At 41.7% G+C, this 72,089-nt stretch overlaps 1 protein-coding gene across 1 annotated transcript; it reads right to left on the bottom strand.

The window, feature by feature from the left end:
* Window positions 1-43,782: 43,782 nt before the first annotated feature.
* Window positions 43,783-70,170, bottom strand: INSIG2 (insulin induced gene 2). Its single transcript, XM_049615732.1, has 6 exons — window positions 70,082-70,170; window positions 63,646-64,038; window positions 56,672-56,796; window positions 53,013-53,179; window positions 52,748-52,847; window positions 43,783-51,769 (listed from the first exon to the last, which is right to left on the bottom strand). Exons 2-6 carry the CDS (start codon window positions 63,887-63,889, stop codon window positions 51,728-51,730), a joined length of 678 nt encoding a protein of 225 aa, XP_049471689.1. The 5' UTR covers window positions 63,890-64,038; window positions 70,082-70,170; the 3' UTR covers window positions 43,783-51,727.
* Window positions 70,171-72,089: the final 1,919 nt, after the last annotated feature.

Here is a 72,089-nt window from a genome sequence, read left to right as displayed (position 1 = left end):
GAAGAGGCGGGAGGCAGCCCCACAGAGAGCACAGTGTGACAGAAGCCAGGAAAAGAGAGGGTGTTGTCATGATGAGATAAGACTTTAGAAGTATTTATTGGAGAGGGCAAGTGGAAGTCTTAGTGACTGGGCAAGTTCCAGAGGAATCCAGATAGCCAGTGTTGAGAGGCAGGTGGGAGGTGGGAGGGGAGGAGACAAGAAGTGCAGGCAAAACTTACCAGGAACTAACTATGACAGTTAACATGAAAGACAGGGAAGTACTTGGACAGGGATGAATATAAGAAGGGTGTTGGAAATGATTTTTTTTTTAAGGTGGGAGAAGCTCCAGCATGTCTTAATACTCATGAGAAAAAGCCAATGGGAAGAAAAGGTTAAAAAACATATAGAAGAGAAGAAGGAAATGATGATGGAGGAGAGTCTTAAGTAAATGGATGGAGATAGGATCCAGGAGGTATTTCACTGGAACAAAAATGGGAGAAGACGCTATATCAGTTAGAAATATCTTTCAGGCTCAAGTGAAGGTAAATCCTCTAGGGCTGTGACTTGAACTCAAATTTTACAAGTCAGGAGGGAGATTTTCACTATCATCAGTGAAGCAGCTCAACAGTGCTGGGGCTCAGAACTAACAACCCCGTGATTCGCTTCACCTTTGCCTCATGGTTGCAAGATGGCTGCAGCAACCCTAAGCATCATATCCCTCACATGACTGATTCATAGTCAGGAGGCACAGGTGGGTGAGGGGCAGAGTTTCTCCTCACAAACTCTCCCCTAAAAAAAAGGAAAATATACTCTAGAATCCCTCCAAAGACTCCTTAATACATCATATTACCTAAAATTAGGAGTTAAGAGTCATCCCCAGACCAGGGCTGGACCCACTTCCCTGAGATGAAGGCATCTGCACCCAGGCAAAATTAAGACTCCAATGGCAAAGAAGAAAGGGGTGGCTTTAGTTTGGAAATAGGGTGTCTGCATCAGAGGTACAGGTAAAGTAGCTCTGTAGGTTTGGGAGCTGAGAGTTGAATGAATTCTCATTAAATGTGTTTTCTTTGAAGGTCTGTTGTCTGCTGAGAGTGAGAGGAAAGAGCTGGTGAGATGTGAGGTCCGATGGTAGCAAAGAGATCTAATATCGGCACTATGAAGAAGAGAGAGTGAACAAACCAGGGAAACGTCTAAAATTCCAAGGAGCCCTCAGCAAGGGGGAGACTTGAGGAAGAAATTACAGATCAAAGTAAAGAGAGGAGGGAGAGAAGATCTGCTAAGTGACAGACCTATGCTACCCTTTTGCTCATCGCACCAGGATTTCCCACCCTTGGCACTATTGGCATTCTGGGCCCACGGATTCTTTGTTGTTGGGGGGTTACCTCGTGCACTACAGGACGCAGCACCTCTTGGACTCTATCCACCAGAGGCCAGGCAGGCGCACGCGCAAACACACACGCACACCAACTGTGACAACCAAGAACGTCTCCGAACACTGCCGAGTATCCCCTGAGGGGCCAGCATGGTCCCGTTGAAGACCACTGGTGTCCGCTATTTTATTTGATCTTATAGAGCAAGGATTATGGTCCTGCTCTCAGGGATGAGATTAAATGCCCGAGGACACACGACAAAGACCAGATGGAGCCCAAATTCAAACAAAGTCTGCTGGAGACACGTTCTTCCCTCTGGCCCTGAGCTCCAAAGCCCACAGTGCCCCACCAGCACCAACACCTAGCAGGAACTGAGTGCCTTTGGCCCCGGCCTCAGGACCTTCGCACTAGGTTTCTACATCCCATAGAGTTGTCTTGGGCAGTGATCTGTTTTCTGGAAAGACTTAGAAAGAACTCATAAAAATTAAATCTTTACAAGAGCTCTCTGTATGTTCTTTTCCAGGAAGTCAGTCACCCGGGTGAAAAACGTGGCAACATTTTCCCAAGGACTTGGAGGAGGAAACCACCATCCAGAAAGGAAAATCTTTCGAGTTGGAATGTGCTGGAGGCTGCCTCTTTAAATGAAAAACGTTATATGCCTGGGAAACATTATATCCGCCAAAGAAATAGGAGGGTCTCGCTGTAATAATGATAGCGTCAACTCCATGCTGCTTTTCACCCCTAAGACTCCAGAAAGGGCCTTAAAAATGAAATTTTATACAACCGCATACAAACACACACGCCATTGGAAAAATTCACACATGTATCACTCTGTCCAAAGGTGGAATGCAGTGGCAGAAGTTTCCCAGCTGCCTGGCACTCACCCTCTAGCACTTTAGGACAGGAAGCCGAGGATACTCGATCCAAGGAGAATTGCAGGGAGAGTCCAGGGAGGTAAAATCCAATCCTGCACATTGGGACGCAGCCAAATACATGGGGTACCCTCCACATCATTGCCTCATCCCTGACTCCACGAGACCGAATGAAGAAAAATGACGGGCATCTCTCTGCATCGGAGAGGCCATGCTGTTCCCGTGAAGACAGCTGGAACTAGAAAAGATTCCTAACACTTGGGGCATACGTGCTGCACGGACAGCCTGCAGCCCAGCCCGATGAGGTCAAGGTCATGGGTTTGGTCCCCAGTCCAGTTAAATACCTTAATTCTGTTGAATAGCCATTGGCTCTACCCCTGTTGTAGAGATGGCTGTTAGCCCATTACAGGATAAATCCTTTCATCAAGAATCCCTCACTGATGTATGTTGGTGGTAGGGGAGCACAGGGGTTGGGGACGGCCTCTTGTCTAACTAGGTCAGGTAATGTACACCAAGTGAGGTGAAAGGAACTAATATCTGGGGAGCACCTAGCTCAGGGCAGAGCTTTTCCGAAGCCATCTCATTCACCCTTCCTAGGCCGTATTTCCCTGAACTTCACCAATGAAGAAACTTTAAGCAGTGTGTTGGGGTTATGCCCCCAACAAGGCAGGTCCGAGCTCAGGTCCGCCAACCCCGAAATGAATGCATCTGGACTACCATCGTATCAGGACTTAGAATATCGCTAACACCCCAGAGATCTTTTGTGCCTCTTCCAAGTCATGACCCACCCCCTTCTCCAGGTAACAGTGCTTCTTCCTTCTGTTACATCGATTACATTTTGCCTGGTTTCGAACTACATATCAATGGAATCATGTAGTATGTATTCTTTGATATCTTCTTTTGCCCAATAGTTTGTGAGATTCATCCATGTTTTTGTGACTACAGTAGCTCATTCCTCCCCGTTGCTGTATGAGACTCTACTGTGTGGGTATATTATTATTTATTTACCCATTTTACTGTTCATTGGCATTTGGGTTGTTCCACTTAGGGATATTATGGATATAATATATAATAATATGTGTAATAGTTGCTACAAACTTTCTTGACGTCTCTTTTGGTGCGCACATGTTTACACACATATACCTAGGAATAAAATTACTGAATCAAAGAATATAAATTTGTTCACTTTGAGTAGATGATGTCAAGTTGTTTTCCAAAGTGTTATAATAATTGACACTCCCACCAACAATATGTGAAGGTTCTCTCTGCTCCACATTCTCCAAAATTGGTATTTTAAGTTTCTTTTAAATTTTAACCATTCTGATGGCTGTACAGTTGTATCACATTGTGATTATAATTCCACTGGTTATCAATGAACTTGAGGGCTTTTCCATACATTTATTGGCCATTTGGACCATTCCTTCTTTTATGAAGTGGCATTCTGTTTTTATATGTTGATTTGTCGGAGATCTTTATTCTCTGTACAAAAGTTCTTTGCCAGATATAGGTATTGCAAATATCTTGTCTCATCCTGTGGCTTCTCTGTTCAATCTCTTTGGTGTCTCTTAGTTCTTAAGTTTAATGATTTTGATGAAGTCCAATTTAACAATCTTTTTGTTGTGATGTTGTATCTCATTTAAAAAGTATTTGCCACCTCCATGATAGACATTCAGGATAACCAACCAGATAGCTTCTAATTTCAAAAAACACTATTTTTTTCTGTGCTGTGGTGAACATCTTGGAACATAAAGATATATCCATTTAGATTATTTCCTGTAGAATAAACTACAAAAAATGCAATTAATGAGTCAGTGATTCCCAGCATTCTTAATGTTCTTCTTTTGAGTAATAAAGACAAATAAGTCTTTTTTTTTTAATCTTTCTTTTTTTTTTTAATTTTTTTTTAACGTTTATCTATTTTTGAGACAGAGAGAGACAGAGTATGAACAGGGAAGGGGCAGAGAGAGAGGGAGACACAGAATCCGAAATGGGCTCCAGGCTCTGAGCTGTCAGCACAGAGCCCGATGCGGGGCTTGAACTCACGGACTGTGAGATCATGACCTGAGGCGAAGTCGGATGCTCAACCGACTGAGCCACCCAGGCGCCCCACAAATAAGTCTTAAAAATTTTAAAAAGTATATATTTGCCATGTAGGTGGATAAAGATATTCTCCTATGCTATTTTCTAGAATATTTATTGTTTGCTTTCCATATTTGGATTTGCACTACACATGAAAAAATTTTTGTGTACGATGTAAGGTAGGAGTTAAATTTTTTTTTCTCCAGACGGATATCCAGTTAACCTAGAACCAATTATTGACAAGACTCTCCTCTTACTGCATTGAAGTGGTTCTCTTCTCATGAAAGTCAAGCAACCATGTATGTGTAGGTCTGTTTTTGAATTCTTTATTCTGTTCCGCTGGTCTGTTTGTCTATGTAGCTATTCCACCTAACTTACCTACCATAGCTTTATAATAAGTCTTTACATAGTAATTTCTTTAGCTTTGTTCTTCTTCCAGACTGTCTAGCTAATCTTGCTCCCATAACATGTTATACATTTTAGAATCAGCGTATCAGTTTTTTTAGAAAGACTTGGGATTTTTGAATGGAATCCCATTTACTCTATAGATCAGTTTTGGGGAAGGGGCCATTTCTACAAAATTAAGTCTTCTGATCCACAAACATTGTGGACCCTTCTATTTATTAGGTCTTCTTTAATTTCTCTTAAAAAATGTTTTGTAATTTAAAGTAGGGAAGTCTTGCTGTTTCTGTAGACATAGTCTTGAATATTGGGTGATTTTCATCTATCATAAAGTGTACCATTTTTAAAACTTTATTTTTTGTATCATTTGTGAATAGTATGCAGAAACACAATTTTTATATTGACCTTTTATACAATGTCTTTGCTGAATTGAATTCTGAATTCTAACTGTGTGTATATTCATTTGGATATTTTAAAAACAATCATGATGTGTCTAAATTGTAACAGTGAGCATACTTGTCTCATTTCTAGTATCAAGAAGAAAGTTTTCAAAATTTCAGCATTAAATAGGTACCCTTTGTTTGTTTTTTGCTCAGTATTTGCAAGTTGTGTTTTTCAAGGACCTTATTCGTTTAAATTTTCAAATTTACTAGCATAATATCTTCATGGTTCTATATTACTTTCTAATGTCTCTAGGATGTGTTGAGATATCTTCTTCATTTCTTCATATTGATACCATTTTCATAGTGGTACTTTATCAGTTCTTTCAGTCCATTTCAAAAAAACAACTTCTAACATTATTGATTTTTTTCCTATAACATGCTCGTTTTGTTTCATTAATTTCTTATTATTTTTTAATGTTTTTATTTATTTTTTTAATTTATTATTATTATTTTTTTACATTTTATTTATTTTTGAGACAGGGAGAGACAGTGCATGAACAGGGTAGGGTCAGAGAGAGGGAGACACAGAATCTGAAACAAGCTCCAGGCTCCAAGCTGTCAGCACAGAGCCCGACGCGGGGCTCGAACTCACGGACCGCGAGATCGTGACCTGAGCCGAAGTCGGCTGCTTAACCGACTGAGCCACCCAGGCACCCCAATGTTTTTATTTATTTTTGAGATAGAGAGAGACAGAGAATGAACAGGGGAGGGGCAGAGAGAGGGGGAGACACAGAATCCGAAGCGGGCTCCAGGCTCTGAGCTGTCAGCACAGAGCCCGATGTGGGTTTTGAACTCACAGAGTGTGAGATCATGACCTGAGCTGAAGTCGGATGCTCAACCGACTGAGCCACCCAGGCACCCCTCTTATCTTATTTTTAATATTGTCTTATCTCTACTTTTTTGGCTATAATTTGCCATTCCTTTTCTAACTTCTTAAAATGAATGTTGAAATAACGAATTTTAATTCTGTCTTATTCTTTAATACATACGTTTTAAGGATAGACATTTCTCTTGAAGCATAGCATTAGCTGTCTCCCACAAGCTTTGATAGAATTTATCTTTATTATCATTCATTTCAAAATACTTGCTAACTTTTTATTTCTTCTTTGGGTGGTGGACTTAATTTACATATAGTTAAACTTCACTATGGTCAGGGAATCCATTCTGTATGTAGTATCAATCCTTTGAAATGTGCTGAAACTTGCTTTATGGCTCAGTTGATAGTATATTCTAGTAATTATTTTATAAAAACATGAAAAGAAAATGTATGCTGCAGTTATAGGGTTCAGTGCTCTATAGATGTCAAGTAGGAGGTTTGGTAGTTGTGTTTTTCAAGTTTTCTGTAATTCTACTAATATGTTACCTATTTATCCATTATTAAGAGCACTCTGTTAAAGTCTCTTATTTTGTTAGCAGAATTTCTATTTTTTCTTTAATTCTGTCTCTCTTTTTTTGCTTTATTTTGAGGCTATTTAAAATTTATAATTCTATATCATCCTCATAGGTTGACCCTTTTAACATTTTGAAATGTCCTTATTAATATCTAGAATTGCTGCTTCTCTTAAAGTCTGCTTTGTTTGATATGAATATAGTTACAACAATTATTTTGGTTAATGTTTCCTTGTATATTTTTTCCTTCATTTTACTTTCAATGTTTCTGTGTATTTAAAATGTGTCTTTTATAAGTAACATTTAGTTGAATTTTGCATTTATTTGACAATCTTCATCTTTCAACTTGAGTATTTAGTGTACTTAAATTTAAAATAATTGCTGATATATTTGGTTTTAAAATCTTCCACCTTATTATTTCTTTTCTAGTTGTCCCTTTTCTTCACTCATCCTTTGTTTTTTCCTCTATTGTCTCCTTTTGGACTAACCAAGTATATCTATTATTCCATTCTCTCCTTGTACTAGTATTAGCTTATTAATGATAAATTCTTCTCTGTTTCTTTCAGTGGTTATTCTAAAGCAGTGGTTCTCAAACCTTCACATGCATCAGAAACATCTGGAAGACTTTCAAAAGTGTAGGTTTCTGGGCTTCACTTCAGATTTTCTGCTTCAGCAGGCCTGGGAGGAGCCAAAAAATTACATTTCTAATAAGTTTGCAGGTGATACTGATGTGACCAGTCCAGGATTCACACTTTGAGAAATGTATATACTTGATTTATTATAGTCTGCTATGGACTGATATTTTTACTGTTTCCCAGAAAATGCAACAACCTTAGAATTCTTTCACTCCACTTACTTTAATTTCTACTTTTATGCTATAATTTTCATGCATTTTAACTCTATGTATTTTCAAAACCCAAAGACATGATTTTGTAGTTATTGTTATCCACAGTAAATATTCATCTAACTTATACATTTACCTTTGTACTGCTCTTCATTTGCTCTTGCATTTCTGCACTCTCCATCTGAGATCATTTATCATTTGTCTAAAGAACTCCTTTTAGTATTCTATTACTAAATTGGTTTAGTGTGTCAATTGGTTGCAAATTCTTTCAATTTGGGTTGTATAAAAAGTCTTCATCTTGGGGTGCCTGGGTGGCTCAGTTGGTTACGCAGCCAACTTTGGCTCAGGTCATGATCTCACGGTCCGTGAGTTCGAGCCCCGTGTCGGGCTCTGTGCTGCCAGCTCAGAGCCTGGAGCCTGTTTCAGATTCTGTGTCTCCCTCTCTCTGACCCTCCCCCGTTCATGTTCTTTCTTTCTCTGTCTCAAAAATAAATAAACGTTAAAAAAAAAAAAAGAAAGAAAGATAATGTTTTAAAAAAAAGAGTCTTCGTCTTATTTTTATTTTTTTAAAGGATATTTTTGCTGGGTATAGAATTTCAGAATGGGGAATGTTTTCTTTCAGCAAGAAAATATGTCATTCCATTGTTGCTGTTGTTGTTGTTTGTTTTGTTTTGTTTTGTTTTGTTTGCTTTCAGCATTTCTGTTGAAAGGTCAACTCTAAGTCATATTGCTATTCCCTTGAGGTTAAGATGTCTTTTTTAAATGGCATCTTTCAAGATTTTCTCTTTGTCTTTGATTTTAAGCAGTTTGACTATGATGTTCCTGGGCATGGATTTATTTGTATTTACTCTTTCGACATTCATGGTGCTTATTGAATTTGTAATTGGATGATTTTCGTTAGTTCTGGAAAATTCTCAGACTGTCTCATCTGAGATTGCTTCTGCCCCAATTCTCTCTCTTCTCTTTCTGAATTTATACTTACAGATGATTAGATCTTTTCACCATATCCCAGATCTCTCTTATGCCTTTTTGGGGGCGTTTTTCAACCTTTTTCCTCTTTGTGATTCCTTCTGATATTTTTTAACCTACACTTAAGTTTCCTAATAATTTCTCTTGATAATGTCTATTATTCTGTTAGGTCTATCTATTGAGTTATTTATTTTGGTTATTACAGTTTTCAGTTCAAGAAATTACTTTTTCATTCTTATTGACAGATTCCATCTATTTAGTGAAATTTTCTATCTTTTCATCTACTTTTGGCACATATTAATCACAATTAAACTGTGCCAAATAATTTTAATATGTGTGATTCCTATGGGTCGTTTCTATTACCTGTTTCTTTCTTTAGTTTTTCTTCCTGGAATGCCAAGTGATTTGTAATTGAAAGCTAGAGAGTATGCATAATAAATTATAGAGGATTTACATTACATTCTCTTCCTGTGTAGGGGTTTAATTTTCTTCTGGGTGGCAGTTAAAGTAGAAAAGATCACCTTGTCTGAGTAATAACTGAGATAATTCAAGACTTGATTTTTGGTTTTCATAAGGGCTAATTTATTTTAGGTGCACCTTTAATGTCAGCATATAGCCTTTATAGGTCTTAATTGAAAGCCTCAACATTTATTAGGTGCTTTTCTTTGTTGTGTCCTGAACTCCAACAATTGTCCAGCCAACATTGTGAGACTACAGAAAGTTCTGTGTTGCTTTATAATCTCTCTATGCTGCCCCACACAATTTAGAAATATTGGCAAATGCCTTAAGATGAAAGCAAGACAGAATACTGGACTCAACTCCCTGAGATTCTCTTTTTTCCAGGATCTTGGTCTTCCAAGTCCCAGCTGCCTTACTGGTCCTGAACTCCAATTTTTGTCTTGCTGGCCCCGTAAGACTACCAAAAGCTCTGATTCCCTCCTTTCTGCTCAGTCTCTCAGCCCCACTCTGCTTATAAACCAACAAACACGTTAAGAATAAAAGCACCAGAAAATATTTAGCCTGACTTTTTTCTAGTATCCTGGCCTCACAAAGCCTGGTGGCTTTGATTATTCTCCAGTGCCTTCAAGGAGTTAGCAACTTTTTTTTATTTTATAGAGTTGTTACAGTTATCTTTTTTGAGAAATATATTCTCGTGCAAGCTATTCAATCATAGTCTGAAGTGGACGTTGATTTGTTATTGTTTTTAAGTTTTCTAGGTGGCTCTAATATGTGGTCATACTTAGGAACCAGTGCCTTAACTTATTATACTCTCCTGCACATGTAATTTCCTTTACCAGGAACATCATTTCACATTCTCTTCCTGGCTATCCTCTAGCAGAAGCCTTTCCTTACCTAAGGACATATGGGGTTAGTGGCCATTCTATATGAGCCTATAAAACACTATGTCTACTATATTTTATCACTTACCCCACTATATTCCAGTCTGTGTGCTTTTGCACTTATCTTCTCCAGCAGACTGTGAGTTCCTTGTAGATAGGGTTCATCTTATTTTTTTGTAAGTATTTGAATAAATGATTTTGAATATCATAGTGGTCTTTAGTCCTCATTGTTCCCAAACAAGACTCCTCTCTCTCCCTCTCCAATCCCATGGAATAGCTTTTGGAGTCATCCCAATACATCTGGCCTTTTGATCCTCTGAGGCTACTTTAACTCCTCACTTTCCTCGGCTAATCACTATGATGCATTTCTAATCCTGCTACAACATTGAAGAATCTCCATGTTTCCCCTTTCATTTTCACATATGCCTGGCCTTATCTTTCTGCTAAATATATAAGTGCAAACTTTTGGGGGATTTATTAGTTCAATCAGTCAATAACTATGTATCGAGCTACTAATATACACACTGGCTGGGGTGGAAGGTATGGCAGATTTCATTATTTAAAGCTCCATGCAAAAGTTATTACGTTTGGGAAACTTCTTTCTAGGTATGTTATTTTGTGGGATGGTGGTGCTTCTCTGTGCAGAGTTCATGGTCTTTTTGGAAAAGTGAAATGACCCCATCCTTCCCCTGGGAAAGGGATAGAGAATGTTTCCTGCATTACACCAGCTATTTAGTTAACTGATAAAATAGTGGTATCTCATTGGAATTTTTCTAGATATATACTAGGATAATGGTGGCGGGGGAGGGATCCCACTTGTTGACAACCCAGAGAAAAATGTCTTCCCACTAGAGCAGCTGTTGCTAAGTTAATGTGTGTCCTGTCAGTGAGAAAATAAGAGCCTTCTTTAAAATGTCTTTTGTTTATGTGTTGCATGCCTGTTCCAGCACTGATTAGCTTTTTTACAAGTGCATAGTTTGCAAGGTGTGTGTGTGTGTGTGTGTGTGTGTGCACCTATGGATGCAGAGGGAATGAGAGAGACAATGTCTTTCTCATACTTGTGACTCCAGCTAGGCTCCATCGGTGCCCTTACTACATTTTCTCTAATGCTGTTGGAATACTGCTGCGGACAGTATTAGAATGGGTTGTAGAGAACATCTAGCTTCTTGCTCTTCCTATCTTTTAAGCATCAAGCATCTTTTTGTGATGCCCTAGGCAAGAAAATGTGCATCCTGAGATCAGTCTACGACAGATCTTCAAAGGTCAAACTTGGATTCAGTAAAGAAATCCTGGCAGAGAGAGCTCCATGATTTCAAAATGAAAGATCCAAGCAAATAGTTACATTTCTCTTTCCAGAAAGAAAAGAGCATATTTTATTTTCCTTTGTATTTCCCATGGTACCCACTGCAGTGGTTTCCACTCAAAAAAAAAAAAAAAAAAAAGAAATGGGGGAAACAATCCAGATAATGATAGAGAACCAGATCGACTGTCATCTGTCTAAGGTGGAGGAGGTCTGAGCCCTGGCCAGAAATAGGGAAATATATAGTATGAGCTGTCTGCATTCCTTTAGGCCTGAGAGTGATAAGTGAGCAACCCAAACTCTCTTTCAAACTTCACCTATCTTTCTCCTACTTAATTCTCTGTATTCCCAGGGATTTTTTGTAAGTTAACATCAACATTCATATTCAAGACCAATAGTTGTCAACGACTGCAAGTATAAGACACCTGTTTAATGAAAAAAAAATTCCCCTTACTCAAACATGTAAAAAAAAATGTAACTTTTAAAATGTGCTGATGGAAAAAGTGCGTAATAAAATCAACTATGAATTCAGTACCTTTTTAAAAGATATTTAAATTAGTATAACATCTGTGCACATTTCAGACTCAGCATAAACATTTGTGTGTGTGACATTATACATTAACTACAGTTAATATTTGATATGTATATGAATTTGCAGACAGTCTGAAATAATTCCCACTCTTTGCTCCCTGACTCTCTCCCTCCAACCCTTCTACTTATGCTTCTTTAAGGATCTCATCTCTCTTGCTTTTGCACTTGACTCTTTTACCTTCCTTTGCCTGGCCTGCCTGGCCTGCTTCTTCCCAGTAGCCCTTGTTTAGCCATCCTTTCCTTTGGATCAACTTATTTCCTATATTCTTGGAGGCCTCTCACACTCCATTGACCTCCTGCAAACTTGCCCCACTCCTGGCCATCACATCCCTCACTCATCCTGAGCCAACTAAGCATAAAAGTTTGTTTGACTGTTTACCCGTTCTGGCTTCAATTGGATTTGTTTTACAAGTACCAATTTTTCAAGAATTCATCAGTGAATAGGTGAGACCTCTAGTTGAAACTGTATCTGTCCTTTGTGAAGAAGTCAGGTCTGGGACTTACAGCTTGGAGGAGTCCATAAATATTTGTTAGGAAGAATGACGTTATGAAGTAGGTGCCCCTTATATTCACAGGTGTCTCCTATTTACAGATTCTAGTTAATTTATGCAAATTAGATGAGAACATTTCATGACCTGTGAGGGGGCTGCCCTGGCCTCACTCTCTAGGTCATTACCAGGCTAAGCCAGAAGAAAGAACAAGACAGTGATGACGGGCTAAATTTGCCATCCTGAAATCTTCATTCCTATAGTTTTTTTTTTAATGTTTTATTTATTTTTGAGACAGAGAGAGACAGAGCATGAGCAGGGCAGGGGCAGAGAGAGAAGGAGACACAGAATCGGAAGCAGGCTCCAGGCTCTGAGCTGTCAGCACAGAGCCCGATGCGGGGCTCGAACTCACGGACCGTGAGATCATGACCTGAGCCAAAGTCGGACGCTTAACCGATTAAGCTACCCAGGCGCCCCCTTTTTTTTTAATTTTTTTAATGTTTTATTTATTTTTGAGACAGAGAGAGACAGAGCATGAGCAGGGGAGGGCCAGAGAGAGAGGGAGTCCTATAGTTTTTAACTTTGCCTCATGGGTCCCACAGAGCAAGCCTGCCCCCTCTTTCAGAAGATAGCCCCCATCAATTAAGTGGCAGTTTTTTGTTCCCCCTTTGTCCTCTCTGTAAGGGCTGAACGATCCCAGTTCTTCTGATTGTTCCCCTTGCTGGTCTGACTACGGACCTGGTCACCCCCTTCTAAGCATACTCTTGTTGATCCTCAGCCTTCTCAAAGTGTAGGGCTCCGAATGGAATATGCCACTTAAGATGCAAAGAGGCCATACATCTGATCACTATGGCCTCCATCCGCTCCTCAGTCTGGAGACACACCATTGACAACTGTCCTTTGTAGTCACCTGTTAGCTGTATGTCTTCGAAGAGAACTTCTAGCTTCTTCAAGCCCACAGACGTCCAATCAGAAAAGGTGCCCAACTTCATTCGTCCACTGGAAAATGAAAATTCATATCCTCTGTGCAACACACTAGCCCCACCAGAAAGGTTAAAATGACAGAGACTACACCAGATAATGGGGAACACGTGGAGAAGCCATAATTTGCATATATTACTGGGAAGCATAATTGGTACAACCACTTTGGAAAACTGATAGCATCAACTGCAGCCGACCCAGTAACTCCATTCTTAGGGACATACTCAAAAGAAATGAATGCACAGGTCCACCAAAAGACATGTTCAAGAATATTCAGAGAAACGCTATTCATATTATCCCTAAATTGGAAACATCCCAAATGCCCGCTAACAATAGGATGAATACAGTGATATATGCACACTATGGAATACTATAGACATATATTTGGAATGAGTGAACTGGAAATGCAAGCCAGGGTATGAACAGATCTCACAAACAGATGTTGGGCAAAAGAAATCAGACACGAAAGAGCATGTAGTATGTGATTTTATTTGTATACAGTCAAAAACAGATAAAACTGATCTCTGGTATTAGAAGTCAGAATAGTGGCTTTTTCTAGGGTAGGAACAGTGGCTAGAAGGGTGCAGGAAGGGGACTTTCAGGGTACTGAAACTGTTCTGCTCTTAATCTGCCTACTGGTTATGTGAGTGTGCTTAATTAAGTTGTTAAAATTGAGTTGTCTACTTATGATTATGCACATTTCTAGAAGTATGTGATACTTCATGAAAATTAAAATACACCATGATAACAACAATAGCAACAAAACTAGGGCAGCTAAACCTTCTTCAAGATCGTCAGCAGTTGAGGAGGTGAAAAAAAGAACAGCTAGTACAAGTCCACTTGATTTTTTACTATGCGAGCATCAGCCCACTCAGCGCTGGGTCCAAACGAACCGTCTCTTTATTACCATGTTCCACTGCTGGTCTGGCCACTTTTGCACCTGCTCTGTGGGTTCAGGACATCTCAAACTCATGGCTGCTTTGCCTTTGAGAGTGGCACATTAGAAATGGGAGACAGGAATCACTACGACATGTTAAGTATTTACTGTGTGCCAGACAAGAGATTTAGTTAATGTCATTTTATTGTCTCTCTCCAATAACCCTGTAAGAAAGGTGATTAATTTCTGCTTTACAGATTAAGAAAGTGATACATAGAAAGATTAATCCATTTGCCAAAAGGTATAGGAGGACTGACAGCCATGCTCATAATCAGCAGGCTTTCTGTATCTAAATCAGGTTACAACACAATGTTTGGATTGATGTCATGTCAATCTCACTTACGTAGCTTCGTGGACTTCTGAGCTTCGGCTCGCTTTGGTCCATGTATATGCCTGACCCTCAACATGTGTGCTGCCTATCTGGTTACTGATATCCTACCTGTTCCTGACCTCCAACAACAGCAAAACTCCAGACTCCTGGCTGGACAAGCAGGATCCCTGTGTGCTCCCAGACAACTTATTGGACACTCTGATCCAGACATTCATCTGGTGGCCTTTGTGGATTTGGCATAGATAAGGTCCAAGATGCCAAGAAAGAACCAGATAAACAGAGGTCATACCCTTAACAGTCTATGACCTTACAGGAAGCTCCAAGTTTAAAACTGCAAGTCTCTGTGGGGTTTTCATCCTTTATGGCTGAGTCCAGAGAGAAAGTTGACTGAGAGCTGAAGGACACCCCTTGACAAAATATTTTTAAAAAGAAGGAAAGAAGGAAGGGGGAAGGAAAGAAGGAAAGAAAGAAATCAAGAAAGGAAAGGAAAGGAGGGAAGAAGGAAAGAAAGAAAAAAGTCAAGGGGTGCCTGGGTGGCTCAGTCGGTTAAGCGGCCGACTTCAGCTCAAGTCATGATCTCATGGCTCATGAGTTCGAGTCCCGCAGTGGGCTCTGTGCTGACAGCTTGGAGCCTGGAGCCTGCCTCGAATTCTGTGTCTCCCTCTCTCTCTGCCCCTCCCCAGCTTGCACTCTGTCTCTGTCTATCCCAAAAATGAATAAACGTTAAAAAAATTTTTTTTAAAAAAAAGAAAAAAAGTCAAGTTCCTTAAGTGTTCCTGTTTTTGGCTTTTAGCTGCGTGGTATTTCAGGGATTTCTTGTTCTTAAAATCTGTTAGCAATCCCCAAATCTACAAACAGGCTTTAGAAGATGAGGGTAGGGAGAGTAGTGAGAAAGATTGTTTCAGAAGCAATCCCTCTGTGAGGAAAAGCCGAAACCTAAATTGGATACAGCTGAAAATATCTCAATCCTGCAAGATTAGTCTTGACACCAGCCCTGCAGCAGAAGCAGTCTGTGTGTTAAAGGAATTACTCCAAAGGTTTTTCCTCTCTTATTTCCCACTTGTTTTTCTGAAAAGCCCTCTTCTGAAGCCCTGTGTTTTACACTAATGCAAAGCCTTTGGGGTTATTGTCCTAAATGGATTCCAACAAGAGACATTTTGCTGTGGACCACGATCAAACAGGCCCCCTGGAATTTAGGCTGGCTCGAACCAGGGGGAAGCCTCAATACTCCAGGAATAGCCAGCCCCAGCCCAGGACTTCTGGGTGAGCAAGCACACACACACACACACACACACACACAAACTAAACAGGCCCAATCAAATCATTTCACCTCTTTGGGCCTTTAATGCTCTAATACCAAATCCCCCACCACTTTCTCTTTGAAGTCACTCCAAATTTCAGGGTTTTACAGGCAGAGATGATGTTTGCTGGGTCCTCATCCAAGCCAATGGAATAATCCACCCATTCTCATTCTCAAGCGTCTCCGTTCTCCCCTATGTGCATGTCTGTTTTTCAAATTTACAACCTGGTGGCAAGCTAAAATGGGCTTGAATGGAAAATGACAGAAGTGGCACTTCAGTGGACCAGGATGTTCGCTCTTACTTCCGAGAAATTCTAGCTCTACCTGGATGCCTTAAAACCAAGGGACCACGGGGCATCAACAAAGGAAGGGACAGTGTCTGGGGACTCAATCAAACTCAAATGCTTCTGCGGGGGTTAGTGCCCCCAAATGTCAGTTGATTTCTTCCATACGGCAAAAAAAAAAAAAAAAAGAATTTAAATTCATAAAATTACCCAGAGCTAATCTGAACTCTCCTATTTGTTCCCGCCACCTGCAATTATCGGACTCCGCCAAGAGGCCTCTTCCTCGGGCCACTCTTCAGGAGAGTCCTATCATCTGTGGGCGTAATGGTCCCTTTTCAAGAGAAGTATTTCGTTTTAATAAAAATGTGTACCACCATATTTAATCAATCAGGCTGATTGACAACGGCAATAGTTGAGCCGTACAGCAGACGCTGCTGCTACCTCATTCTTATTCCAGTTTCATTTCTCAATCAAATCCATGTGTAAAAAACATAATGTGCTGCCAACACAATGTAATAAAACCTCAGCTGAAATGCACACCAGCACGACAGAAACTGATAACTCAAAGTACGGGAGAAGTTAGCTCCAGAAAAATCACTTCTGACACCCGCACATTCAAGTTTCATGGACAAGAGATGCATTGTCTCACTATAGCTAACATGAATGGGCCAGATTCATGGATTTGTCCTGAAACAGAAAATAATAATCTCTAAAGCAACATCTTCAAGAAGCTGGCGGAAGAATTCTTTTTAAACAGCCCAGAAATCATCCTTAAAATTGGCTGAGTTTGTTTGAGATGCGCCATTTGTGTCGTGGAGCAATAAATTAGTACTTGAACAGCATTTTTTTTTTTTATGGTGGTGCGGACTGGTTAAAGATGATGTATCACTGGTTGTCATAGATTGAACCAGCAGTTTGCGAGGTTAATGATTCATAGAGGAATAAAGGTAACCTAATTATAGCAGTACCAGAGACAGAGCCCGATTCCTATACTCAAATTCTGAACTCCAAATTTCAACGGGGGAATTGCATGTACCTCTGCAGCACTTTATTCTTCCAAAAGCCCCAGTTAGGGAGCAGACACTGAGTACCTGGAAAGGGGAATGGGCCCAGAGTCCAGAGACCTGTAAGGGTACTCAGTTGACTAGCGTCCTCCCAAAAATTCATGTCTACCCAGAACCTCAGCATGTGTGTGACCTTATTTGGAAATAGGGTCTTTGCAGATGGAATTAGCTATGACGAGGTCAGACTGGATTAAGGTGGGCTCTACATCCAATGGCTGGTGTCCTTGAAGAAGGCCAGGTAAAGACGAACACGTAGACACCCAAAGGAAAAACAGACGTGTGAAGACGGAGGCAGCAATTACAGTGATTCAGCTGTAAGCCAAGACGTTCCAAGGATTTCCAGCAACCACTAGAGAGTAGGAAGAGGTGAAGAATGCATTCCAGAACACAATAATGCCATTTGAATGATAATGTGGGAGTACTTTCCTCCAAGGAGTTCGCTTATAATTGGTCGCAATATGACCAAATAGTCTAAGTCATACAGGATTTGGCATCACAGAATGGTTATAGTCATAGGTGATATTTAGCAATGAAATGCCCGGAGTAACCAGAAAAAAACACTTTTTTCTCTTTTTTCCTTTTTTGAGTAATGGAGGGAGATTTTCAAGGTGGCGCTCAACGCGGGAGTTGTCCCTGCCCAAAGTCGGGGGAGTCTATAAAATCTTGCTGCAGCACCCCCAGGCACCAGAAGACGGCTCTGGACAGTTGCAGCAGGCAACGGCAGTTACAGAATTCACTCAGCACTGCGCATGACTGATCAGAGCAATCACAGCGAGAATTCTGGATCACGGCTGACTAATGCACTCTTGACCCAGGACTCAAGCGATTGCAGCCAGGTGAGAAGCCTGTACGGCAGCATATCAACATTTACAGAAGGATGTAACCAGCCCCTTGTGAACTGCCCGGATCCATGTTGAATAAGAAGGAAAATTCAGGACAGGCACACTAGGAGCTACACAGTGGTCCGTTCACTTCAGGATCCTGCTCTAGTTATAGCTGCATCTAGTTACGGCACACGAGTGCTTGTCTCAGGGTCTTTGTTAGTAAACTGTCCAGGGCTCCTCCACCACACGAGTTTGGTTCCTCTCAACCCCATATTTCCCCTGACTTTACGAAGTCCTAGAAAAGAAGCCTTTTGGATGTAGTGGAAGAAAACCACCTGGCCCACAGTCTTAATGATAACCACAGTCAAGACACCCACAGCTCAGGTAAGGAGAACTTTTATAGAAGAACTCAGCCAAAATGAGACCTCTTGCTGAGTTGGGGAGTAGAAATGTGATCCCCTGGAAGAGAGAACGGATCCATAGTTCATCAGGAAAATCCACAAATCTTCAAGTGATCCATAGTCCCTTTATACACTGACTGATCACCCAGAAAATCATAGATATATTTTGATATTACGTGGACTTATGTTCTCCCACCTCAAAAAGACGTATGCATAACACGCTTTTACTCAGCTGGGCACTGACTAGGGCACTTGGATTTCCTCAGAAATCTGACAGTGTTCATTGTCATCAATCCCTTTCTGGACTAGAACTATGCTCAGTGCGCCAGCTATCAGCTTGCCTCAACTCTTTCCTAGAACCAACAGGAAGCAAATGAGTCAGTGTATGAAGAGCCTTGAGTTCACAAACCAGCAGAATTTTGAAATATATTTTGGTTGCCCAATGCCCAAGGGCTGATACCAGGTGATACCAGGTCTTCCAGCATCCAACTTTTTGGGTCCCACAGACCTGTTATCCAGGGCACAGGTAATCCCTGTGGATATAGGACACATTTTAACACAACTTTGGTTAGCATTCATTTGCCACTCTCAGCCCTCAGGTTCTTGAACCGTGACAACCATCAGCACACACACTTCCCTCACCCACCCACCCATACACACTATGTTTAGAAATGCCTGGAATCATTTTGCTGGCCCCTTTGCCCCCCTAGTGATCAGATTTGCCTTTGTGTATCGTCCTGTGGCCCACATTTCAGGACCTAGACTACTCTAACCATAGCCTTTGATTGTCAAGAGGTAGCTGGTGTGAGACGACTCTGCCTCCACATCCCACTTGCCTAAACTTTTGGCAACCCTAAAGGGGTGCCCAGATCTCCAGAGGAACAGCCCAAGAAACTCTGTCCCAGCTGAGTTTTAGCAGGAAGAGAGAAGGTCTGATTCAGCAGGCAAATAAAAGCTAGATCCAGAGGCTTAACAAATAGTTCAGGTTAGAACAGGACCAAGGACCATAACCACACTGAAAAGGCCAGAACACCAGGTGACCAGTGACCTCATGAACAAATACAACCAGGGTGCTTCCTACCTTTCACCTCCCTGCAAGAAGCTGGCGTGTGAGTAGGACACAGGCACGCAGAAGACTCGCTCTGCATCCCCGTTCAGAAGCATGCATGACGGTTGTGCCCTGCCACACAGAGATTGGCTGGGGAGCCCACCATTGGTCTAGCAGAATTTTGTCAAACACAGGTGAAGGGGAGAAGGCTATGGCCACACTGCTGGGCTGGGATGCCGGCACCAAATCAGCTTGTCTATCATCTTGGTCAACAGGCTTGGCTTCCTCATATATGAAAGAGAAGTTGTGCAAGTAAAATTGTGAGGTGGAGGAACTCAGCATGGGTTCTTGACAGACCCAATAATGCACTTCAGCTCTGTCATCTCCTAGCTGAGTGACTTGGAAAAAACAAAATTTCTGAGTTATAGTTTCCTCATCTGTAAAAACAGGGGTCATAACCCAACAGAATGACCCATGCGTGCGAAGTTTCTGGTTTTCATAGTAGGCACGTATTACTGACATCTGTCATTATTATGCATCTCACAGTAATCATTATCCGAAACAGCAGAGAACACAATGCATAGTGGGAGGTTATAAAGCAGTGAGCTTCATTTCATACGCTGGCATGAGCGTCATCCTCTTTATATTGGGCGCCTTGGAAAAGTGTACACTTGTTCGAAAGCTTCTGCAATTGTTTACAATAAAATAAAGAAAAGAAAAGTAAGGTAAAATAAAATAAAATAAAATAAAATAAAATAAAGTAAAATAAACAGGGGAGCCTGGCTGGCTCAGTGGGAAGAGTTTGTGACTCTTGATCGTTGTGAGTTCGAGCCCCACTTTGGTGTAGAGATTACTTAAATAAGTACAACTTAAAAAAAAGCAAATAAAGACAAAGAATCTCCTCTTTGGGAGCTTTTATTCATAATCCATTTATTACCCCATTTGAGATCTGCCTTATCATATGGTTTTGACTACAAAAATAATATATTGTTCATTCTGATCTAAGAAATACATACAAAGTTGTATTGGGCTTTTTTGAAAAAATAAAATACACCTTCAAAGGCCAAAGATTTCCCCCACTGAGGAAACCAAATAAGACTGGAAAGAAGACAGGAAGGAAGGAAGGAAGGAAGGAAGGAAGGAAGGAAAGGAGGGAGGGGAATAGGACCAAAGGCAAGTTCAAACCAGAACCCCCCAAATTTTCATCAGTGAGTATCCTCAGAATAAGTGTATAATTTTCAGGACAACTGTTTTAAACGTCAATACATTTATTTACATTCGTTTAAAAAGTCAGTCTGGGGGCGCCTGGGTGGCGCAGTCGGTTAAGCGTCCGACTTCAGCCAGGTCACGATCTCGCGGTCCGTGAGTTCGAGCCCCGCGTCAGGCTCTGGGCTGATGGCTCGGAGCCTGGAGCCTGTTTCCGATTCTGTGTCTCCCTCTCTCTCTGCCCCTCCCCCGTTCATGCTCTGTCTCTCTCTCTGTCCCAAAAATAAATAAAAAACGTTGAAAAAATAAATAAATAAATAAAAAATAAATAAAAAGTCTGTTTGCATTAATATCTACACCTCTAAAAGAACATATCAAAACATAGGATGTACAAATGTATAAATCATTCCATTTATTTTTTTACTGAACATACATATTATCCACTTCCTTTTACTGACTTTTAATTAACGGTTAAGTCATTCATTTGTTTGTTCATTCATTCGTTTATTGGTTCAACAGATATTTATTGAAGACCTACTATGTCACCCACAATGCAACACTGCAAAGTAAAAGTTCGGATACATAACTTCCAGCTGGGAAGATTTCTTCATCAAAAATATCTCCTATTATTTTTTCCATAAAATGACTTTGAAGTTTTAAAGGCATCACAGTCAAAGCCTTTAGGTGACAGACACTCTGTGAGGGCATGCCATGGACTGCCTAATTGATATTTCAGAGGCTTCTACTTCAAGATGGTGAACTGAGGCCAAGAATTTGCCTTCCCTCCTTCCTGAGATCCTTTCGAAATGATAGAAAGGAATTTTTTAATGATAAAATCAATAATAGTGAAGAGAATAGGAGGGGTGCCATCTCTGAAGAAATTTCAACAGATCTCAGGAAGACAGAACGTATTTGGCAGAAGGTCAGTACGTCAACAGATAAACCAAGTGGAGGTGTCTTCAGCCCAGAATACATGAGGTGAGTGACAATGGGGGGGACAGTGGAGAAAGGACTACATCTTATAGGCAGGACTCCAGGCTTAACCCAAGCCCCCAAAAATCAAGTTTTCCCTCTGAAGAAATTCATTATTTTGTTTAGTGTGAGTATTGACATCCTAAAGTAAGGTTTTCTTGTTCAGGAATACCCTGGAGAGAAGCTTGCCAGTTGATATGACAAGCCCCCCTACGCAGAAACTGACAGCATTTCTTTCTTCATTCTTAAAAATGAGCTGACACCTAAATATGAACAAAAATTTAAAGGAAAAAGATAAACAAACACATCATAAAATGGCATTCCTATTTATTCATTCTTAAAAATGAATGGACAACTAAGAAAGAACAGATACTTGGGGGGGGGGGGGCGGGGGGAGAATAGAAAAGCACACCGTAAGAGATAGAATTCAAGAAAACAAAGACTTGAACAGACATTATATCCAGAAGGGAAAACCAGGAAACAAGGATTTTTGTTTCTTTTAATAAAAATGAGAAAACAGTAACTATTTCTGGGAAATTAAATTGCCAAAATAAAAACTAAAATACTTTAATAGAAAGATTAGATGATGTAATTGAGGAAATTTCCCATAACACTGAGCGAAATGACAAGGGAAGGAACTGATAAGAGAATAAGAGGCATGGAAGCTAAATCCAGGAGGTTCAATAGCCCATTAAGAGAAATTCAGAGACAATAAAATAATTCCGAGAGCTAAAGGGAAACACAAATATTGATCAGAATTAATTAGAAGACCAAGCCCTTGGCACACCATGGTGAAATACCAAATCACCGAGGATAGTGTTCCTGAGATTATGGCAGGGGTGGAGGGCAGTGTAAACCAAGAACCATAAGGGAATTTGAATCACAACGGATCAGACTTCTCATTAACATTGAAGATGCTGCAAGACACTCACATAAAGGCTTCATGGGGCACCTGACTGGCTCAGTCGGTTGAGTGTCCAGCTTTGGCTCAGGTCATGATCTCATGATTCATGAGTTAGAGCCCCACGTCAGGCTCACAGCTGTCAGCACAGAGTCGGCTTTGGATCCTCTGTACCCCCCCTCTCTCTGCTCCTCCCCCACTTGTGCTCTCTCTCTATCAAAAATAAATAAAACATTTTTAAAAATTGAAATAAAGGCTTCAGAATATGAAGGTAAAATTATGTTGGACCTAGACTTCCATGTCCAGCTTAAAAATGAGAGAAAGAGGATTGTTTTCAGATCTTCACATGTTTGGAAGATTTTGCCTCATGTCTCCATTTTCTAAAGAATTTTACCTATGGATGTGCTCCCAAAAAAGAGAGCAGTGAGGGGCGAGTGGGCAAAACCAAGAAAGGGAGAACTGTGGAATATGGGAAATTATAGAGCTAACCAGGATTCCAGTGAAAAGAAGCCCCTGTTACAAAGTCAACCACAGGTCTTGAAAGCAACTGGAAAAAGTCACCAAATTTCAAGAATATTGTCTTAAAGAGGAAAACAGAAAAGGATTCTAAGAGTGTAATTAGACAAATTCTAAGAAATAATGAAGAGCTGGATGATATTTGGAATATAGTAAGAATATGTGTCTTCCTCTTTATAAGAAAAAAAATCAAAACTTGAAGAAGTAAAATTTGTACAGAATAGGGGTGCCTGGGTGGCTCGGTCTGTGAAGCGTCCCACTCTCAGTTTCGGCTCAGGTCATGATCTCAGAGCTTGTGGTATCGAACCCTACGTCAGGCTCTGGGCTGATAGCACAGAACCTGCTTGGGATTCTCTCTTCCTCTATCTCTGTCCCTCCTCCCCTCACTCTCTCTCTCTCTCTCTCGCAAAATAAATGAACATTTTAAAATATTGTACAAAATAGTTATGGTCTAAATGGAAAACCACCCAAATTAAAGTAAGTTTAAGAGGGGGGGAAAGTACATTTGACCTGATGCTAGGGTGCTTCCATTTGACTAGCAAGGCACCATGACATTGGACCTAGAAAAGACAAAATACATACTAATGGGAAAAAGACTGTTTTTTCAACATGTGGTGTCGGGAAAACTGAACAGCTACATGTTAAAGAATAAACTGGACTACTTTCTTACACCAGACACAGAAATAAACTTAAAATGGATTAAAGATCTAAACGTGAGACCTAAAACCATAAAAATCCTAGAAGACAGCATAGGCAGAAATTTCTCTGACATCTGCCATAGCAACATCTTTCTAGATTTGTCTCCTGAGGCAAGGGAAATAAAAGCAAAAATAAACCATTGGGACTACATCAAGATAAAAAGCTTCTGCACAGCAAAGGAAATAATCAACAAAACTAAAAGGCAGCCTACTGAATGGGAGAAGATATTTGCAAATGATATATCTGATAAAGGGCTAGTATCCAAAATTTATAAAGGATATGACTCAACACCCAAAAAACAAATAGTCCAATTAAAAATGGGCAGAAGACACGAACAGACATTTCTCCAAAGAAAACATACAGATGGCCAACAGACACATGAAAAGGTGCTCAACATCACTGATCATCAGAGTAATACAAACCAAAACTCCAGTGAGATATCACCTCACACCAGTCAGGATGGTTAAAATAAAAACATAAGAAATAATAAGGACTGGTGGGGATGTGGAGAAAAAGGAACCCTCTTACACTGTTGGTGGGAATGCAGAACTGGTACAGCCACTGTGAAAATGGTATGGAGAGTCTCAAAAAGTTAGAAACATAACTACCCAATGATCCAGCAATCGCACTACTGGGTATTGACCCGCAAAATACAAAAACACTAATTCAAAGGGATACATGTACCCCTATGTTTATTGCAGCACTATTTGTAATAGCCAAATTATGGAAGCAGACCATGTATCCATGGATAGATGAATGGATAAAGGATATATCTATATATAGAGATAGATAGATATCTCTATATAATGGAATATTATTCAGGCATAAAAAAGAATGAAATCTTGCCAGTTGCAACAACATGGTTTAAGCTAGAGAGTATGATGCTAACTGAAATGAGTCAAACAGAGAAAGACAAATATCATATTTCACTTGTATCTGTAACTTAGGAAACAAAACAAGTAAGCAAAGGAAAAAGGTGGGGGAGTGCTAGGGAGAGAAGAACCAAGGTTCAGAGTCTTAGCTCTAGAGGACAAACTGATGGTTCCCAGAGGGGAGGTGGATGGGGGATGGGTGAAATAGGTGATGGAGATTAAGGAGAGCACTCGTTGTGATGTGCACGGGGTGTCGTATGGAAGTGTTGAATCATTATACTGTACACCTAAAAGTAATATAGCTCTATATGTTAACTATACTGGAATTAAAAGGAAAAAAACTTAAAAAAAAAAAAAAAGAGAAAATGCATGCTGCTTAGTTCTGCACTAAACAAAATTGACATAACGTAAATGCTGATTACTGGCTTTCAGTTTTTAGAAACATTGGTAGACAAAGCATAGAAAACTGAGTAGTTACAAAACAGAATGTAATCATTATCTAGAGTGATGATGTAAAAAATACAGATACAGCTGTACAGAAGCAGGGAGGGGGAAAGAGGGAAGGCCTGAGAAGGAAAGGTCTTCATTTTGCAAAAATGAAAGGTTAAGAGACAAAATTGAAAGCAATGGAACAAGAAACAGAAGCCTAAGTATATGTTATTTAGGGGCGCCTGGACGGCTCAGTCGGTTAAGTGCCGGACTCTTGATTTTGGCTCAGGTCAATGCTCTCATGGTCACGGCTCTGTGCTGAACACAGAGCCTGCTTGGGATTCTCTCTCTCCCTCTCTCCCTTTCTCCCAAAATAAATATATAAACTTTAAAAGCACAAAACACTTCAAAAGTGATGTTCCCTTTAAAATAAAAATGGACATATAATTTAAACCTATATGGCAACCAGTAGAGGAAGCTAAAAATCTTACTATAACTATCAAAAATTGGAATGATCAAGGGAGGAGAGGAAGGGGCGATGTGAGAGAAATTCTCATCCAGCCCAGCAGGAGGCATAGTGTCTTGAGTCCATAGAGCCCGAAAAGTGGCCCTGGCATGTTATTTTGAGGTACTGGAACAACTCATTTAAGGTAAAACCAGAAAGGGTTTCGAAGTTCTTGCCTCTATGTATTGGGTGGGGGGCAAGGAGCGTTTGGGGAAAGGATTTTCATTCTCATCATAACTGTTTTCTGACTTGTTCATTAGTACTACATGATAAATATTTTTCAGAATTAAAAACCACAAGCTTCACATCAGGGCTTCAGGCAGGGGCCTGGCAGGAAACAGGTGGCACACTCACCCTGAGCCATTGAGCAGAGCTTCCCAGGATTATTTGTAATTATGTGGGCAGGGAACACACAGAGACCTGTGGCCTGCCAGCCGTGGGCTGTCTTTACCAGCCCACAACCCCAAAGGGTTGGGGGCGCCTGCCGAACCTGGTAGATAGTATGGAGAGGGCTGTGAAATCGCGATTTATAACAAGAAATATATATTTGGACTTTGTCCCCACTTCTGGCACAAAACTCCTAAAACGTTGGGAATTTAAGTGGTAAGAGCAGGACAAGTGTCCTGATTGTCACAACAAGCCCCTCTCAACCCTTTCAACCACACCTGAGCTATGCTAATGAGGTGACTTGTGGACAGCCCTTGAGGATGATGGGCCAGTTGCCAGGAGAGCCAGCTGTTTGATTAGAAGGTTGGAACTTTCAGTTCCACCCCACTGACCTGTGTGGGGAGAGGGGCACCTGGAGGTCAATTGCCAATGGCCAATGATTGAACCGATCACATAAGGAAACCTCCATACAACCCCAAAAGGTCAGGTTTGGAGAGCTTCCAGGTGGGTGAACTTGTGGATCATGGAAGCTCCACACCCCGTCCCCGCACCTCACTCTACGCATCTCTTCAATCTGGCTGTTCCTGAATTATATAATTTATAATAAACTGTAATCTAGTAAGTAAAATGTTTCTCTGAGTTTCTCTGAGTGAGTCACCCTAGCAAATTAATCAAACCCAATAAGAAGGTTGTTGGAACCTCTGGCCTATAGCGGATGGGTAAGCAGCACAGACAATGGCCTGGACTTCCTGTTAGCGACTGATGTCGAAGGAGGGGACAGGCGGCCTTATAGGACTGAGCCCTTATCCTGTGGGATCCGATGCTATCTCAGGAAATAGTCAGAATTCAGGTGAATTGCTGGATAATTGCTTGGTGTTGGGGGGTGGCGGGAAATGCACGTTGGCATTGGTGTCAGAATCTAGGACCGTGTGGCAAGAGCTGAGGTCTTTGACAGAAGACACAGCCACCCCGTGATGACCACATAAGAGGGGGCCAAGGAAATCAATAACTCTCTTATTCTCCTTTTACCCCCCTCGTCTCCCGTGGGTGCTTCTTATTGGCCAAACCCAGCCAAAATCCAGAACTGTACTGTCCAGGACAGGAGCCAATAGGCATATGTAACTATTTAAACTAATTAAACTCTAAAATCGAGGTCCTTAGCCATATTAGTCACACTTCAGGTGCTCAATAGCCACATATGGCTAGTGGCTCTCATACTGGACAGCTCAGATACAGAGTATTTCCATCATCCCAAAGTTCTACTTGGACAAGCTTGATAAAGGGCAAGGGAGAGCCACTGTGCATGACGGTCAGCCTCTTGGGCACGGAGCAGGTAAGGAAGGCTGCGGACTGGATCTGGAGGGAGACACAGGGGATATGGAGCATGTTCAACATGTACAAAAGCATGTCTCATAAGATACTCTGAAAACTATAATAAAATTGGGGGGGGGCAGTTGATGGTCGTATAAATTTGACAAACTCTATACACTGTTTTGTTCCCTTGAAGACTCAAGATATATATCAGCCTAGTAACAGCTGTGAGAAATCCTGGAAATGTGTTTAACACTGTTTAAAAGCAGGTGTTTTCTGAACTCTTTTGGCTACGAAATCTTTTTTTTTTTTTTTTAATGGAATGAGTTACAACACCTTTCACAAAGTTCTTTTTTGTACTGGATATTTATCATTTCGGGGCTTCCAAGATCCTGTCGACCCTCCTTGTTTGGGGTGGAGGATCCCAAAAGAGATAAGAAGGTTGGATCCATCTGCCCAACACAGGAAGCTGACCAGTGGCTGAGAGGCCTTCTACCAAGAGACCCAGGGGAGACCATCAGATGCCCCCACCCAAGCGGCAGTTGCAAAGAAGCCCTACTCAGATCTCCAGCTCAGGGAAGCATGATTGATGGACAGTCCCAGATGCTGCCCCTCTGATCTACCCTTTGTTCATGCCATGCTTCCCCTGGGCTGCTCCCAGTCAAAGACTAAACATAGCGGGGGCAATCATGGGGGTATCCCACACAGACACGGGAGTCTAAAATCACCTTTGGCTTGAGGATTCCTCATTGGTCTGGTTGGGACTTTCTGAGGGCTGCCCTGCAGCCCGACACTCCTATCTGCTCTCCTTTCCTCCTACCTCATTTCAAAACTGTCAGACCTGTATCTCTGACCGAAGACTCTGGCTTCCTGCTTTTTTTCCTTCACAGGAATTTCCCCCAATAAATCTTTCAGGCATGTGTAATACCATATTGGTGTCTGCTTCTTAGAGGATCTGAACCAACATAATTTAAGATCCGAATCTTGAGTAGTGTCTCAAAGAGGTGGGAACACACAGAAATAATTCAAGGCGGAGCTCAGCGTCACGGACAATCCTTGGACACGTTTTGTTGGCCAGGCTCGAAACGGTTACTGAGTAAACTTCTCAACCTGTTTAAAATCGCCTGATTTTCACATTGGTTAGCCGTGAAAACTGAACTCTTCACACCGGCATCAATTGCTAACGTGCTCTGACCATGTCAGGAAAGAGCCACTGCCTTGTCGGTGGTCCAAAGCCTCGCCACCCGTTATCCTCCTGATTGTCTGGGGTGAGCAGCTCCTGGCCGCGGCCACTGAGACTTGTATTCTGTGGAAGACCAGACTTTGAGGAGAAGAAATGGGTATTTTGAATAAAAGACACTGTTCTTGCCTTGTATCAATACATAACATAGGGTTTGGGGGTATACACTTACAATCAAGGTTCAAAAAGATGGTTGGTAGCCTTTAGAAAGGGCAAAACAGGGGCACGTGGGTGGCTCAGTCTGTTGAGTGTCTGACTTCGGCTCAGGTCATGATCTTGCAGTTCAAGCCCCGCATCGGGCTCTGCGCTGACATCGCAGGGCATGGAGCCTGTTTCGCGTTCTGTGTCTCCCTCTCTCTCTCTGCCCTTCCCTTGCCTGTGCTCTGTCTGTCTGTCTCTCTCTCTCAAAAATAAACATTAAAAAAAAAAAAAAAGAAAAAGAAAGGGAAAAACAAGTTTTCTTTTTCTTTTCTTCTTTCTTTTTCTCCCTTTTTGGAAAGCTGGTGGTGAAGTGCGTGCCCTGGCAGCCACCCCTGGCTCCCTACAGTGAAACTACCTCAGACCCTGAGGATGCTTGTTTGGAGATGGGAGCCAGGGTGGGTGCTGGAAGGTGGGAGGTAGGAGCTGTGCCTAGCTTTCCAGCAGAGGTGCTCTCCAGCAGAGGGTTGAGAATCCGGGGGAAGAGGTAGAGAACAATGCCCAGCAACTTCAGCTGTGGGACCAGGCGGGAGACGGGAGCCCTGGCCATCGCCCACCAGGCCACTGCTCCTCTGTCTATGGTCCACATCGCCCGCCACTCCATGAGCATGTCACTTGCCGAAGGAACCACGTTTTGGCCAGTTTGGGCCTGCACCTTCACCTGCCAGCGCCGTGCTAGGCCAAGGAGGAGACAAAGGTGAGTCACAAGGTGTCCTTGCCTTTAAAATCTCACAGAGGAGTGAAGATGTCAGAAAAAGGGAGAATGAGAGAGAGCAATGCCACTGGGTGGCACCGACCACGGAGTCTAGGTGGCCTGTAGGAGCCAGTGAGGCTCCCCGAGGGCAGTGACTTGGAAGCTGGGAGGTGAAGTACAAGCAGGACTTTGCCAGGCGAAATCTGGAAAAGAGACTTCAGACCAGGAGAAGATGCCGTACGAATCTCAGCGATTGAAGTCCCCGAATTCCCAAAGCATGCATGCTGACGTCAGGATGACTAGTTTAATTACTCTCTGTACTGTCTGCTTCTCCAGCAAACTGGAGGGATCCAGTGCTCTCTGAGCCTCAGCATCTCCACCTGTGAAATGGCGAGAGTCATAGGTACGTGACGGCAGGGGGCTGGGGACTAAATGAGATGCGGTCTGTGCAAACATTTTACGGCACCGTATGCAGTGCTCTCTCTACAAAAGCCCGTTGCTCTCATCATCAACGTGAGTGCTGTTATTATTCATTAATTCAGTGCCAGCGGCTCTGCTGGAAACTGAGGATTCAGAGGTGAATAAAACAAAGCCCTGCCCTCCAAGTGACCACAGTCTAATAACAAGAATTCACGCGTGGGGCTTTTTATGTGCTGCCTCTGTCCCCAGCGCTCCAGCTCTGTGTGTTGTCATTGTTTTACCCTCATGACAACCTGAGAAACAGGTGCTATGACTACTCTCATTTTGCGGGCGTGGAAACTGAAACACGATGGGTGTGTGTGTGTGTGTAAAAACTTGTGCAAGGCCTCACAGCTGACGGGTGGGAGTGCCCAGATGTGAACCCAAGTAAGTTGGCTCCAGACGCTTCTTTACACCGCCGTCCCTAACAGGGAGATGGACAGTTGAGAGGCAACGATACTATGACATCAGTACTGTGAGCATAAGTTGCGTGGAGGGCAGGGGATTTTCAGCAAACGCTCCTTGGAAGAGATGGTCCCTGAGCTGCGTTCTGGTGAGGTGAGGAAAAGTGTGCTGGGAAAGAGAAGCATCAGAATGAAGCCCTCGCGGGGTGGGTGACAGCCGAGCTCCTGCCCTTCAGGGTGGAAGAGGACAGGTTTGGAGAGGTGGATAAGAGCAGGTCCTGAAGGCCTTGAGCGCCACGCTAAGGAGATGGACGGTCCTCTGAGGGCAGCAGAGACTATGCTGGAAGGCTCGCTCTGACTGGAAGAGGCGGGGATGATGACAGGTGAAGTGGAGAGACAGTGTGGGGGCTACCACAGAGGTCCAGCTGCCATTCCCGGTGACTGCAAATAGAAATGAGCCAGCAGAGATGGAAGTATGAGGACCTTTAACACACAGAGAATGACGAGAGAGAAAGCGGGAGAGAAATTGAGAGAGACCACAGGGTCCTGGCTTGCATGACAAGGTGGGGCAGGGTGCCAAGCACCAGGACCTAAGGAGGAAGACCGGGGACCTCGCTTGTAGAGTAGGGCACAGGAAGCAGGGCCAGAAGGTGACAGACGGCGAGTGAGCAGAGGGGAGTGAGGAAAAGAAGCAAGTATCTGCCCAAGAACCCCAGCAAGTTGAAGGGCAAGGGGGTTGGGTCAGACATCAAGAATCTACTTCGATGGAGTTCTGGGTACTCAAACCTCGGCTAAGGTATATCTAAAGACTGTGCTTGTCCTTGTCATTCGAAAAGACCTTGTTTTCAGTCCTATTTTTCCCCAGTCTTCACTTGCCAAGACTTCATGTTTCACTGCCCCCAGTGACGTAGAACTGTTGAATTAACTTCTCAATATCTTTGTCTGCTCGTCACTGTTCCCTGCACACATATGCATAATAGGAAAAGGAGCAGGTTCTGCCGGTGGGTATTTGTAATGTGCCAAGACTGATAAATAAAACGATAAACACGCCATTGCCGTTGCCAGTAATAATAGCAACCGTTCTCAGCTCCTGTTTATTGAGCATCTATTATGCACCAGGTGTTCTGTTGGGAGTTTTACAAACCTGGCCACTATTCAGAGTAAAAATGACATTTCTCTCTTACAGGGGGAGAAACTAAGGCTTGAGGTTATGTGAGCAGCTGGGGATGACAAAGTACAGGGTAAGTAGCAGTGGGATGTATGTGTGCCACCTGCCAAGGGCACAGCCTTTAGGCAGCCCTTCAAAATGTGTTTGCATCTAAATGACTTGATATCCTTCCTATGATCCTTGAGGAGAGAAGAGTTGTGTGTGCGAAGTAGAAGAAGAGGGGGCAGAGGAAAGGGAACAGAGTTATGTGAACTTAAGTCAGGGGATTACTGTCCCCAAGCTCAGTATTTACAAGCTGTTACTATGCCTTCAAACAGTCAGGCCCGATGGGCTCCTTCAGAAAAGAACAAGCATCTAAATGGGTTTTCGTGTTTGCCACAGATGTTTATCTAAAGAAATGGAACACGTGATGCAAAAATTCCTGGCCAGCTTCTTTTTCTTATGTACGTATGTATGTATGTATGTATGTATTTTAGTGTTTCCTTATTTTTGAGAGAGAGAGAGAGAGAGAGAGAGAGAGAGAGAGTATGAGCAGGGAAAGGCCAGAGAGAGAGAGAAGGGACAGGGAATCTAAAGCGGGCTCTGTGCTGACAGCAGAGAGCCCGACACGGGGCTCAAACCCCTGAACCGTGAGATCATGACCCTGAACCGAAGTTGGACACTTAACCAACTGAGCCACCCAGGTGCCTTCCTGGCCAGCTTTCTTTCAAGAACATAAATTACAAATCATCCGTTCGCTTACCAAGTATGTATGCAGCACCCACAGAATGGCAAGCATTGGGTTAGACACCAGGGGTACAGTGGCAAATGTAATCAACCACACCAGTATGTGAGACTGAACACAGGGTGCCCATCCCTGAACTGTCTCTGCGGGGGTGACTGGAAGGCTGAGAGTAGTCCCCAGAAGAGACGGCGGAGGGCCTTTTGGGCAGAGGTGTGGCTTGAGCAAAGGCCGCTTGCCCTGACACTGTTTTTGCCACCTCTTGCCACCTATTGTGTCTTGCAAACTCTAACTCGCCCCTTAAACCTTGGGCAGGCTTGCTTGGCCTAAACTCCCTGGCTGGGTTGGGGAGCTCTCCTGTGGGTTTCCTCCATACCTGTCGCATACGTCTATAGAAGCAGGTATTTGCAGGGAGCCCAGCCTGGGTGTCCGTCTCCAGTCTGAGCCCTCTGGAGACAGGTGGTGAGACATTTAGTTCCATGTTCCCAGAGCTGGCACAGAGCAGGTCCTTGATACATGCAGTGGAATGACAGTAGCATGCTGGAGGAGGTGTCGGAGGACCCTTTAGGTGGTCCTGGCCAACACTGCCCCTTTAACCACTTAACTGTTTGTTTTTGAGGAAGACAGATTGGAGGCCTGAGCTCTGCCATGATGACTGGGGCATATCACTTAAGATCTGGTTTTCTTCCCTTACCAAATGACAAAGTTAGATCAGCATTGTGGGCTTCAGACAATATACAACCTACCAAAGTCCGTAAGAAGGGCTGTTTGTGCTGAAGGAAGTCCATGGTTAGCCTACACCCTACAGTCAAGATGAGCAAAGAGAGCTCTTCCGGAAGGGAGGTAACCAGCACATTTGGTCTTTGATTTCGTTTACTCTGACCCACAATTCTGTGACATAGTGTTGCTTTTGTCTGTAATTCACGTGAAGCTTAATCTTTCAACAAGAACACGAAGTTCCTGGCATAGAATGCAATGGTAGCTAATAATAGGTAACATTCATGGAGAACTTTACTTTTTGAGCAAGTAAAAGGATCACATGTCCAAAAATGAAAATGATATAAAAAGAGGTACATGGAGCACCTTGTCCCAACCTATGTTTGTACCTGCCCCATTTTATACCCCTGGTCTCTGCCCCATGAGTCACCAGTTTCAATAATTGCTGATCCGTCCTTCCCAAGTTTTTTTTATTCAAGTTTATATTTTCAAAAACACATCTTCAGCATCTAGGGAAATGATCATTTGACTTTTCTCCTTAGATCTATTTTGAAACACTGTCTTTGCATATTTAGAATAAGCTGCACTTGGTCATGAAGACTTATTCTTTTCCTATGCTGCTGTATTCTGATTGCTAATATTTTATTTAGGATTTATGCGTTAGTATTCATGTAGGAGATTCATTTATTGTTTCCTTTTTCTACAGCCTTTGTTATCAATGTTAACATATCGGGGTCAAAAACAAAAATCATTCTTCCTTATCTATGCTCTGGAACAGTTTAAATGGCATTGGAAACATCCACCCTTTAAAGGTTTGGTTAAATTTGCCTGGAAACTTTCAGCCCTGGTGCTTTTTAAATATTAACTCCTTTACAATATTATCTAGCTTTTTTATATGAAAATTGGCTTATTTATATATTCTGCAGTTGGTTTCAGTAAATTACATTCTCCTAGAAAAGTATCCATTTCTTTCAAATTTGCAAATTTAGATAAAGTTGGGTAAAATTGTTTTTAAAATGTCCTTGCTTTCTGCATTTTTCTTTCTTGCCATTTTTTATTTGTTGCCTTTGTTTTTTTCCTCCTTGATTTTGGAGAAGTCTTCTCTGTTCTACCGATTTTGCCCCAGTGATGTGGGTATTCACTTATTCACTTTGTTTTCCCACTTTGTTTTGCTATGTTAACATCCTTTGTATTTTCTTTCTTCTGTTTTCCTCTGGTTTATTTTTTTGTCCTTTTTCCTAACTTTTTCGATGAATTGTTAATTCTTTCTATTCCATTCCTTTTATATTTAAATAAATATTCCTTTTATAGGTTAAGATATTTCCCATAAGTGCCGCTTGAGTTCAATTCTTTAGATACGGAATCTAACATGTAGTAATTTTTCATTATCATTGGTTTTTAGAAATTCTGCAATTTGTATTTGTACTTTTCTTTTAACCCAAAAGTTGTTTAAAGGACAACTTTCTTAAAATTCTCTGATCTTTCATTAATTTAAATTTTTACTGCATTGTGAATAGAAAATGTCCACTCTACCTGAGTTTTTGAAACTTACTGTGATTTCATCTGGGGTGACCAATGGAATGGCCAATAATTGTGGCTGTTCCATGGACACACAAAGCAAAAATACGTTCTTTATCTTCAGGGCACAGAGTTTGATATATATTCATCCCATCGACCTTTATGATTCTGTTACTTAGGTCTTTTGTATCCTTATTCATTTTTGGTCTAATTGATCTGAGAGAATGTGTTGCTATTCCTGAGATGTGGAATGTCTGGGGAGGAGCCAGTTCCAGAGGGAAGAGTGGGTATGGAAAAATCATAAAGTCCATTGGATCATCTCCAACCAAAAATCATTCTTGCCAAACACTAATTTGCAAAGATGTATGCACCCCTATGTTTCCTGCGGTGTTATTTACAAAAGCCAAGATATGGAAGCAAGCCAAACGTCCACTGACAGATGAATGAATAAAGAAGAGTTGAGATATGTATGTATGTGTATATATGTGTGTATATATATCATAAATATACATAACATATACACATATATAATGGTATATTACTCAGCCATAAAAAAGGATGAGGTCTTGCCATTTGCAACAACATGGATGGACCTAGAGGGTATCATGCTAAGTGAAATAAGTCAGACAGAGGAAGATAAATACCATATGATTTCACTTATAGGTGGAATCTTAACAACAAAACAAATGAACCAGCAAACAAAAGCAGAAACAGACCCACAAGGACAGAGGAGCTGACGGTTGCCAGAGGGACAGGAAAAAAAGTCACTCTTGCCATAAAGAAAAAGGTCTCCCCAAAGTGACCAAGGTCTGTATCTTCCAACTTTTAATGGTACTACTTGACAGAAGAAAGAGTCAATCTTTCATTTAATCAGATAATTTTTTATTGTTTTCTAATTTTTTCATACATGGAATTTTCCCCCCAAAATCAAGTTTAAAAGTTGAGTCCTCTTTTTCATTTCTGTGGAGGATAGGACAAGGTCCTATTCATGGCTTGGAGGGATTTTAGATGGTAATGTTGCTGATAATGACATTTGAGCACTTGCTATGAGCCAAGCCCTCCTTTAGGTACTGTGTATCTCTGACAGTATTAAATGCACAGCATTTAATAAACTCATAGCATCCCCATTTTACAGATTCACAACCATAAGGCAAGTGGGGTTAAAAAAACAAAAAACAAAAAACTTCAAGTTCAAACTGTTAGTGAGTGCACAGCCAGGACCCTGACCTTAGTCACTCTCCTCTGTTGCCTCTTTCAGAGACCAGCTCATCCAGTGGCTTCATTTTACAGGTGAGGAAACAGAGTCTCAATGTTGCTGAATCAGCCAGCAAATGACTGGCTGGGCTAACACTATATCCTTGAGGTTTAGACCTTCATGCAGAACCTTCCCACCATACAGCACTGCCTTTCATGTGTACAGAAGCAATATTCTGCAATAGAAAGAGGTTGTAGTTGCTGGATGATATGGGCTAATCATTTGATAGCAATTCCTGCCTGCCTGCCTCACCTCACAGGGCTGCAGAAGTAATACCATAGCAGATGCAAAGATGTTTCCATCGAAGGCTACTTAAATGACGTATACTTTTGATTTCTGAATAACTCAGTGTAAAATAAACTCACTTTTAATAGGACCAGGATATATGAACTAACAAAAAACTAAGGTTCTACAAGGGATAAATGCTCTAGGTGGGACGACTTATGTGGTTTTGGTTCTTTTAAATTTATTTATTTTTGAGAGAGGGGGTGAGAGGGGAGAGAATCCCAAGCAGGCTCTGCACTGTCAACACAGAGCCCCACTTAGGGCTCGGTCTCACAAACCATGAGATCATGACCTAAGCCGAAATCAAGAGTCGCTTTACCGACTGAAACCCCCAGGCACCCCAGGGCTTGTGTTTTTAATAGGCATCTCCTGCACTCTCCAATTCCCTTGCACATGACCTTCATTCTTTGTTTATGGGTTGTAGGCGTCAGGCTCCGAAACAGGCACTTTCCCAGAACAAGAAAGAACCGAAGATAGCCGATGGAAGAGAACACTAATCAATCGTCAGGGGAGACACACACGCGCGCGCACACACACACACACACACACACACACACACACTAAGGGTGAGTTTCTTGTGTTATCTCCAAGTCCAGCTCTCAGAGCCTTTCTGTTGCCAAGAGTGACCTAACATTTCTCTACATGTCTCTAGCTTGGCTTTGGAGGGCAAGATTTGTTTTGTTTTGCTCCATTCCATACTTATTCCAGTAATTATGAAAAGAGGAAGGGGTTTAGGACATATGGGGAGGGAGACTGACTCAGTGTATCAACTTGACTAAGAAAGGACATAATGGTTTGGCAAAATAAGACCATTTCATCTTGAAAGTGTAAGCACATCCTATACTAGTAGAATTATTTGGCTTGCCAAAAACCAAAGGCATTTAGCTGAATATGGCAGGGACCTAAGCCAAATGACTAGAGGTGGCACCCTGTACAACTGCACAGAGGCTTCCAGAACTGGTTAGGGAACCTGATTCTGATGCTAGAACTGGTGGTGTTCCACTTGGACTCATTTGGGATGGGATCCACAACAAGCCCTGGAAACCTGTCCTCTAATGGCACAGAATCTCTGGGAAACTGCTCCTTGTCTTGAATCATGACATCATGAAAAGATTTGTCCAAAGGTAGTCTTACAACCTGCCAGCTTTGGGGCTTGCAGCAGAAACTGAATAAAATGCATTCCTATCATCCTAAAGAGCAAACTGATCTCCTCAGCCTTCTAACCTAGCATTTGGTAGATGCCAAATGACGAGCTAAAAATGTAGGATGGATTCCTCAGAGAGGTTCTAGACCTTCCTTTCTCAGTTTGCTTAGTTTTGTTTTTGTTTTTGTTTTTTAAAGAAAAGACTGAAATGGTTCAGTTGTGGGTGGCCTAGCTCAGATTCTAGGCAATCTCTTCAGTAGGGTCTCCAGCCTTGCTGACCTAAACATTCTTGTTTGCAAAAGAAGATCCTATTTCAAAGGAAATGTGGCCGATTCGTGCTTTACCACGTAGGTTATCAGGAGCCTCCTCTGTTGCACCACGTGAGAAAGTTGAGCTGGGAACTTTCTCACTTGCCTCAAATTTAAGTCATAAATTAAAATGTATCTGGCAAAAATGGGAAAAGGGTTGAAAAAAGGTGAGTTTCGTATGAAATTGGGTGCAAGTATTTTCTAACCTCAGAACTTCAGGTTTTATGGGGGTCTCCAAGTTCAGTTAGTTCAAGCCCTACATCTGACTGTTTCCAGTGATCTGGATGATCTATTTGGTGGGCAGTGTTCTCTTCCCAGGAAAGACACGAGTTATCTGTAAGGCATCTGTAGCTTTCATATCACCCGGAATCCAGCCTTAATCAGTGAAGGGAACATTAGTAAACTATCTTAGTTTACTAATGGTCACTTAGTTACAAAGAATGGAAAACCACTCAATTTAAATCCTTTCTGGGGCACCTGGGTGGCTCAGTTGGTTAAGCATCTGACTTTGGCTCAGGTCATGATCTCATGGTTCCAGAGTTCGAGCCCTATATTGGGCTCTGGGCTGACAGTTCAGGGCCTGGAGCCTACTTGGGATTCTGTGTCTCCCTCTCTCTCTGTCCCCCCGCCCCCCATTCACACCATCTCTCCTTCAAAAATAAACATTAAAAATTGTTTTACTCCTTTGTAAAGAGTTTATTGGGGGGCGCCTGGGTGGCGCAGTCGGTTAAGCGTCCGACTTCAGCCAGGTCACGGTCTCGCGGTCCGTGAGTTCGAGCCCCGCGTCAGGCTCTGGGCTGATGGCTCAGAGCCTGGAGCCTGTTTCCGATTCTGTGTCTCCCTCTCTCTCTGCCCCTCCCCCGTTCATGCTCTGTCTCTCTCTGTCCCAAAAATAAATAAAAAACGTTGAAAAAAAAAATTAAAAAAAAAAAAAAAAGAGTTTATTGGAAGGAATATGTAGGTTTCCTGAGGACGAGAAAGATATCAGATGGTTTTCCTCTCTCTCTTCTCTTTTCTCATTTCCTATTGTCTGTTTGTCTCAGCAACTAGCTTTCTCTTGCATTTCCAGCTTCTGCTTCATTATGACTTTTTGGCTCTGATATAGGACACCTGTTTTTGTTTCTTTTTACATTTACCTTGTTTTTCTTATCATCATGTCCCAATTTTTTCTTCAGAGAATCAGCCATGGGAATTGGTTTGGCAATGGACACCTGACTCGACTCCAGCCAACAAGATATGGTGAGACCCTGGCCGAGGTTTCTAGGAGATGGTGTGTGAATGGAGGAGGACACGAGGTTGGTGTTGCCAACACCATCCTGCCTCTGTGAAGCCCAAGCCCAATGGCAACACAGCAGTAGAGCAAAGGGATAGAAGCTACATCCTGATGGCAATTTTGGAAACCTAAACCCCAGCTATATGTGAAGCCAGTTTCATGGGCCAGTAACTTTCTTGCTTGCTTGCTTGCTTGCTTGCTTAAGTCATTTTGGATCAAGCACTCTGTCAAGCATAACCCCCAAGTCCCAACTGATATAGCCATCAGCCCTGGATTTCCACCCAGCCAACTCCACTGCTCGCCATGACCTTGCCGTTCTGGTTTCCTGATTGGCCTGGTTAGGAAGGGCGTGCTCAGGAAGGACTGGTTTAATGTGGTATGTAGGGCTATTCTTCTCAGAGCCAAAGGGAGGGCAGAGGGAGAGGAAACAATTAACTTCTTACATTTAGAGTCATTAGAGTCCTTGATCTGGCAATTAGCCTAATCATATTTTTTTCCTGTCTTCATTAGGGTCATGAACGTCAAAATATAGGGAATAAGATGCAAAAATCAGTTCCAACTTCATAAATAATGCTTGTGATGCGTTTTCGTACACAAATCTAACGGAAATTTAGAAAATGAACGGGTCTGCTTTGTCATTATTCTCTTGTGGGTATGCCAACAGCTTTGAAAAGTTTTTCAGTATGCCAACTTTAATTTTATAACTGAAAACAACAGTAGCTTGGAAGCTCAGGTTTAAGTCATAAACGAAACTGTATCTGGTAAGAAGTGCATTACATTCTATTTCTTTATTATGAGAATATTTAACCCAGTTCTGACTTAGGGGCGCCTGGGTGGCTCAGTCGGTTAGGTGTCCGACTCTTGATTTCGGCTCAGGTCGTGATCTCATGGTTCATGAGATAAGAGCCCCGAATCGGGCTGTGTGCTGACAGCACGGAACCTGCCTGGGATCCTCTCCCTCCCTCTGTCTGCCCCTCTCCCGCTTGTGCTTGCATGCACTCTCTCTGTAAAAATAAATAAACTAAAAATATTATAAAAATATCTCCACTACACTACATCATGATGCAGATAGTCTTTTCCCACACCTCTTCCTTCAAGACATCTAACTTACTTCATCAGAAAATAATAAATCTCAGGCTCGGAAGCCACTTCTTTGCCAAGAATTGTACCAGTGAAGCGGTTCATTGTTCCAATTAAAATTTACATTTGTTTAGGAAGGGCAAGGACATGACTGTCACATACATGTGACACATCCAACATTTCACTTCCATTTTACACCTGTGTTGACACCACAAGCAGAGCACAGGTGCAGCCTGAGAAGAATGAGAGCTTGGGCTCCATCCTGAGCCGTGGAGTCTACCTATGTGTGACGTTGGCAGATTATGACCTCTGTAAGCCTCTGTTTCTTCACATATAAAGGACTGATCTTATATCTTTATAGGTAATAATACTGACCTCATAGCTTTAATGGGGTAACTAAATAAGGTAGTATATGTAAGCTTATAATTAATGCTCAGTGTTATTTACCACCTATCACTTAAGGTAACAAATAATAATGCCCTTCACAATCAAAACAATTACAACTCACGAATGTCCATTTCCTACCAGTTGTCAACACTGCCGTAAATCTTCCATAGTTATGAAATAGAATCTACCTTTTCTCATAATTTGAAATGTTACAGCCCTCTTAACACTACTGAAACATCTCGTTCTGCTACTAACAGGCTATATGACCTGGAACAAGCAGGTAAGCAACGTGAGTTTTGCTTCTGTATTTGCAAAATGCCCAGATTGGGCTGTCGTCGATGAATGTTAGGGTCCCCCCTAGCTCTACCATTCTTCTCTGTGCATCTCAGAATTCAGTTCTGTGGCCACGTGATGCATGTGAATCATCATGGGACAATTACATCCTGATTTCAAACGAGCCCATAGTCTGCTCAGGAGAAAAACCGCTGCCATCTAGTCTCCCCAACGAACATCAGCCTCAGGATAAAAGGAAAGAGAGCATAAGAAGATGTAAGAGTATGGCAATTCACAGGCTCAGAGTTTCCATTTTGGAAATCTCTAAAACTTATTTCTCAAAATTTGAGGACGAATTTTGTGATGCAGGGGTAGTGAGAGAAAAGTGTGCCACGGGGCATGATGGATGCTTATCCCCTGGGCTTACAGTCTACTGTTCCACAAAGCTCCAAACACAAGTTGCCTTAGTTATTGGAAATGCTAATGATTGGTATACTTCTATTTTTCTGCAACTGCAAAACAGAACTGCCTAATTAACCATTCCTTTGGTATTTACTTTGAAGCCAACTGTGCATTTCTTGGCCTCTTCACATACAATTGATGCCAGCTCCCACGCAATTCCACAGAATTCTTGTACAGTTCTCACTTGCTCTGCCCCATCTTTTTTGCTTAGCCTCCCCTCTACTACCTGGCAAATGGTGCACGTTCCAAAAATTACGATACCATCAGAAGGTCTCTACACACTCGTCTAAAAGACATTCAGGGAAAGATGCAAAAAAATGCCTTCGCACAGAAGTGGGGAGAAGGGCCTAAATTAAATTTCTAATGGACACAGCAACAGAAGAAAGTGCTGTGTGTGAAGAGCCCAGACTCTCCCTGACAGATGGCATGCAGTGAGTGCATGCTGTTAGCTGGGCAGTGCTCAAGGGCTTGCTCCGTTGCAAATACAGAAACAATAAAACTGTTTATTGATTTTGAAGAGATCCATAATTAAGTACGACATTTTCAAAGATAAAGGTTTACCAAGGCAGAACAGCCAGGATTTAAGGGGTCTTAAAATGGAAGACTATTTAATTGATTCAAATGTCGTTCCTAGGATGGCAACACTCCAAGAACTCCAGCTTGTACGCGTGTGCGTCTGCACGTACGTCTGAGTGCAAGGGTGTGCGCACAAATCATTGGAAGTTTTAAAGTGGCGCGTGGCCGTATGAAATTTTCTTGAGGTTAGAAAAGCAAAGGTTGCAACCCTTACATTTGGTTGCCTTGGGCAAGCAAAAAAAAAAAAAAAAAAAAAAATCTGTCAAGACCCAGGTCTTACTGTTAAGGCTGGAGTTGAGAAATGCCCTCCAAATGCCTTCAAGTCAACATTAGCTATGACAGAAGCAAGACTATTATTTAACAGTAGCAGCAAATGTCAAAAACAAACTGTGCCTGGCATTTTGACAAGACACTACTGAAAGAGAACCACTTTTTCAGCACTTGTGTAACCGTGGGGGAGAACGCGACAATTAATATCCCGAGGTCTGGTAATAGGATTTCCAGGCTGCTTGGTGCTTTCCTTCTGATACACATAAGAGGAGTAGCAAGTGGCGGACAGGGGCAAAACGAATCCAAAACGATGAGGCCTGGAGGAAAGGACTGATACATCAAGAAATCAGGTACCTGTATGGCTAATTAAAATGTAACTCCTTCTTCGGGAAACTGCAGTCTCACAGCGGTGACACTGTAAAGTATGAGGACAGAGCCATCATCTCTAGGCAAAAATAAGATGCTGACAAAACCTATCTCTTACTTCCCACATCCTTCCTTCCCTCTGGTGTCCTCACGCCATCCTGTGGCACCTCGTCTGAGCTTCCATCCCTGGAAGACATTCCCAGCCTAACCTGGCCAAACCTCCAACCCAACAATCAATTACTCAGTATAGTAACAACTAGCCACTCTTCTGCCCCACTTTCCTGCCTGGGGCCTGTAAGCAACCTGCTGAGTGAAGCTCTGGGCGGTGGATGGTGGGTGGGCATAGTGGATTTGGGCATTACATATCCTTTCATTTTGACAGAAACATTAGGAGAGTATCTAAATGCAAAGGAAGTGCTAATGTGTTGGCTCAGTACCTGTACTTTGAAGTGGGAACCGAGGAAAAAGGAACATTTATGTAACCGAATGCCTGTTTACATATTATTGCATTTGATGTTACCAGGCCCCAAAGGAAAATGGTAGTGTACCTCCATTTCAGAGATGAGAAGATGGAAGTTTAGAAAGCTTGGGGGACTCGCCCAGGGTCCCGGTCAATAAGGAACTCATGCAGCGTTCAAGCCTGGGTTTGCCGGATTCCCAAGACTGGCTCTTTCCCTGATTCACCCTGCCAAACCTCAGGATCACACCTTGATCAGCCTCAGAACATCCTTTTTCAAAAAAGTCTGACAGTTATGGTGCTTTATAAATAAAGGCGATGCCGTGAACAGTGGGAGACAGTATAGTCTCGATGTGTAAGCCTCAGGATATGATTCCCACAGGCAGCTGTGGACCCTTCCCAAGAAGCTATGCCCTGCTTGCAGGCTTTACAGGGGTCATTTAAACCCCAAAAGAGAAGTGTGTCCCCATGTTTCATGTCCCACCTGCCATCATTTCCTCTGTCATCCTCACTACTTCCAGACTGGACTTTGGATTCTTCAGAGTAGAGTCACCTGTCTGTCCATGTTGTTTTCTTGTCCATCCCATGCCAAGGAGAAATGCCCTCCCCTCCTTGAGCTGAGTTTGACCCTTCCTTCACACCTCACCCCTACACGTGTCCCCACCCTTCAGACCAGTGGGGTTAATATCATGTCCTTTCCTGACCAGTGGGTTAATATCACGTCCTTATTCTCACAGAAGGTATCATCTATACAACCCATCTGCACAGATCCCCCAACACCAGTTCTCCGGTATTATGGGGCGCATCAAAAACGATACCACCAAGCATAATAATTCACACAGACTTCTCCCAGCCTGAACTTTTTAAAAGGTCAGAAGTCAAAACCTGTTTAAAAAAATTTATCTCCTTTCCATTCTGTCAGATTTCCACATGGGATGGTGCCTGTGGAGGCCGCAGAACATCTATTATCAAGAGAGGGTCAAGGCCCATGTCTAAAGCAATCATGGAGGGCAGAAGCCGTGAGGCTCTCTCAGAATGCTTACACTGGCTTTCTAAAATAACCCAGGTTCCAGGGTGGAGTGGCATATTAAACATAAGGTATGTCCGTGAAGTGGAGGGTGCATCTGAGTTAGCAACGCCCACTGCGCCAAGCCACTCCCTCTAAGGGATGGCCTTAGAAATCTGTTGGAAATACACATGGAAACCACTTGCAGGGACTGGCAGGGACAGCACAGCGTGGTGATGAGAGGAACCCTTGGTCACTAGAGCCAAGTCAGACCAGAGTTTGAAACCCTGTTCTGCCTTTCAGAAAAACATGGACAATGAGGTGCCTGGGTGGCTCAGTCGGTTAAGTGTCCCAACTCCTGATTTTGGCTCAGGTCATGGTCTCTCTCACAGGTTTGTGAGTTCGAGGCCCGCATCGGTCTCTGCGCTGTCAGCACAGAGCCTGCTTGGGATTCTCTCTCTCTCTCTCTCTCTCTCTGCCTGGTCTCAAAAATAAATTAAAAAAAAAAAAAAAAAAAGGAAAGAAAAACCTGGACATTGGAAGCTATGAAACAGTCCATATCTGGAGGGGTGTGGTGGGGATGTTCATAGGAGGCACAAAGCAAAAGCCTGATTCATTTCCTCCCCCTCACTTCTTCTCTTAGATGGTAGGAAAAGGCAAAAGTGAGCCCCTTCCTTCTTTCCCACCATTCTAGAACTTGGATACTAAGTTTTTATGCTACGTGTCTTAAAGACTATAATTTTAATTTGACCACCAAAAAGTATTTTATTTTCTCATAGTCATGTTCACTATGAATCACTTAGGAGGGAAAATATGCTAGCGGGCAGAAAGTGCTACAGAAGGCCTTACGCCAACCGTGGCTGACACTACCACTGATCACCGGTATCTCGTTGTCCTGTCCCCCAGGGAGAGGGATTACACATCCCAGCCCCTTTACAGTTAGTTGGAGCCAGAACCAGAACTAATACTATCGAACATTTAAGGGTCGCTGATTTATTCTTTCTGGAAGAAAAGCTGAACCTGACTCAACCTTATTATGAATTTTACATACATTCTGGAAAGATCTGCTTTGATGTATACTGACCCGCTTTCTCTTAGACAGGCATGACACTGACACACACTAGGTCTGAGGCACAGGAAATTCCACAAAGATTTGTCTTTACAAACATCTTTAAGCTTCATCTTCAAATTGTCAGGCCACGGGCTCCCTGGGCCAATGCGCAGACTACGCGCAGCAGCCGTATCCAGCTGATCCTAAAATGATGGGGTAGCACTTTGTCTTTCTGTAACGTCCTGCTGGAAAATCTCAGGCTTTTGTAAACGCAGAAAGGACTGTTTCAAAACAGAACTGCCACTGTCATACTTTGGTTGGGTAGACATTCCCAGAAGGTCTAGGAGTGACATGTGATGACTATAAAGGGAATAGAAATGAGTTTCATTCAGTGGCAGAAATTCCCAGGGAATGCATTTTAGAAACTTTTCTTCTAAAGCAAACAGATTCAGCACTTGGGTTCTTTCTTTCCTTTGTCTACTCAATTGCTCATCACAATGAATTGGTCCGTGATCATTCTGTACAAGTTTCCTCAAAAAGTGTTTCTAAAAAAGAGATCTTGCAAACGCAACAATCTTACGGAAACAGTAGTGCTGAGTGAATTTGTTTTCTGAACGGTAATAAAAAAGGGCTCTTTTTCAATGGCAGTATATTTCCTACGTGCTCATTCCTACTAACGCCCACCTTTGGGGAAGCTACAGGAAGATTAGCAGTTGCAAATCCTGCCATAAAAAAGCAGAAGACAAGGGGGCAGTCACACTAGAGCACAGTTCTGATGTGGAATCAAAACTGCCCCTTGTTCATGAAATCCTCACACAGACCACAGCCGGGGAAACGGTGAAAGGGAAAAATTGCCCATATATGGCAATCAGTTTTGACACGAGACTCATCAATAGCCCATTCTTTCCCAGGCACATCATTATCTATCTGATCTGCCAAATCTGATACTTAACAACATTGTCTTCGGAACAGTTGACATACCCTGGAAAAGTCTGTCTTGTAAATCACAAAGAAAGATGACAGGTTTCACAGATTTCATCAGTGGTAAAGAGAAGGGAGGCATAAAGGAACAGACACTAGGATACTCATACTCTCTGGCACAATGAACCCTATGAACTGAATGTATTTCGAAAGGGAAAATACTCTCCGTACCTCAATTTTTATTGAGGCCAAACAAGAAACCACCGACTTAACCTATTTATCTCAGCTCCTAACTAAATTGAGTTTTCGGCCTGTAAAGACAAATGAACAGGCAGATGGCATGATCTCATGGTATAAAAAGGAAGTGGAGAAAGCTGAATCAGGGCAGCAGACCCCTGAAGCCATAGCTTCTCCCTCCTACCCCCAATCCATAGAAATAACAACAAAAATTAAAAAGAAAAGGAATCCATAACTATATTGTCAAGTAAGACCGTATCCTTCGTGGACCAAACACTACAAGGAACTCCTCGAAGTGAGAAAACAATCCAGAGCAGAGAGATGGAGAGAAAACACAGTTCCGAACATGAAAGGAGGGGACTTGCTATAAACATGAAATCAGAGATTCTAAGCTCAGAGGTGGCTGATGCTCTGAGACGGAAACACCAAGAGTAACTGACCTGATGCATTCAAGCAGGCTATTGTGGAAGCAGCCACCTGGCCAACTACATGTCTACTCGCCCACCTTGGACGGGGCAGAGACAACACAGTATCTGCCCCCAGGTGAAAGGGGTAGGAGTGGAGAGGCATGGCAGTCCACCCAAGCCAAACAAGGGAGCACCCACATCCAGAGACAGGCTGGTGATACAGGCTCATCCTGCCTTCCCCTGCAATGGCTCTGTAGAAGAGTTTAGAACTTTAAAAAAAAAATTTTTTTTTTAATGCTTATTTATTTCTGAGAGACAGAGACAGCACGTGAGTGGGGGAAGGGCAGCGAGAGAGGCAGGTACAGAATCTGAAGCAGGCTCCAGGCTCTGAGCTGTCAGCACTGAGTCTGACGTGGGGCACAAACGCACAAACTGTGAGATCATGACCAGAGCCGAAGTCGGATGCTTAACCAACTGCATCACCCAGGTGCCCTGCGTTTAGAACTTTAAAAGAAGAATAATTACTAGCCTCAAAAAATACAAGAAAAATATAAGAATGGCAACGCATTTCCACATAAATACATACATACATACACACATAAATAGCTTTGAAATTAAAACTGTGACCACTGAAAGTAAAAGCCTAGTGATGGCTGAACGCTGAATGATACAGCTGAAGAGCAACTCACTGAGCTAGAAGATCCAGTTAATTCTTCTAGAGTGTAGCACAGCAGAGAAAAGCTAAAGGGTACACAGAAAACAGAAACAAAAGGTCAAAGATCTCTTAAATGGAGGAATTTGAGAAGAATAGAGAACAAACGAATAATAAGAGCAAAGACAAAAAAAAAAAATAGCCCAGAATTAAAGAGGAGATGTCTCTGACTGAACAGGATTAATAGAAAAAGACCTACTCCTCTACATCAGAATATGTAGGATGATGGAAAAAAAAAAACAAACTAAAAATAAATCAATAAAACAAGGGAGAAAGGACTCTAATTAAAATCCCAATACAATCAAGGCAGCTGGATAAGTATTTCATTCAAATGGTCAGGAGGACTACAGATCAGATCTTTCTTTCCACCTCACCTCTGAGATTTTTCCAGGTAACACCAACACCACTGTTAACAGCTGGTCACCCAGGCCTTGGGTCTCCACTCCGCTGCTGTGCTTCTCCACCCACTTCAGGGAACTATGTAAACGAAGTTGTTTACATCGCACCCTGGACCTCAAGAGTTGGAAACGTTCCGCTAAACTGCTGACTACAAACTCTAAGCCTATGACCCTTCTTAGAAAAAACGTTTTTTACCTCAAGATGTGCAGTCCTTGTAGCTTACCTGATTCTTTCACACTGTCAGGTCAGCACTGCTGGTTCAACTTCCTTCTCCAATTTGCCTGGATCCCAAGCAAGACTCCTGATCTTTTGTCAGGAGCCTCCATTAATTTCTCACATGGCCGTTATGCCACGTCTTCCAACAAATTCCTAACTAGAATCAATCTCTGCCATCACAACTGCCCTAACTGCTGGGCTACTGAGCCCCCAGACACGGCATAACCAAGTTGACTGTTGGCTCCATGTCAAGTGTCTCATCTGGGGCCTCACTTGAGTCCTTGATGGACTCAAAACCGTCTAGAAATTCTTTCTTCATCTCTTGTCAGTCCCTGTGTCCATTCTTCATAGAGGCTGTCCAAACCTCCACCATCTTTCAAAGTCCTCTAGCTCACCTCAGCTCCCCTCGCTCATAATAAATGGCTTAGTATATGATCAGGCGTTTCCCAAATATCTTTTGAGAGCTATTAGTATACAATGAAATATTTTAAGTGTGAAGATACAACAGGTTAAGAAAAGCATTTTTCGGGGCGCCGGGGTGGCTCAGTCAGTTTGTGAGTTCGAGCCCCGCGTCAGGCTCTGTGCTGACAGCTCAGAGCCTGGAGCCTGCTTCGGATTCTGTGTCCCCCCTGTCTCTCTGCTCCTCCCCAACTCATGCTCTGTCTCTCTGTGTCTCAGAAATAAATAAACATTAAAAAACACAAAAAGAAAAGCACTTTTCAACATAAACCATACATCTCCTTTATCTCTAAGGTTGGTTATTCCTTCCAACTGCACTTCACACTACCAGCTCTCCTGTCTGGAACTGCCTTCTGCTCTGGCTTGAACCACATCACTCTTCTCTTTCTCCTCCCACTTGTGACAACACCCTCCCCACCTCCTCCAACCCCTCTGCTAACATGCCAGCATGCCTCGGATCTGTCTCCCTTCACGGTAACATGCTCCCTAGGGGATCACACCCATGCCCACAGCTTCAAGGACCATGGACATATGCCAACAATGACCTCCCCCATTTACATCCGATAACCCAGACTCAACTATCTGACTGCTTATGACACATCTTTACCAGACGTCCCCGACACACCTGGACCTCAACTTATCAAACTAGACTCACTAACTTTACTCACTCATCTGCTTCCCTATATTCCTCTTTGCTTTACAGAAATGCCATCCACCTAGATTTCCAAAGAATAAACATTAAATCACACTTCCTCTTCCTTCACCTCCACGCTCACGTCATCAAGTTCAGATGACCTAGTCCAAAATGTATGCCAATGTTTCCCTTGCTCTTTGTTCCCCAAGTTACAATACCTCTCTGACCTCAAACATGCTCTTCATCTCACACGAATCCACACCAATGAGTGGCAATCTGGGCTGCACATTAAAACCGCCTACAGAATTTGTGAAGATCCTAAAGTGCGGGGCATACCACAGGCCAAAGATTTTAGAGTCTCCAAAGGTGGAAGCCAGGCATTAGCATTCTTTACAAATTTCCATATAATTCCAATAGGCAGCCAGATTTAAAATGTTTCCGGAACTGAAGATGTTGAGCGCACAGATTCAAAGTGCATAAACAATGAGTTAAAAGTCTTCAGCATGATGGGAGCAGCGGGAAACCAGGAACCTAGACTTCTAAGGCCTGATAAGATGTTCTGGGAGAAAAGAGCAGACTCTTCCAGATGCACAAAGCTAGGACTCTGCTACACACAGACCATCACTGGAAGAACTACCTTCTGAAGAATACACAGTTTGATTCTTCAACAACGTGGGTTTGAGCTGCACGGGTCCACCTACACATGCATTGTTTTTTGATAAACAGAGTACAGTACTGTAAATGCATTTCTTCTTCCTTATGATTTTCTTAAGAACATTTTATTTTCTCTATCTTTATTACAAGAATACAGTATATGAAACCAACTATTTATGTTATTGGTAAGGCTATGAGTAGTTAAGTTTTGGGGAGTCAAAAATTATACACGGATTTTCGACTGGGTGCGGGTAGCACCCCTACCCCCCACATTGTTTCAAGGGTCAGCTGTACTCCACTGTGAGCCAAGATCAGAGAGGTATTTAATACTGACCAAGTCTGGATTCCACCTAGAAAATACAAGATGTGTGAATGTATGCACCACTGAGAGGTTCCAGTGACCTTAATAAAGGTAAAATCGCTCCATGCAAAGAAATACATTTATAACAAAAGTATTAGCAGGATTCTGGCTAGTTAACTGTTTTCTTGTGCTTTTGCAGAATTTAGTCTCAGTTTTCAAGCATTCAGTTTCCAGAACTTTAATAAAAGGAAGCAATGACAATGTAGCAATGTTAAAAGATGTTTACCACTTTCTTTCATTGCAAAAAAAAGATGTAATATATTCACATACTTATCAAAATATCAAAACAATTTTATTTTTTGCCATCAATATCTTGTTTTCTAGATGATCTAAAAATAATTTAAGAATTCCAAAATGATAATCATTCAGTTCCTATAACACTCGACTTGGTTTCCTTTCATTATTTCTTAGCAAATTCAACCATACATGTTAATTTTATTAAATTAATCATCCGTATTAGATTCTAAGATTTACCACAGGGAAGAAAAAAAGACTCTTAACCAAGATGATAATTATATATTTAATACATCTTGCTTTTAACAGCAATTTTCAAAGTAAACACATCATAGACCTTATAACTTATTAAAGATTTATAGTGCTTACAAAGTTGATTCTAAAAATATACCTTATTTGTTCTAAATGAATAACATTATCTGGAAGATAGAATAATAAATTATAGTAGTATGTTTACCACCACTATAGTTAAGATTGTGTACATATATTCAATATGAAATCCTTTTAGGATTTTCTCACTTTCAGCCTTAAAACGTAAAAGCAGATTAAAGTTTGGCATACAAGATCTCAGACTGATAGCAATGGTTTTAAAACCAAAAATTACAAGATATCTAGTTGACGTATTATGAGAGCATGGGCACATGCACATACATTTTTACATGTACATCCTCTCTCTCACTCAACGCAGTGCGCGCGCGCACACACACACACACACACACACACACACACAGAGTAAGCAGAAAGCTCCACCCTTTTGTATCAGACAACTGCCATCAATAAAAACTGGGAAAAATTTAACTAAAAATATGTTTAAACCACACTTACATGGTTCCAGGTGTTAGAAGGATATGCACAAAACTGTTATCAAGATCTTTAACATGCACAATATGCCATCTCAGTACATTCTTAAACAGGCTTAAACTACTCACTAATGGGCATATGAATACCTAAAAAGTGATGTGCTCATCCATTCCCCAGATGGCATTCCAATGATAATCAGTCACATGACCCAGCCTGGCTAATGTGGTTTGCTTTACAGAGCCCAACAGATTACAGAACCCAGGAGAATTAGAAACTTCATTTTGATCGGTTTGGGGTTTTTTGTGTGTTCCATGTGCAAAAGGAATGGGATTCTGTATCACAAATGACAATATCATTTAACACTTTGTGGCACTGTAAAAGGTCATTTTTGTATTTCTAAAACACATTCATTCCAGCTAAATTTCCCAATGGTACCTTCTTTTAATTATATATAGTCTCGCAGATTAGACTTAAAACAATTTAATGCTGATAACCTCTCCTGCTCAACACTTTTACCTCCAGTGTAATTCCTTTTTTGGACTCTCTCCAGTAATGCAGGTTTGAAAATGTTCTACAGACGTTCATTTTCATTATAAATTAAAACACCCAAAGCTCTCTGAGACAACATTAAAATAGAAACTAACCACACATTAGGGCACCCATAGCTCATACTGCTGTGATTAGAAAAATAAAAAGGCACAACAGTAAGCAAAAGAGAATATGCCAGCTTTCCATTTTTGTTTTTCTTTTTTTTTTGGCTTTCCTCCTATTTTATTTCACTAAGTTTATTAACAGTTCAAGCATTCTTATACTCTGCATGACAATAACAGAATATTTTGGCACATCAACATGGTGATACAATATATGGTATGTTTAAAAAATTAATTTAAAAATTTCATCTATTAATGAACATGTTTTTAATGTAGTGCATATATATTTTATAGTTATTTAAGTCAAATACATAAAGGTTTGTAACTGATTTACAGATGAAGCAATCACAGATTGCAGTAATATATGCGTATGTGCATGTATATGCATATGAGCATATGTGTGATGTATGTGTGTGTAAATATATACATATATATGTATATATACACGTATATACTTGTGTATATATACATATATATGTGTATATACATATGCATATATATACACACACACACATACACACACACACACACACACACACACACACACATACACACACACACACTCACACACACACCTATACACCAATCAAGGGGAAAACTGCATCCTAGCAATTTTACAGTCTGACGTTTTGTTGGTATAGCTATCATGCCCTTTTCAGCTTGTTTTTCTGTACAAAAGATATATTTTTGCCTTCTTCATTCCTGATGAGATTTTTCTGCGATAACTTTACATTCATACTGTAAAAATTAAAAGGTTAAAAGGTTAACAGATTAAGGTTTATTTGGGATACCAATTTCCATATAAACTAAAAATTAATACTTTATTAACACATGCCCACTTTATTTGTCAAAGAATCTGAGAGTTATGCGATGATTTGAATTAAATGACAAATGTGATAGGGAAAAAGAAAGTTCACAGTCTAGAAGTGAAAGGAGACATAGAAAATGCAGGCAAAAGACAAGGTTACTGCATTTCAAGCAAATAACAACAGTATGATTCAGATCAATCTTACAACATGAAAGGAAGCAGAATGGGTTTCTTTGAGTGCTCAGTAAGGTGAATCAGCAAAGGAAAGGTCATGAACTTAATGACAGGACTGATACAGTGAATTCAGATAATATTTTCTCAAATAGCTTTACAATTTCAAGGAAAAAATCTGTTACATTAGCAAAATCTTCTGGTCAAAACCGTTATTTTAAAAGTACAGCTATAGATGTACACCCACAATTCAAAATAAAGGAAACTAGGAGGCTTAAGATAACTGGGTGGCTAGATTATTAAAACGACAGTAACATAAGCCACTCAATTCGCCTAGCTGGCTACAACGATAAAAGTGACAGCACTTATTCATGAAACTGCTGTGGCCCTTGAATGCTTCTGTCTGACCCTTGCCATCTATGACTGGGGTTATCGACAGTGTCCTTTTTCTTTTTAACTAAAATGATCAAACACCTTGATTTGCCAGAGATGGTCCTAATTGATAACTACTGAAGCAACACAGTCACTAGTCATGTCTCTTTTCACCTTTAAAATTGTCTCTTTGATGGAGTAGAAACCTATAGATTAGTTTTTTAAAATTAGAGGATAAGTCATAGCACCTTATCCGTAACACATTTTAGTTTTTCTGTCCAGTGGTTCCTCTGACTTCTAGTATGCTTGGTTTGGAGAAGACCTGTCTCTCATCTCAATAACAGATGAAATAAGCATCAGCTTACCATTGCCAGTTGTCGACCAATGTTTCCCATTGTTATGCCTCCAGCAAAAAATATACACGGTAACCAAGAGCGAACATAGAGAAAATCTGGAGATGTATATCTAGAATAATAGAAATGTTTTTAACAACCCACCGAGGAAGTACAATGACACTTATTAATGGAAATAAGCTGTTACTCTGTAAAGTGGCTAACCCAATTTTAAAAGCTCAATTCTGAAATCATTTGTCATTTATTTTAGGAAACAAGCACCAAAAAGAATACTTACTGATAAACACCATTATAGACTAGCAGTTGAGTGACCAAGGTTGCCAAGAAAGCGATTCCTACTCCAAGGCCAAAACCACTTCTAGATCTATCAAATGTCCACCACAGTCCAATGGAGAGTGCAGCCAGTGTGAGAGACAACTGTATGTTGTTATCAAAATCCACTTTCTGAGATCTGTGTTAAAGAATCATCTTAAAACTTGTAGCCACATAACACCACCTGTTCGTTTTCCTAAAAGATGTTCCTGTTGGGACGGGAACTGATTGCTTATTCCAGAGCGTGGTCAGTCTTTTCATACAACATATTGACACTGGGTGATACTAACTCTCTCTGATATTTACTAAAGATACACAGAGCACATGATAATTTCATTAATAGATCCCACCTACATGTAATTCCTAAAAAAAAAAAAAAAAAAAAAAAAAAAAAAAGAAAAAAAAATAGCACTCTAACAGTCACAATTTATAAGATCAGACCCATTATTTGAGAAATGCTTTCTTGGCTAAAAATGTAACCAGAAGCCTCAGAACACAAGTATTGCTAAAGGAACATACTTTTGCTAAAAAAGAAACCAATATCACTTCTCAAACAGGTTCAGAATTACTTGAGAATCATACAAGAACTTGAAAATAGAAGAGTTGACAGCTATTTAACAGGGTACCACATTCTCTGTATGATTTACTGACAGACACATTTTATAATAATGCAGTTCAGAAACAAGAGTACCAAGGACACAGTATCCCTTTCTATTATGTCAACTGTTCTAGTTTTAATTTGTTGAGGATAAAGCCTTGAAGTGAACATTATCTTGCAACCTGCCAAGCTATTTTGGTGCCTGAGACTTTCTGGTATAGGACAGTTTGCTCAAATGATATTTTATTTCCGTCACCTACTTAAGCATCTATTCACAAATGTACGGCCCTTTTCTACTCCAAAATCTCTGGGCAAAACGAAGCTTTACAAATTCAATTTTCTCATTTCTTTGCTAGAGGATTACACTAAAGGAATTAATTTCAAGTATCATTAAAAGGGCATTATCTATGTCCCAAAGGCCACATCTTGGCACTATATCCAGCTCCCCAGGGGAGACTAGATATTTCGCCAAGCTAACTGGCCATGCTGCAACTAGAGAAGAGAGAAGAAGTTCAAAAAATGCATACAAAACTATTTCTTACTTCCTTTTGACATCCTGTTGTTTACCACCATCCCCCTTCCCCCACCACACCATCTGGTATCTCCAAAACCTGGAATTCAGGTTTGCTTAACTCCTCAGTATCCGAGGGCTATTGTTGGCCACTCCCTCAAGGTCATTTCTTGATTAGGCTTGACTTAACAAAAAACCTATAGTTTATTGTATGCTTTCTGGAAAAGCTTCCTTATTCTTTAGCAGGCATCATACCTAAAACTCCAAAGAAAAGGTTATATGCTCTGATTTTTCTATGCAATAAACATGCTTTTAAAGAGCAGAATTTGATATTAACTGAGTGCTACCTATGATAACTAAATTAACTTCATTAAGGGGCAAAGCAAAATAAGGTAAACAGGTAAAACACATTAATCTGAAAAATAGTACCATGTCATTTCTCAAATCTAAGGGACCTAATATCAAGTCTACGTTATAAATTTATGCTAAAATTTTGCAAACATTTTGGATTTTACTTAAAGGGCAGGCAGAACAGTTAAAAATTGCTATATTCAAATGTTTCATTGACAGAGAAAGAAGATGACCAAAGCAAAAAATTTAAATTAGACATATAAAGGTTTTTAAATCCCAGAAAAGGCTATTTAAATGTCTCTATTCAAAAACACCTGAAACATCTACAGTAGAGCCATCTAATCTACCAGTTGGAGAGGAATTTACACGCTTATAGGGCTCTGGAATAGAAGAAGCAGCCCTTCATAGACTCAAGTCAGGATCTCCGGGATCCGGTCTCAGCTCTGTCCTAGCCTTGCGGTATGAACGCTTTAGCAAAGTACCCAACCCCTCCAGCTTTCATTTGTCTTACTATCTTTATAAAGAAAATGTAGAACTGGGTGATTTCTAGTTGTCCTCTAGATAGAATATTCCAGGAGTCTATCTTTTTAAACCCTTCTAATCACTAGATTTGTTTGTCATAAAATCCTAAATCTCAAAGATGTCACCAAGCTAAACATGTTAGGAAATTCTTTCATGTAAAAGGAAATGGGAAACCAAAATAATAACCGCCACTGAGGGCCTTCCAAATTCACAGAGCCCTATGGGCTAACACAATTGGGAAGAGAAAGGCTATGTGTTTGTGGAATCAAGGACCCTATCGCTTGCCTCCATTCCTCCTCCCAAGCCTTTCCAGAATACCTCAGTATTTTCTGTAAAAGACAAGGAATCTACCTGCCACGTGACTGACAAGGAATCTACCTGCCACATGACCTCGCCTCTCTCCAGCTAACTGCCAGCCCTGAGCCTGGTACAGAGCCACAGGAGGGAACCCTGGGCAGCCTGGCCCGCATTCCACGCTCATCCCCGCACCAGAGCTCCTGCCCCTCCACTCTCTAAGCCACATCTTCTAGAAAAGGGATGACTGAACTAGCATGTCCCAGACTCTCTTTTACAAAGGAAAGTCAGGGGTGGGGGAGAAGAGAAGCAGGGAGGATGACAGGATAAAAACCTTATGAGGCCAAAAACGTTTGTTCTGGGGTTGACATTTTTCTCTGTGCTGTGGGGGAGAAGACAGTGGGGAGAAGGGAAACAGAGGCCACTTCACCCTTCTAGCAAGGACACTATAAAAATACTCATTCACGGGCGCCTGGGTGGCTCAGTTGGCTAAGCATCCAACTTCGGCTCAGGTCATGATCTCATGGTTCGTGAGTTCAAGCCCTGTGTCAGGCTCTGTGCTGACAGCTCAGAGCCTGGAGACTGCTTCAGATTCTGTGTCTGTCTGTCTCTCTCTCTTTGCCCGTCTCTCACTCGAGCTCTGTCTCTCTCTCTCTCTCAAAAATAAACATTAAACAGATTTTTAAATAAAAAAACCCAAAAAAATAAAAATACTCATTCATCACAAAATAAACTGTCAGAATCCTTAAATGATCAAATTTTAAAAATATGTACCTTAGGCAAAAAAGTTCTTTTTGGTCAATGTCCAAGCTGAATATTTTCATTATGCCACCTTTAAGGACATTTATGTGGTTTGCTGGCATTGATTAGAACCAATAGATGAGTCTGACTTTTTCTGAAAAAAATTACAGGTTCCTTAAGTTAGAAACAAACTAAAAAAAAAAAAAAAAAAAAAAAAAAAGCCGCCAGCATGAAGCCACCACATGTCCTTCTTGGCAAGTCTTAAATGAAAAAAGAGGAAAGAAATCCTTTGAAAATGTACCTGTTTCAATCTCAGAGTTACCGAAACTATACGGAAGTAATGAAGTAAGCTAATTTAAGAAAAACATGCACAGTTTTTAAACATGAGAAGTTTCGAAATGTTACTGAAGATGTAAATGAAAGGCTCTACCCCTCCCTGTAAGCCCACAGCTGCTCCTGTGATGTTTCAACAACACGGCACACATTCTTTTTCTGGCTAAGGAGACACAGCACAGTTTGACAACAGTGAAGTTGCAAGGGACTGTTTAACCTTTGGTTTGTTGGAGCTGCTTTGTGATTATGCATTTTGTTACAGCGGAAAGGATACAGCGCTGGCATGATTTATACCAACAAAGACGGCTACGCACCGCATCACACTGGACCACTCTCTTTTAAATTTATGTGGTTCTCCTAGATGCCTGTCAATGCAGGGGTATAATAACCCAATCACAGCTGTGGAAAAAAGGAGAAAAAAAAAAATTAAGTCATCTCCAATGCTATACCGGCAAAACTTAAGCTAAAAGAGCTACAACCCCCATAACCATTTGAAAGACTGTTTAAAAAGCTCTTCAAGTTACTTAACATCAATCACGGATATTTTTAAACTTACATCCCAAAAGAAAAAAGATACCACCGCTGAAGAAAGCGCTGTAAATGCTTACCACAGTATCCTCAACTGTAACTGGCAGAGCACCATTTCAGTGCATGATTCACAATTTAGCACTTTGCACTAGATGATTCATGCTACTTTTCTACTACTACTATCCCTGAGATTTGAAAAGCATCAAACCAGTTGGCAGTTAAGCAATGTTCTCTCTAAACTACATAACCATGAAACATGCTATATAATGCCACAAACTATCTAAAGCAAGCTAGAAGCGTAAACGCATATAATAAGCTCATCACACACACCGTGCTCGTTCGGATGGCGATGGCTGTCCTGCTACACAGATTATCTTAGTTCCTCCAGCTTGTCTCCTGCACCCAGTGCTGGGTCCCAACGTTCCCCTGCACCCTGGCCCTCTAATGAGACTCTAGGTCATATTGTCAAAACGGGGAAACTTACAACAGAAATCTACATTTGAGCCTCCTTCTGCACATAGAAAAAACTTAGGAAATATAATCTGTAAGAACTATAAATTTCAGTTAAAATTTAAATTTACTCTTAAAAAGATAAGGAGGAATGATTTTAGTACATTTCTTAGTTTTGGAAAAAACATCTTTAATGTTAACTGTGTAGTTATGAATAACTATGCAAAATGTCTATGATTGAGACTCAGAATACTTGCACCCGATTTTTAATTAAAATACTTGTCAAACTTCAACATTTTATTCATTTAATGGGAGAGGATTTTAAAAGCTAAGTCGGTCATTAAAAAAAGACCTTAATGAATCAAAACAGTCTTCAGCAAGTTATAAGGAAAATGTACTTTTACAGATTAAATTAAACAGGAAATAGCTAGGCAGCTTTGATTTGCTAAACTTCCTAAAAACAGAATGGATATGTTGCCATTAAGTTAAAGACACAACTGTTACAATAGTTGAAAGCATGTTTAGAAGGTCCAATGCTACCTATGATGTATCTTGAAATTACTGTACCAAGATCTGAGTGCCTGAGGACCAGGAACCCCTGCCTGGCCCGGCAGTGGCTAGCTGTACCTTAACAAATGATGCATCCAATCATTAAGGAAAAATGGAAATCAATTAATATCACAAATCGCAGGCTAGCAGACCAGTGGAGCAGTCTACCATCTGGAGGTGAGCTGCTACAATGATATATCTGTGTCCTAATCTACAAATCTGAAAGTGCTCTCCTGAGTTAGGCTTTTGCTGAGCATAGCGGGTTCGCAGACCATCAAGAGATTAACAACAAATTTCAGCCATGCAGACCTCCAAAATCTGTTAGTAAATTTAAAACTTTCATATCCTATTCCTATTTAAAAGGCTCGGCTCTAAAATCCTGTGAGGTTAACTGACAGCACTTCCAAATTTCTACAAAATTAAAATGGCACCAAGCATGCCTAACAGTTGAAATATATCTAAATGAATGTTACCTCTTTTTTTTTTTTTTTTTTTTTCTCAAGGGGTCATGAAACTAACAGCTCATATCATTCCTCACTCTCACTCTCCCTCTCCTCCCTCTGCCTGTTGCTGAGTGAAATCAACTAAGATCAGGCATTCCAAGTCAATTTTCCTCAGCAGCTGATGCCATAGGTAAAGAATTATCACATAGAGAATACTGACGTGTGTGCAAAGAAATAAGTAAAATTGACTAGATTTGTATGCATGTGATGTCAGACTCACAAGGGAGAGACAACTGAGGAGAGAAAGCAAAAACACAAAAAGGAATTTAAACTGCCACGCTGCCAACCTTGGGATTTGCCAATAAAAATCAAATCCATTGAGTATGCATGGTTCTCGGATGCTCCCTGAGAAGGAGAATTCGAGGAAGCCTGTCACTTCCCATTAAATGTCTTCTTCCTTCCCTTTAAATAAAGGCATGGCAGAGTCTGATCACAATATCTACAGCTCAGTGAGGCTCCACTGTTTGAGAGCTCAGCAGAAGTATGTCTGGGCCTCTTTTCCTCTTTCTCCACTTTCTTATCCTAACAAGAGAGACCGTTAAAATCGTGCCAGTGTAACATTACATGCAAACATCATCCTGCTTAATCGCAGGGTTCTCTGATGCAAACTAACACTGCTTGGGATAGATTTAAGTTATTTCCCAGGGACCAGTTACAGCCTACCAAGCCAAAACCAGAATAAGTTTGTAAGACATCAATATTAAGTCATCATATTTTCTGGATGGAAGTGTGTTTAATTCAGTGATACACTACAAGGGACAGTGAAATCAAATGTTTTGCAAGGAAAGGGGGCTGAAAAAACAAAGCCACTGAACGAGATAGACTTTCATGGAAAACAGCTACAGGATAAGCAACGTTCCATTCAATAAATACTTAAGCTCCCATAATGTGTCTCGTTCTTGACGTTTGCTGGGGATTTGAAAAGAAAAAAGAGCAAAACACGATCCCAGCCCCAAAGTGATCACAGCAACAATTCAATACAGTAATACGTTAGGGGTAGCACTGACAGTGCCTGGTGGGGGCCCAGTCCTCTCTTGGCATGTGCTGAGGGAAAGTGGGGTGCTGAGGTTTCAGGAAAGCTTCACAGAAGAGGTGGCCCTGAGGCAGCAGCGCTCAGCAGGTCAGCGTGTGGAAAGGGCTTTCTAATCCAAGGGAAGCATTTGAGGAAAAGCACGGAAATTGCCAAATACCCACTATCACCTGCAAGTTGTAAGCTTCATGCAAAAAGGGAGCTTCAGAAAGCCTCAGAGGAAGATGAAAGTCGGCAAGGGCCATATCAGAGACTTCACCCTGCAGACACTGGGGAATCAGGAAATAATGCCATTGAGTTTGAACCAGATCTGGTTTGAACCAGATAGAGCGTGTAGGAACATGCTCCTACAGTAGCACCAAGTGCACCACACAGGACGGGGTAGCAGGCAGAGTTCAAAATCAGAAGCCAAAAAGGAAAAAATTGAAAATTCCCATCAGACTGGTAGAGGGCCTGCCTGGACCAAGAAAGAGACAGAGGAAACACAGAAGTTGGACACTTGGAGGTAAGAGCGGGAGAAGTCTTGCGGAGCTCCCTAGGAACTGGGTAAATGACTGCCTGGCCAACCTGGAAAGATTTGTTTTTTCTTTTTACATTAGACATTAGCTTCATAGGTTTGAACATAATTTGGTTACTTAGGATTTTTCGAGTCAGTTTCTCCAGTTAATGTTACTCACACAATGATGGTTATCTTTTTCCTCTATTCATTCTTCAGAAAGATTCCTTTGCAGCCCTCGGTAACATTCAAGAGGTTTCTAACTGATTCTAACGCACTGCACACACAGAGAAGTTAATCAGCTAGAAACACCAGCCATTATTAAATTAAAAAATAGAGAACCATAAAAAGGAAAATGAGAGCAAAGGCAATTTACGAGACTTCTCTACTGGGTGTCCCTCTAGAAGCATGGCTAGCCAATTTTCCGGCACTGTGTTATAGGGAAAGGTAGCAAATAACCAGGGGCCCTTTGGTTTGCATGTACAAAGTGGTGATTCTGGAGAACCTCCAGAAGGGAGCTCAATCTATGAATATTGCTGGACAGGAAAATGAAAGTACAATTTTCAGTTTTTCTGACTTAAGATGGTTAAGAACCTAGAGAGTTTTGAAAATGCATTCCAGCACATGTACAGAAAAACATATACATACTTTGAACGCATGTCAACTTGTACACGCTATGTTTCTTATACCACTGACTTTTTATTTCCTTGATACTTTCCCTAAAATTGGGGGCAGGAGGGGCAGAAATCCATTTTCTACCTTTGGCAACTTTCACAAATCTGGTACTTTGCTCTCATTTACTAAATACCATGACCTACCCAACAAAATCAGTAGCAGGGTTAACTGGAATCTAGATTTCCAAATGCCTCTCTACCTTCACTTGCTCAGTTACCTCGTGGAATGCACTGCTTTCAGAAGAAACACTTAAGCAAGAAATGTAAGTGTAAATACCCCAAACGGAGAGCTGTGAAGTTTGCAAGTGTGACAAACCTAGTGGCTGGGGAAAGAAAGGAAAGTAGGGACAAAGTGACTGAAATGCAGCATTAACATTTGGAATCTTCTTTCCTAAATATGAGTTTGTGGCAAAAGTGCCCACACCACAGCGGGGGACACAGCCCCTGGTCCTCTCCTTAATGGAGGTACAATGAAACCTCAGTCAAGTTCACTTGCCCCCCCGCCCCCACACACCCCCCCATCCACGAACATACATCACACAACACTATGTTCCATCCAAGCCTGGCGCTTCATCTGCAAGCTTCAAAAGAGACACCCTGAGGAGAGGGAAGTGTGAGTAGCTTTCTCTTCCCCTTCTCCAGCATGTGACATCTGACCTAGCTGCACCACTCACTGGTCCTCAGACCCTGGGCTCACGGATACCCTCTCTTTATCTCAGGTTCCTCATTCCCCCAAAGGAGGCATAATGCCAAAATATCACTCCCAAAGTTGCCCTACACATCCCTGGGGTTAAGGGATGTGCCTAGCGTGTGAGGAGGCATTCAATAAGAATTTCTCTCCCCTGACCTTCCTTTTGTCTATCCTGAAAAGATGTGTTCTTCCAAGCCCCAAAGAGCTTCAATTAGTAGCCAGACAGCAGCTATACCATAGGAGAAAATAAGCAAACCAGGGGTGCCTGGGTGGCTTGGTCAGTTAAGCGTCTGACTCCTGGTTTTGGCTCAGGTCATCTCACAGTTGAGGACATGAACACAGCGCGTCGGGCTGGGTGTTGACAATGTAGGGCCTGCTTGGGATTCTCTCCCTCCTTCTCTCTGTCCCTCCCTCCCTCTTTTTCTCTCTCTCAAAATAAATAAATAAACTTAAAAAAAAACTAGAAAAAGATGGTGGGAAAACTTAATTTTTGTCTTTTGAGTTTAGATGAAAGAAAAGAAAATATATGAGGGCTAGTAGATATGACAGAGAATAAAATATAATTTTGCTTTCTCCTGTATTTGGACTAGTTTGCCTATTCTCTCAGAAAATGTAACGATCTTGGGGCCACTAAGAATCTCTGCCTTTACAAACCTTAATGTGAATATTGTGATAGCGACATCGATTCATAAACCACACTGGAACCTTACGACAAAAATGCCCTTCAATCCATGCAATTGTCCACTAGATTCCACGAGGTCATTCTAAAACATCTCACACCTAACTCCTCACTCTTCAACCTCCAGCTCTGGGATGGACGTCAAGAAGGATCTACATTATACTGCAAAGTGTCGCTGATATTAAATATGAGACACCAAGTGGACGTTCCAAAAAGCAATTTCTCTCTCGATCAGAATTTTCTTCTACCACACAATGATGGCTCCCTTCTATCACTTTCTTTTTTATTATTAATCTATTGGTCTCCGTCATTGGAAAAAGCTAAAGAGTATCCATTATGGAAGCTCGGTATTACAAAGGCTTTCTGAAATGCTCCACCTTATTCATTACACATTGTCCACCAAAAAAGATCTACAATAACTCCTGAAATAGGATAACAATTTTTAAGCAAAGAGAATCTACCTTACATATCTCTTTAAGTATTCTCTATTCTTAAGCTACATCTGAAACCAAGATACCAAGAAGAAAGCATGTCCAAAAATCTAAAAAATAATAACATGAAGCTTTAATTTTTTTTTTAAGTTGATTTATTTACTTTGAGAGCTGTGCACACACACACTCAAGTGGGGGAGGGGCAGAGAGAGAGGAGCAGAGAGAAAGAATTCTGAGCAAGCTCCACACTGTCAGGATGCGGGGCTCAAACCGACAAACCATGAGATCATGACCTGAGCTAAAACCAAGAGTCAGACGCTTAACTGACTGAGCCACCTAGCGCTCCGAATTTGGGTGATTTTGAAAGTAAATTATTGCCCACATGAAGCTTTAAACTTGAATACAACTAATCCATCTTTAAAGTTTTCATCTACTTCAAAAACAAGGCCATAACATACACAGATCCAACCCTTCAAACCAAACAGTGACAATGATCATCAAAATAACTCAGAGTAAGACTTAATATGAGGTGGGTTGAAGAAAGGATAAAATTAAGAAGTTAAAAGCCTCAACCTGAAGGCAAGCAAGATTTGTTTTAGGATTAAATTTTTTTTTTTTTTTAATGTTAATTTATTTTTGAGAGAAAGAGAGAGACAGAATGCGAGTGGGGGTGGGGGGGCAGAGAGAGAGGGAGACTCAGAATCCAAAGCAGGTTCCAGGCTGCGAGCTGTCAGCACAGAGCCCGATGCGGGGCTTGAACCCACGGACCACGAGATCATGACCTGAGCCGAAGTCGGACGCTTAACCGACTGAGCCACCCAGGTACCTCTTAGGATTAAGTTTTTAATGTTCACAGGTCAGACAGAAATCAGACACGCTGGTACCTACCCAGTGATTCCATTTACATTACATTACATTGTCCTTACTAATCTAAGGACAGAAAGATCAGTGGAAGCCTGAGGCTGGGGGTGGGGAATGGACTGCAAGAGGGCACAAGAAAGTCCGTGGGTGACGGAAATGTGCCACAGACGGGCTGTGGTGGTGGGTCACACAACTGCACGCATTTGCCTAAACTCATCAAACCACTCATTTAAAACAGGTCTGCCGTACTGCATTTAAATTAAAGCCAGGAAAAATAAGTTCTGCTCAGACAACATCAGAACTCATGTGCCCTGCTTGCTTCCTTTCTAAGCATCACAGAAGCAGCCTACACATACCTGAGGCTGTGCCACAGCAGGGCGGCACCCACCACGCTGAAGAAAAGATGCTCGCGATCACGTCGGGCGGAAAGAGCGTCACATTTCTCTGAATCTGAAGTAAATTTAACACTAATGCAAGAAACACTCCAATAAAAAACAGCACCACTCCACGAATCATCAAGTTCACGCTCCTGCTAGTGATAGATGAAATATAGGGGCCGCGCTTTTTGGGCCCAGGCGACTCTGTCTTTCCTTCTGCCATGGTTTCATAAGTTCAGTAAACCGGCAAGACAAAAAAAAAAAAAAAAAAAAAAGCCTTCCCAGTGGAAAAACCAAATGTCTGTGAATCGAAGCAGGCCGGTGATCCTACAGTTACAGCATCTTGTCCTAAAAGAGGACCTACCAGAAATCCTGCAAGAGATAAGAAACAAGAAATCAATGTTTGTCTAATAAGTGATCCTGCAATTTTTCTGATTTCAATACTAATTAATTTCAAAGTACTAATAATGAAATGACAAGCTTATATATTTATGTAAATTAGTTACTTACTGAATAAGAAGTGACTTAAAAAGGATTTTTTAGGCATGATGTAATAAAAAAGTGTTTTTTTTATTTACCTGTATTTATATATTTACCAGGACAGAACAAGTGACCTGTGAGGCTCACAGGTTAGATGAATAATAAAAACAACTTGCCCCACCTCGGAGAAGAGCAGAGCAGGGTACCTGAGACAGTACCACCAGAGTCTGGAAGATTAAAATCCAGGTTTCTGTTTCTTCTACCTAAATCTCCAACCCTATCAGTTACAACAGATGGGCCTGGAGATTTAGGTAAAAATCTGTATACTTTACAAACGATAAAAGAATTAACATATAACATCAACATATTCTGACTGAAAATTGTGTAATGCCCACAATAACATGTGACTTGCTCATGAGGATGACCTCCCGAGGGGAACAACATGACCTGTTTTACTGTTTAACGCTTATGTATTTGAATTTTCGTGCAAGAGCATCTTACAAAACACAGACCACCACCCACTCACCTACATACACATCAAGCACAGAAACCAGACCTGGCCTGCCCTCGGCAGGCCACAGCTGTGTCCCACCCCTGCCTGGACCCAGTCAGCCCTGATTGCAACCCCAGGAGCTTTTGTGATAAATCTTTAATAGGAAGCAGAAGAAAGGACACGAAGAAAATGAAGGGTAATCCATGGCTGGACTCCAAGGAGTCTGAGCCACACGGCTCTTGACTCCCAAAGCTTAGAACTGTGCCAGCACCATCAGTCTAGGTATCTGTTCGTCTCACCAAAGCGATCTTTCCTTTGTGTGTGGCAAATAACATCTGATGCATTCTATGAGCAAACAAAACCCATGTGTAAACTGGGTACTAGGGAGGGGGTGCTGACCTTAGAAATAATCAGTGTAGGGGCACCTGGGCGGCTCAGTTGGTCAAGTGTCTGACTCTTGATTTCTTCTCAGGTTGGGATCCCTGGGTTGTGGGATTGAACTCCACATCAGGCAGGGTGCTGAGCGTGGAGCCTGCCTGGGACCCCCTCCCTCTCCCTCTGCCCCTCTCCCGCTCACACGCATGGGCACGCACGCTCTCCCCGTCTTTCTCGTAAAAGAAAAAAAAAATTCAGTATGAAAATGAGAATATCTGTGAGTCCTAGTAACTTTCACAGCCTATCAGTTCCATGTGATTAACACAGACAAAAGACTTTTTTTTTTTTTTTTCCCTGAACCTCTGCCACATCCAAAGCTCTGTGCCCAACACTCACAGAGGGAGTTCTGTCCTCAAACTAGTCCTCACAAACCTAACTTGGTCTACAGCATAACTGAGCTCTACAGCTTAGAGGACTACAGAAAGCAGTATGTATTATGGCTGATTCATGGGAAAATATACTCCAATACCAACTCAAAAGTCTAGAAAACACCTCCTGATCCACTTTTGCAGACTCTTCCTTGCTGTCGTATCCTGCATATTAGCATGCCGTATGTTCTCTTTACTTTTGCCAAGGTGTTCAGTAGCCACAGAATTCTTCATCATCATCATGGTCATGACTACTGATATAGCACCCACTGACGGAGGGCCTACTCCATGCCAGACACAGTTAGCTCGAATCTTCAAAATCATCCAAAGGTTAAGTATTACCATCCTCATTTCACAAATGAAATACAAAGTCAAAGAGATTTAGCAAAACTTGCTTATCGTCACATGACATGCAGTATCAGAACTGGAATTTTACCTTAGGTAGGACTCCAAAGCCCATCATCCTCTTCCCTCTAAACCCTGAGTCCCATTCCAGCCCAACTGCTCAGACTTGTTTTTCAGCACATGGATACATGTAAGGGTATTTGGTCAGTTAAAAGATGATAGACATGGAAAAACTAACTCAAGTATAAGAGATTGTCAACATAAGTGGGCAACTGTATAATAGCACAAAGATCGTAAGTGTACCAATGTCTTGAAATGTCCTTTACATCAAGGTGTGAAAAGATGTTTCCAAGAAGAAAAAATCCTATGGCCAATTTGCATACTGTGTAACACCAACGTTTACTGTGTAAGTTCCTTCACTTCCCAGACTTCCAGCAGACACAGTAACCCGCCCCAGCTCCTGCTGTTAAAACAGCCACTCGAGCACAAAGAGTGTATATACATTTTAAGTGGCCCCAATTCCTCTAGCAAATCATTTGTTTATGTCTGTGCTTTTTCCAAAAGCGAGTTAATGGCAAAGCATATGTGGCATTGAATTATGTTTCCAAAAAAGCAAAATAACTTCAGCTTTAAAAAGCGTTGTTCAATTGTGCCAGGCTCAGCTCACAATCACCAGTGTTTGTCAGAGGGCACTGGCATTTTGGGCAGGACAATTCCTTGTTGTGTGGAACTGCCCTAAGCATTGCAAAACACTTAATGTCCCTGGCTCGTCCCCACTAACTACCAGCGCATGCCCCCTCCCCCACTTGAGACAACCAAAAATGCCCCTACGTAGATTTCCAAATGCCCCCAGAGGGCAGTGCCCTCCCACTAAGAGCCACCATTGCTACAGACTATTTCCTCAAGCTAGAGACTTTCTAAACTATTTACGTGATTCTACCATAGACGTTTATTCAACCTTCCCTGGCAATGCTTGTTTGTAGTCTCCTACTTCACCCCAAAAGCATTCATTCTTTAAAAGTAACACAGTATTTGTTTGGTGTTTGAGTGTTTTTTAAAAGCTAATATTTTGGGGTGCCTGGGTGGCTCAGTCGGTTGGGCGGCCGACTTCGGCTCAGGTCATGATCTCGAGGTCCGTGAGTTCGAGCCCCGCGTCGGGCTCTGTGCTGACAGCTCAGAGCCTAGAGCCTGTTTCAGATTCTGTGTCTCCCTCTCTCTGACCCTCCCCCATTCATGCTCTGTCTCTCTCTGTCTCAAAAATAAATAAACGTTAAAAAAAATAATTAATTAATTAAAAGCTAATATTTTAAAAATCCAAGAAGCTGACTTTGATGACTATATAATAATATAATAGTATATAATTACCGGAGACAAAAATAAAAGAGTGCTTTAGAATCACAGTATCCTAAAATTTAAGAAACAGAAGGGAACTGAGAGACCATCTCTATTCTAGGGGGTATGTCAGCCTGATGCAAAACAAAACAAAAGAGTTGTGTGTGTGTGTGTGTGTGTGTGTGTGTGTGTGCGCGCGCGCGCGCGCATTTTTCTGCAGAGTTCCACAATTTATACCAAGTACTCAAAAAGTCGATGATCCAAAAGAAAAGTTAAGAACCAGTGATCTAACAGTTTTCTCATTTTACCAGCATAGCAAATGAGACCCAAAGTGGTCAAATGAGGGGACAAGATCAAGACTGTACTACTGGATCTTGCTACCACGGATGTGTAAAGCGTACTCCTGGAAATGACCAGACTCATCAAAGGGATAAGAAATTCCACAAGCTCACTCACTCCCTACTATCCAACAGCTAAGTTCCTAAAAAAAAAAAAAAAAAAAATGCTGTTTATAGTATCAGTCACACAACAGGGAAGTGAGTTATTTAAATTAAAGCTCTTGGAATTAAGTATCCCCCAATTTGTTTACTTTTACGTAAAGTTCAGTTTTCTGATTACATATTGGAATTTTTTTTCAAAACAAAATGTACCTATAACTTTAAATATTACTGTTACATCAACGATAAATTTGATTCTTCACCAATTTTTTTTTTAAGTCTAGATTTGAAAACTTTAGATTACTCAACAAGTATTTGCTGATCAGGGAAGAAGTCTTTGGTATAAAGGTTTAAAGAACAGTCACTCAACAGATCCTCAACAATAATCCTGGTAAGTAGGCAAGCGTATTTAATCCCCATTTTACAAAACAAAAAATGTTAAGTAACTTTCTGAGATCATAACACTGTATCCTAGGTAGTATCAGGACTAGCGCTCTCCCCCACCTCCCCAACACTCTGGCTTCATGTACAGTTCTTTCTCATTTCACCACACTGCCCCATCTACGAACATCATACAAAAACAATCCGTGTGCCACACAAGTGGCAGCTTTTAAAGTCATACTGATAAATACTGTTAATACCAAAACAATGCGTGGGTTTTTTCCCAAAAATTAACAAAGAAAAATCTCCCACGGTACATAAAAAGCTTTTAATCTTCCTTGAGTCCTGACCTACAGTTTCCATAAAGTACACTACCGAACAAAAAGAAAAATAGTTCAGACAGTTTAGATACATCAATAACAAATCATCAAAACTGGAAAAACATTAGTTCAGGTATATGACTGCCTGTCATATAATAAAATTAAATCACTACTGCACATCTTTTGCATCATGTGCTCTCTTAATTATAATGGCATTCTCAACATAGAATAAGCATAAACATCAAGAAAAACACACTTACATCAATGCAAAAGTTTAACTCTCCTTAAATAAAAGCACACGGATGTGAATCATAGTCCAGGGACACTAAAACTTGAGAAAGACAGACATGTGTGCCTTGAAGACACTGCGATTCATCTTTCCTTTCTACGTCAACATCCAAACACAGAAACCATTAATCAGGCAGCACTCACATCCCATTACTACTTTTAAATGTCAAATCTCAGTCATTAAAAAGGTTACACTATCATTTGGGAATAATTTTCTGATAACGATGAAAACAACTGGTCTCCAAATTTCTGAACTACATTTTATCCTCTCCTTTACTGCCCGATCCACACTTATATAAAAGCAACAGTTGTCAGTTTAAAAAGAATCAACCCCTTTCCCAAATGTACACGATTCACTGTTTGGTCACTTTATGTCAGATGTGTACTGAGAAGTACAACAAATCACACTCGTCAACGGAATGTCCAGAGAAAGAATCAAAGGGGGAAAACAGGAAGAGTACGTGACTAATATTTTTCTGTGGAGATCCCATAATTCAGGGAGCCTATAATCCCTTCACTCATTTTCACTCACTGGATGGCAATCAGAGCCAAGCGCCAACGTTGGAAAACAATCTAGCCACTGCCTGCTTGGCTGCCTTCATTCTTCCTGTACTTAGGACTGGAGCACGCCTTCCCCTGCAATCTTCAGCTCCATCGCAATACTGATCTGGGCCAGTTTCCGTGGCGGAGCTGTCCAGTCTACCCATTCCTTCTTAAAGCATCTCCTCATCAATCCTACAAAATAGTAAGCTCTTCATGGTGTATTTTCCTGGGCTAGGGAGCTACACCATACTTTCATAACTTTTTCCCAACACTAACAGGGCATGGGGTCACGATCACTTGTTTTATTAGCACACTTCTCCCCACCCCCCTCCTCCTCTCCTATCATCCACACTGCTTTTCTTTTCCAGATTGCCAATCCCCACTGAGCAACCCTAAAATCCCAGTAACTATCACCAACCGACTTCTACGTCCTGACAAGAGTTCTCTCTGCATTTACCCACATACGTACTCCAAAGGTGTCCAATTCCAATCCAAAATGCCAAAGTCCCACTCCTCAACCCAATATCAACACATCTTTCTGCGGATTCTAAACTTACTACAAAACCTACCTTTTGGATCCATCCCCTTCCCAAACCTGAGTCTCTCTGGCTACAAGCTTCCCAAGTCCTGACAGCTCTATGCTTGACAGCTCGCCGACCTCCACCCTCATCAGATCTCCAGGGTCGCCCTTCGCGGCGTCCTCCAGCCTTCTTTCCTCTCGGACACTCTTCCACTGTCCGGGGAGCTTGGGCCTCTCCTATGACCTCCGCCCGACCCCGCTTGTCCCCTTCCGCACCTCCCCGACCCTTCTCCAGGTAAGCGGAGCCCCTTGCCCTTCAGGCCCCATCTGTGGTCCTGGCTACCCGCATCTGCCAGCAAGGTTCCCAGGATGCAAAATCACAAGCAGTTCCTCTCCCCGAAGGCCATCCCCCTCCCCAGGCCGCTTCCCTCAGCACCAAGTCCCCCGCGCTTCGCAAGGGTACCCCAACTCACCCCCGCCTCCGCCATCTTCTGGGACCGGCTCCCGCCCCCCTCCGGCTCTTCCTCCTCCCCTCCCACAACTCCGCCCGACCTCCACTGCGCCTGTGCCGTCGACGAGGAGGTGCTCCGACGATCGGGGCAGAAGAACTTCCGGTTCCTACCGGCACCAGTCGGTGGGCCCGCGAGACGGGGCAAAACGGCTTCCGGTCTTCGCGCAATCCGAGGCCGCTGGTAGGCGTGGACTGTTTAGACGGTGGGAGGTGGCTGGGTCAGCTGTTGTTTGCTGCTCAGGCCACCGTGAGTTGTGACGAGTCTCCAGACCCTGGGGGCGGTGTGAGAGAATCGCGCGCTGACACACGCACACTCTCTGGGAGGCGTGACCCTCAGCGTGTCTCTCTGCTCCAAGGGGAATTGAGGGCTCTGGAGCGTAGGCCGCCGGGTTCTCCCGCCGAGGACGGTGACTCTCAGTATCTTCGTGCTTTTGCTTTTCCATTCCCCACTAAGTCATAAAAACATAATGGATATTTGACTCATCTCCATGCCACAGCACTTTGTAAGGTTTTTATTGATAATCGTTCCCCAGGTTCGATCAGGTAACACCGTTTGGGGACAGTTGTTTTCGTAGAAAGAGCTTTAGAGGTTTATAGCAAAGTAGAGAAAATACAGAATCTTGTAACACCCCCCCCCCTTTGTCAGAAGTTGTGCTATAATGTGGATGTGATGAGGTTACAATGGCCTTGAGGAAAGTTTTAGGTGAAATTTGGGCCTAGCACAATTGCTTAAGAGCTTTGCATAAGGGGCGCCTGGGTGGCGCAGTCGGTTGAGCGTCCGACTTCAGCCAGGTCACGATCTCACGGTCTGTGAGTTCGAGCCCCGCGTCAGGCTCTGGGCTGATGGCTCGGAGCCTGGAGCCTGTTTCCGATTCTGTGTCTCCCTCTGTCTCTGCCCCTCCCCCGTTCATGCTCTGTCTCTCTCTGTCTCAAAAATAAATAAAAAACGTTGAAAAAAAATTAAAAAAAAAAAAAAGAGCTTTGCATAAAAGTGTCAGTGAAATTCCTTTTTTCCTTCCTTTGAGCTGGTGAACAATAAGATGGATTTTTATGTTTCTAAACTTGATAGCAGTACATTTATTTCCGAAAATTAAAGTAGAAATTAAATCTGCAACAAAATGCATCTAGGAAATATGATCTGTCTTGTTTTCTCTAATGTTTCCTCTAGCTCTTGAATTTCTCTCCTATAGGTGTTTACACTCCCGGGAAAATAAGATCTGGGCAGATTATATGAATGGATGAAGAATTTTAAAAGGAAAAGAGAAGGGCACCTAGAAACAACCTGAGGATGTCCTGATACGAAGGCTGTCTGCAAAGCAATATAAGTTCTATTCATCTAGCTGTGCCTCCCCTAACTCATCTTTTTCAAACACTTAGAAATTGCCTTCAAGAAAAGCCTTATGGAAAATTTTAGCCTACGGAGCATTTATTTTAGTTTATTTAAAGCTGGAAAACCTTGGTACATTCAAGGAATTGAAAAGAAGGCAGAACCCCAGAGGACAGTGGGGGGTGGGATAGCAACTGAGATTGAGGTTGTGTATTAATATCATGATTGAGCACATATTATGTGTCCGATACTATGACAAATTTCATTTCATTTCACCTGCTCAAAAACCTCTTTAAAATAAATACTATATAGTAGATGAGAGATTAAGGCCAAGAGCTGTGATACTCGATACTGGCTGCATATTAGGATCACCTGTGGATCTATTAAAGTTTCTTGTGTCTGAGCCTCGTCCTCCATATCTTCTGACTTAATTGGGCTGAAGAGGGGACCTCAGCCACTTTAATAAATTCCCTGTGTAATCCTAATATGCAACAAGAGCTGAGAATCCCTGTCATAGAGTCAATTTGCCCAGGGGCACTTAGCAACTAAGTAAGTAGCAGAGGAGGCAAAAATTCAACCTAGATCTATCTGATTCCAAAACCTGTGCCCTTAGCCACTCACCAGTACCGCCAACATTCAACAG

Source organism: Panthera uncia, assembly GCF_023721935.1.
Source record: "Panthera uncia isolate 11264 chromosome C1 unlocalized genomic scaffold, Puncia_PCG_1.0 HiC_scaffold_3, whole genome shotgun sequence".
NCBI lineage: Eukaryota > Metazoa > Chordata > Mammalia > Carnivora > Felidae > Panthera > Panthera uncia.
Note: the sequence above shows the minus strand (reverse complement) of the source record. Positions and strands in the feature narration are given on the sequence as shown.

Excerpts from the sequence above, each read along its gene's own strand:
- INSIG2 (XM_049615732.1), bottom strand. The coding sequence starts at position 63,889 with ATGGCAGAAGGAAAGACAGAGTCGCCTGGGCCCAAAAAGCGCGGCCCC. Across the intron at positions 56,797-63,645 it reads CTGCTGTGGCACAGCCTCAG|CTGTGATTGGGTTATTATAC; the intron begins GTATGTGTAGGC and ends TTTTTTCCACAG. Across the intron at positions 53,180-56,671 it reads GTATAAATCATGCCAGCGCT|AAAGTGGATTTTGATAACAA; the intron begins GTATCCTTTCCG and ends CACAGATCTCAG.